General features: G+C 47.4%; 2 protein-coding genes and 1 pseudogene across 2 annotated transcripts; all 3 read right to left on the bottom strand.

The window, feature by feature from the left end:
* Window positions 1-10,379: 10,379 nt before the first annotated feature.
* KRT1 (keratin 1) lies at window positions 10,380-16,014 on the bottom strand. The gene is made up of 9 exons (XM_017669832.3): window positions 15,384-16,014; window positions 14,077-14,291; window positions 13,705-13,765; window positions 13,207-13,302; window positions 12,877-13,041; window positions 12,620-12,745; window positions 11,822-12,042; window positions 11,266-11,300; window positions 10,380-11,175 (listed from the first exon to the last, which is right to left on the bottom strand). The coding sequence occupies exons 1-9, from the start codon at window positions 15,954-15,956 to the stop codon at window positions 10,874-10,876; spliced, it is 1,794 nt and encodes a 597-aa protein (XP_017525321.3). The 5' UTR covers window positions 15,957-16,014; the 3' UTR covers window positions 10,380-10,873.
* Window positions 16,015-24,713: 8,699 nt separating this feature from the next.
* On the bottom strand, window positions 24,714-32,336 carry LOC108402968 (keratin, type II cytoskeletal 1b-like; annotated as a pseudogene).
* Window positions 32,337-39,837: 7,501 nt separating this feature from the next.
* Window positions 39,838-48,547, bottom strand: LOC108402970 (keratin, type II cytoskeletal 2 oral-like). Its single transcript, XM_036992085.2, has 9 exons — window positions 47,798-48,547; window positions 45,830-46,050; window positions 44,850-44,910; window positions 44,093-44,188; window positions 43,696-43,860; window positions 42,552-42,677; window positions 41,736-41,956; window positions 40,973-41,007; window positions 39,838-40,700 (listed from the first exon to the last, which is right to left on the bottom strand). The coding sequence occupies exons 1-9, from the start codon at window positions 48,482-48,484 to the stop codon at window positions 40,306-40,308; spliced, it is 2,007 nt and encodes a 668-aa protein (XP_036847980.2). The 5' UTR covers window positions 48,485-48,547; the 3' UTR covers window positions 39,838-40,305.
* Between the last annotated feature and the right edge of the window lie 4,387 nt (window positions 48,548-52,934).

The raw sequence follows: 52,934 nt of genomic DNA, 5'->3' as shown, positions 1-52,934 counted from the left end.
GAGGGTCCTGCTGCACACCTGGACTTGAAGCCCAATGTCCTCACAGTGGAAACCTTGTTGATGCATTATCAAGCCAAGAGAGAGGATTCTGGGCAATGAGGAGCCAAAATTGGGGCCCTCCCCCTGGAGCCCAGAGGAGCTTTTCGAATTCAAAGCACACCCTGGCAGTTAGCACACCATGCCATGAACAACCCATGCTCAGGGACTGAATTCTGGTATTTTCTGAACTGAACAAACAAAAACATTCTCCAAATCACCTATGAGATCTGCTCAAACCAAGACCAAACTTTAACACTTTTTAAAATAACTGGTTCAACTATTATGGAAGTTAAACCTGAGACTTGCAGAAGGAAACAAGAGGAAGAAGAATTGGGCAGATTCTGGGGAAGACGGACGGGGACTCAAGGTGGAAGTGGTTCCATCCAGGGTTTGACTCTTCTGAAGCACCCGTGCCTTGGGAAAGGCCAGTCTACTCAGGTATCTCCAATGGAGATTAAGTCGCCATCTCACAGGGCCTCCCCTACCTCTGCCAGACAACTGACCCTGGGTGAAATGTCCTCTTCAGTGACCCCTGTCACTTCCGAGCAAGAACAGGCCTGGCCCTCCTCCATACAACAATGGTGTGGTTCACCATCAGTGACAGTGACCATCACACCCACCCTCAGTCATCTCTGATCTCCTTTCAAGTCCCCTCTCTGCCCCGTTCTAGCCCCTGAGCTCACACCAGCTTCTCAACAGGGTCACTCAAACTTTCCAAACACACAAGACTGAGCTCAACAGCTGGGGGGAGACTGTTCTCCCACTACCAGAAGAGGGATTTAGCTGCTTCCTTACATCTTTCTGACAAACAGAACAGAACTAAGAAAAAGTCTTTTCGTTATTCCCAAATAGCTTTCTGAAATACCCTAATTGCACAGGCACTGCCCCTGCGAGCCCCTGCCTTGAGGTGACCAACACAGGTACCATCCCTGGGTGTAAAGGAGTCTTTGTGCCAGCAGAGGACACTCCAAACTGTCTTGACAGAACAGGGCCTATTGACAGATTGGAAACTGGGTGTAGCACCAGGGAGGGGTGGAAATAAGCCTATGTGAACCTGGAAAGGTCACAGGTTGGCTAAGAGTGCGCCATTTTTCTGATAATGGACTGGCAGGGAGTGCCTCGTTCCCTCCAGCAGTTATGGGAGTGGCAAACACAGTGACACAGAACATTCCAGAGCAGCTTGGGTATCCATCCTTCCAACAAACAACCAAAAATTGATGACACCACCCAAATGTTTCATGGGCATCCATACCCTCCCCTTCACCTGGCACAAGACTCTGGCTAACTGCAGCTCCAGGAAGCAAATTTATAGACCACTTCTCTGGCCTCCAACTGTAGTCAGCCTCCTAGGCACACCCTCTTCAGAGAAGGGGCCTGTAGTACCCACTTCATTCCTTCCTCCTACCAAATCCTGACCATATTTCTAGGCTCTTCTCAACTTACAGCTCCTCCAGGAAACTTCTGCTCACACCTGGCATCTCTTCCTTGCTGCTTGTGTAACTGTGCTTCCCTCTTGGTTTCCATGACACCACGTTCTCACTCTGCCCATCCTCAGTGCCTGCTCCTTCACACTCTTTACCAATTTCTCTTTCTTTGTGGGATTCTGTTCTTGATTCTCCAGTCTCTCTCCCTTTCTTAAGAAAATTAATTTCTTTAATTGCAAATGAAATAGAAACTAATGAAAACAGCCACACAATTCAGGGGTCCATATAATAACTTTCTGAGACAGAGATATGGCCTTTCCACAACTCCTCCCCCTCAGTACCAGCACACACACATGCACACATACAGAAAAAAAAAGGTTCAGTTGAAAATATGTGCCTCATATTATCCCCTGGATGCTCTAAAAATGTCCTCAGTCATAAAATGTCCTAAAGCTGTAATAGTGCCCTAGGGATCTTTTGGGAATCTGCGGGGACATTTTTTGCTTGTCACTGTGATATGGAAGGTTGATAATGACATGTAGTGAGCGCGATCCAGATTAGGCTAGACCTCCTGAACAACTTTTGAATGCCCTACCATTTGTAACGGTTCAGCCCACAACCCAGCTCCACCCAATTTCATATCCCATACACATGCAAAGTGGTTTAGCTCAGTTTTCAGATATACTGAGTTGTTAAAGAATGCAACCACTGTGTAAATCAAAAGAAGGAGGTATTTTCTTTTCATTAGGAAGATTACAGGAATTTTCATCTTTTAGGAAAACTGTCTTGTCAATGGCAGAGTTGTTCACAGTGTTCAGGTTGCCAAAACAATACGTCTGCATCAGCCTACAACTGTAGCTGGTGAGCACATGCTGATTCTCCCTGACTGGTGCCAACATCTGGTGCTGCATTATGTTTTCTAAAACAGTCGTTCCTGCAAGTAATGACTCTATAGCATCTCACTACACTGATGGACAGTGACTGTAATGGGATATGTGGCAGGGACTTGATAATGGGGGCAATCTAGTAACCACAATGTTGCTCGTATGATTGTATATTAATGATACCAAAATTTTTAAAAAGTAAAAAAAAGTAAAAGTCCTTCCTGAGAATTCACAAAGTGAAATATACATGATATTATTACCAGTTTTTCTGTTCCTAACAGTAAAAGGGTGTTACTTTAACTTTTGTTATAAAACAGAAGGCAATGAATAGACATCTTTAGTATAACTGACCTATATTCTTTTTCGAAATATACCTTTATCAATGTCCATAATGTCCCTGCCAAATTTCCCACACATGTTTTTTATAAAACAGGGCAGCTGTATGAGACTTCTTCACAGTCCCTCCAAGGGACTAACTAACCTTCACTGGAAGGTCCCCATTCCAATGATGACTCTCCTGAGAGGTTATGGTTCCTAAAATTCCAAGCAAAGCATAGACACTGGTTTAAGACTGTATTGCAGAATTCCCAAGAGCTAATGAACAGCCCCTGAGGCTAGTAAAGACCCTCCCTCAAGGGAAAGAGTGGGATAGCACAATTGAGCTAAGCTGAGCTAGGACATGATAAGCAAGGGTTGCAGGAAGACTTGTGGGATTCTGCTGTTTTCCCAGGGGTACTAGATGGTTGTCTTAAGCCTGGAATTGTGGGAGAGGATGCAGTTAGTGCAGGTGGAAAGCCCATTCTTCTCTAAAGTTAGATGAATCTCAAAACTGTATTAGAGAGGTGGCTGTGTGAGAGTCACATACTTATGGAAAGAAACTTTGGCCAGTTATGGAAGAAAAACTAGCCACTGAACTAATGGCTGCGACGCTGTGACCATTCAAGGAGAGCCCCAAGGCTCAGTCTGCCAGTGAGCGAAAGGAAGGATTCTGTCCTTCCAGTTCAGACACTAGGAGTGAGACACATGGATCTACAGGAAGAGAAGGAATGTGCAGGTATCTCAAGGCAAAGGCAAAAGCACTGAAATTCAGTCAGAGGCTACAGCATATGGGCAGAAACCACAGAGAGATTCTAAAAGGCTTATCTACTGAAAATCGTGCAATTCAAATCCCAGTGGAGTGGAGACAGTCAAGTCTGCCGGGAGGTGTGGGGGGAGTGAGAGGTCGGGGTGGCAGGACATCTGAGAAAGGAGAATAAACACATGTGTACATTTTTGCTTGAATGTGCACATATACCCGGTCGGGAGGGGGGGGGATGGGAGAATTTTTATCACACACTTATACTTGCCAGATTTCCCTCCTTCTGAATACTATTACTTAGATAAGCACCAAGCATCACATCCACACTGGACCTGCCCAAGGATGAAATACTGGAGTCTCAAACTTAAAAAGGTCGTCACCAGATCTGGGGGGTCCTCAGTATCTTGGCTGGTTAGCCATGAAAAATTATCTGACCTCTAAGTTTTCTCCATTCAAGCAAGTTTCTTCCCTAAATTTATGGCTTGCCTACTGGGAGTCCTCTGCAATTCTCTTCCTACCCCTTCTTCCTAAGTTATCTGATGGTTTGTTCTAAGTTTCAAACTTCAATTGACTCTACAATTTACCTCGCTAACTCCAATAATTACAGGGATAGGGTAGAGGCACCTCAAAAGCATTAACTCATTGTTTTTTCCCATTAACCCTCTTACAATAGTTTGTGATTACCCAAGCCAGGAATGTGGGGCCACTCTCAACTCTTCCCTTCCCTAAGCCATTATCCAGTCCATCACCAAGTCCTGATGATTTAAGGCTCTTAACTACCTCTGGAATGTAGATTATCATCCTCATTTCTGGCCACTCTACCACCATTAAGGATTTGACCTAAAGTGCAATACTTGATCATCTTTCTCCTTCACCTTTGCAATAATCCCCTAACAAGTTTTCTTACCTCCAATATGGGCCCCTCCAATCTGGCCTGGGAGATCCCTCTGAAACACCAATCTGACCATGTCTGTCTCATGTTAAATCTCATTATTGACAGGCCTACATCAAGAAAGAAGAACAGTACCAAATGAGGAGTCTAAATTCACAACTAGAGAAATTAGAAAAAGAAAAACAAATGAAACCCAAAGTCAGTAGAAGGACAGAAATAATAAAGAGCAGAAATAAATAAAATGGAGCATAATAAAATAATGAAAATATCAATGAAACCAAGAGGTGGCTCATCAAGATAATACACAAAATGAACAAATCTCCAGCAGACTTGTCAAGAAAAAAAGAGAAAAGACCTATATAAACAAAACAAGAACTGAAAAAGGAGTACAAATAATACGACAGAAATACAAAGAATTAGTAGAGAATTCTATGAAAAATTATATGCCAATAAATTGGGCAACCTAGAAGAAATGGACAAATTCCTAGAAAAGTACAACCTTTCAATACTGACCTAGGAAAAAATAGAAAATCTGAGTAGACCAATACCAGTAATGAAATTGAATTGGTACTCAAAAAACTCCCAATGAGCCAAAGTCCAGGAGATGGCTTCATAGTTGAATTCTACCCAACGTTTAAAGAAGAGCTAATACCCACACTTCTTAAAGTATTCCAAAAAATAGAGGAGGCAGGAATACTTCCAAGGTCACTCTTTAAGGCCAACATCACTCTAATGCCCAAAGCCAGACAAAGTCACTACAAAAAAAGAAAATTATAGACCAATATCCCTGATGAACATAGATGCAAAAATCCTCAACAAAGTATTAGCAAACCACATCCAAAAATACATCAAAAGGATCATCCATCAAACCAAGTGGCATTTATTCCAGGGATGCTAAGATGGTACAATATGCATAAATCAATCAATGTGATATACCACATTAACAAAATGAAGGATAAAAATCATATGATCATCTCTTGAGATGCTGCAAAAGTATGTGACAAAATTCAACATCCATTCATGATAAAAACTCTCAACAAAGTGGAATATAACTCAACATAATAAAGGCCGTATATGACACACACACAGCTAACATCATACTCATGGGCAAAAAAGCTGAAAGCTTTTCCTCTAAGATCAGGAGCAAGACAAGGTTGCCCACTCTCACCACCAGTATTCAACATAGTACTGTAAGTCCTAGCCACAGTAATCAGACAAGAAAAAGAGATAAAAGGCATCCAAATTGGTGAAGAAGAAGTAAAACTGTCACTGTTTGCAGATGACATGATACTATATATACAAAACCCTAAAGACTCCACCAAAAAACTATTAGAACTAATAACTGAATTCAGCAAAGTTGCAAGATACAAAATCAATGTACAGAAATCTTGTGTATACTAACAATGAACTAGCAGAAAGAGAAATCAGGAAAACAAATCCATGTCAGTTGCATCAAAAACAATAAAGTACCTAGGAATAAACCTAACCAAGGAGATGAAAAACCTGTACTCTGAAAAGTGTAAAACACTGATGATAGAAATTGAAGAAGACACAAATAAATGAAACTCTATCCCATGCTCATGGGTAGGAAGAACTAATATTGTCAAAATGGCTGCCCTGTCCAAAACAATTTACAGATTCAATGCAATTCCTATCAAAACACCAATGGCATTTTTCAATGAACTAGAGCAATAATCCTAAAGTTAATATGGGACCACAAAAGACTCCAAATAGCCAAAGCAATCTTGAGAAGGAACAAAGCTGGGGGTATTATGCACCCTGACATCAAGATATACTACATAGATCAATGGAACAGAATAGAGAGTCCCAAAATAAATCCATGCACATATGGTCAATAAATATATGATAAAGGAGCCATGAATATACATTCAATGAGGAAAAGACAGCTCTTCAATAAATGGTGTTGGGATAATTGGACAGCTACGTGCAAGAGAATACAACTGTATTACTGTCTAACTCCATACACAAAGTAAACTTGAAATGGATTAAAGACCTAAATATAAGACATGAAACCATAAAACTCTTAGAAGAAAACATTGGCAAAAATCTCTTGAACACAAACATGAGCAGTTTTTTTCTGGACATACCTCCCTGGGCAAGGGAAACAAAAGCAAAAATAAACAAGTGGGACTGCATCAAAATAAAAAGCTTCTGTATTGCAAAGGAAACTATCAACAAAACAAAAGGGCAAACTACAATATGGGAGAATATATTCATAAATCACTTATCCAGTAAGGGGTAAACATCCAATATACACAAAGAACTCATGACTCAACACTGAAAAAACAGATAACCTGATTAAAAAACAGAGGACAGCAAGTATATGAAAAAATGATCCACATCACTAATCATCAGAGAAATGCACATCAAAACCACAGTGAGATATCACCTCACACCAGTTAGAATGGCCACTATCCAAAAGACAAGAATAACAAGTGTTGGTGAGAATGTGGAGGAAAGGGAATCCTCCAGCACTGTCGATGGGAATGTAAATTGGTACAACCACAATGGAAAGCAATATGGGGGTTCCTCAAAAAGCTAAAAATAGAAATATCATACAACCTACTTACTCCACTTCTAGGAATTTACCTAAAGAAAACAAATCTCTCATTCAAAAAGATATATGCACCCCTATGTTTATTGCCACATTATTTATAATAGCCAACATATAGAAGCAACCAAAGTGCCCACCAATAAATGAATGGATAAAGATGTGGTATATATGTACAATGGAATATTATTCAGCCATGAAGAAGAAAGAATTTGGGACAACATGGATGGACCTAGAGGGTATTATGCTAAATTTAATAAGCTATATGGAGAAGGACAAATACCATATGATTTCACTAAAAACAAAATAAAATGAACAAAACAGCAGTAGACTCATAGACACTGAGAAGTGACTGATGTTTACCATGGGGGGAATAGTTGAAGTGAGTGAGTGAAATAGGTGAAGGGAATAAAGAGGCACAAAACCTCAATCATAAAATATATTAGTCACCAGGATGATAGTAAAGCATAGAGAATGAACATAGCCAGTAGTTCTATAACATCTTTCTATGTTGATAGATAGTAACTACACTAGTTGGGGTAAGGATTTAATAATATATATAACTGTTTAATCACTATGTTGTATCTTGAAACCAATATAGTATTGTACATCAACTATACTTCAATAATAAACAAATAAATGGAAATCCCAGTATAGGCTCCTTCTCACCTATCACAGCTATTTCAGTGATGAAATACCTGGAAAGTGACATTTCCATGAGCAGATGTCCCATATGCAGGTAAGATTTCTTAGGGGATACTCAGATACAAGACAAACTGTGGTTTATGCTAAATTCTTATTCCACTAAGCAGTAAGGCAACACCTTTGTCTCCCATTGGCACCGTGCATAGTAGCTTGTAATAAGCCAGTAGTTTCCAAAACCCCATCTGAGAATTTCAGACTCACAAACTACAGTCCAGACTCTGTTGAATGCCTATGAGGCCCTTCCTGATTGGACCTAATTCTTCACCCTCAGTTCTTGTCACTAACTTCCTGCTCCTTCAGATGTTCAAATACTTCATGAAATTTCACTCTTCGGTGTCTTTAACCATATTATCCCTCCTGCCTGGAGTATCCTTCTTTGACTTAAATGTCCTTGTCTGCCTTGACTTTCCTTGTCTACCTGGCAAACTCCTATTTATGCTCTAAAATCCTGCCAGTCACCATTTTTAATCACCCTCACTTCTGTATGTACCATTTCTATACTTTGTGTGTGTTTTTATCCTTGCATGAGCCATGTGATTGTAATGACATGCTTGCATACTTCCCATTACCCAAGTCTCTAAGCTCTTTGAGAGCAATAACCGTGTCTCACTTATCATAGTATCCCCAGTGCTTGGCCTTGGCCTTCACACATAGTATTGAACTGAACAGAATCCAGATTTTTCCTTTACTAGCTTTCTAGTACTAATGCATTTGGGCACTTGATCTTACTCAATTTAGTTCTTCACTACATACTGACTTACACAGGATTTCCATTTAGTCCTGTGACCTTACAAGGACTTTTGATAAGTTTTACTGCAAATTGCTGTGGTCTGTTTCATGTTTGACTTTAACAAGAAAACCCAAGTCCAGATGAACAAGGACATTCCCAATACTGAAATGTGACTAAAGAAAGTTGTAACCTAAGAAAGAAATTAGGAAATGTGTGCCAGAGTGTTAGTTAATTCATTCAACAGTATCCCAGTGCCAAATCTGGTGCCCCCAAAGGTCTGCTCTCCCATGGAGGAAAGTAAACCATCATCCTCAAGACCCACCAACTCCCATTGTTCTAAATCCACAAGCACCAAGCCACCTTTTACAGCTAATTCAGTTTCCCTGGTATCTTTATAACAGAATGGGGAGGCTTTGGCACTTCAGTTACTGAAAATGTAGGTTCCCCCACAAACCGATACATGGACATTCTGCTCACACACTTGTGTGTTTGGTTCACAAATATTGGCCCCAGACACAGATTCAACTTGGGTGCATTAATGAAATCAATTCCATATTGCTGCAGAGCTGTCCCTGGGCCACAGTGACCATGTCAAGGTACTTACCTCCTTGGTGTCCCTGACAGCCACTTTCTTCTACTTCTTTGTCATTCCCTTTTAATTTCATTTAACTACTTCCTGTATGACATATTCACAGTTCATAATGCATTTTCACATTATATATTTTATCCTCCTGATGTCTACAAGCAAATCAAGCAAATATTACCATTCCCATTTCACCTACAAGACAACTGAGGTTCAGAAAGATCAAGTTATTTGTCCAAGGATCCACACATCCAGTAAGCTGTGAATCAGTTTTCTTGGCCAGCCCCTTAAATGCCACAGTGGATTAAACCCTCTGAATCAAAGTTCCTTGTTCTTTCTATCCACCATAATGCTTTCCAGACTTTCACGTCCATCCAGACAGGAAGCAGCTCTGGGAAGGAGTGACTGGGGAGGAGGGATAGAGCGCACTGAGTTGTTCTTACATAATACTCTTGTTGATCTATGTTCAGCCCTGATTGACCCTGGAGCTGAGAAGACTTTCCTAATTGGAAGCTAAGAAAATTGATCTTCAGATAACTTAACTGATTTTTTCATGGTCATAGAACAACTGGAAAGCTGACGTTTATTTGCTCCTTAGGGCAAGCCTCTGTTGAGCTATCTGGAGATTGACAAGCAATGTTACCATAGCCAGGTCATCAGTGTCACCATGTCATTAAAACTGGCACCCACTGAGTGCTTACTATGCGCTAAGCCGTGTTCATTCATCAGTCTCATTCAATCCTCACAATAATTCCCTTGAGACAGACATTATTATCCATATTTTAGAGATAGTATAACTGAGGTGCAGCAAGTTCTTTAGCTTGCACATTATCACAAATGTAGTAAATAGTGGTGGTAATATCCAAACCCAAGCATATCTGAATCCAAATGTCCAGGCTCCTGATCACTCGGTTACCCTGTTGTGCTATTTCACAAGTAAGGACTATATCTCCACAAATGAACTTCTTGGATTAAACAAAGCTTTGGGTAGTGGCTAAAAGAGAGAGGAAATAGATACCCAGCTTCCCATCACCTTCCTTGGTTCTTGACCTTCCAGGCCAAAGTCTGTGCTCTGGCTCTAGCAGCTGCTCATCCGGCATTGCCTCCACTCCTCTCACTACTGGCTGTTCCACATGAACAACTACCTTGCCAGGCAATACTTGCCCTCTTCTCAATGCCAGACTCTTCCCTCCCAAGCTGTTTGCTCGCTACCCTTTTCAAGAAAGCCTTCTCAGATGAACACCCCAGTCTCTCCATTTCTCCATGACATCTCCACCCCTCTGAGAAAGACCTTGTTCTACTTAAATGTCAAATGCTTAAAATTAAATGTCACCTGACTGGCTTGCCCATCTTGCCCATCATATTCACGTGTCCCAACTCCCCCTGTGCCATGAGGCTCTAGGTTCTTCTTTCCCTCCCACAAATCTCCCATCCAGGATAGACAGTACCATGAACAAAGGAGATTGAGACTCTTGTAGAATTTCAAATGCAGTTTATTGCAGCAACACAAGGAAATGGGGAGTTTAAGACCTCTCCACAAAAGGTAATCAACTTGCTTACACCTTATGTACAAAACCAAAGCAGCACAGAGCTTGGTTCAAGAGATAGGATACAAGGAGCTCTCAAGGACATTTGTTCCAGCAAAGAAGCTGCGGTTCTAACCAGCCCTCCTCTGGCTGACACACGACACTCAGGCTGACTTTGAAATGTAACTTGTGTAGTGGTCATTGCTGAGCTATTTCTCCAGCAAAGCACAAAGCAGGGTCATCGACGGAGGACTGAGACTGCCACTGATCTCAAAACTTCTTTGGGGAGCAGAGCAGAAAGGAAAGAGCTGGGGGACTAGGATAAACCAGTGTAAACTAACCATGGGTACTCCAATTAAGCTGGGGCGAGTGACCTTGCTTGGCCTTGTCTCCATACTCAGTAGTGATGGAGAAGGAGAGCTAACCAGAGAGCGCCCCTCTTATCTGGTCCCTAGGGAATAGCTGCTGGAAATAAACTTCACGCTGGAACTGCCTCCAGAGGTCTTGGCAGTACCCCCAGAGCTGGACCCCCGGCCTGCTCCGGAGCTCCCGCCAGAACCCCTGCCGCCGGAGCTGCCACCGCCTCCTCCAGAGCCGCCTCTGTAGCCCACAGAGCTGCCTCCGGAGGCGTAGCTGCCGCCGCCGCCGCCGCCGCCGCCGCCGCTGCCGCCGGAAGCGTAGCCGCTGCCGCCGCCTCCCCGGCTGCTTCCTCCGCTGACGCTGGTGTGGCTGGTGCTCACAGCTGCAAGGGATCCTCGGTTATTGTCAACCCCAGCTCCCTGTCCAACCCAGAAAATCTGCGCGTTCCCCCGAGAAATCAACTTGTACTTACACACACTCACGTTCGGGGGACACTCTCCAGACATCCTGTGAGAGAAAGAAAAGCAAATCCTTCGTGACTCTCCAGCCTCAGGGCCCCCTTGCCCAGGCCCTCTGAACCATCGCAAAGACCCTCCCCGTCTGGGGCACCTCCAGCCCACCGGATCTGAAACCTACAGCAGGCCCCTCTGGTCTTCCAAGACTCTTGGATTTTTCTGGGCATGAGCACAGACAGGCAGAAATCTCCATTTCAATCAGGCAAGTCTGGCGGCTAGCTCAGGTTTCTCTAAGGCACTAACTTCAGGCCAGACGATATGCACCAGCCCAGAGGAAAAATGAATTGCTTCACCTCAAAGTGCTTCGGAGAGATGCTATAGCCCTCAAAAGAGAAAAGTCTGGGACTCTGGCTCCCAAAGTGAAACCAAGTCTTTCCTCCTGTGCTATGGTGCCCTTCCTTTCCCCACATCCAGGACAAGCTGCAGTCACATGGCTGCATCTTCAATAGCAGTCAGCTTGCAAGGGAGGAAGCACATAAGGATTGGCCAAAATGCCTGCAGTCCCTTTCTTACCTGATTTCCTCCCCTTCTAGGAGGGTCCTGTAAGTGGCAATTTCCAGATCCAGGGCCAGCTTGGTGTTCATCAGCTCCTGGTAGTCACGCAGCAGGCGGGCCATGTCTTCCTTGGCCTTCTGCAGGGCTTCCTCCAGCTCAGCCAGCTTATCCTGGGCATCTTTGAGGGCCTTCTCACCACGCTGCTCTGCATCACTGATAGACTGATGCAGCCCAGAGATCTGACAAAAGAGAATCCAGCACGTTACCCACTGTCACATTAGTTAACCCCACATGGGCCCTCTTATCTCAGATTGATCTCTCCATCCCTGTAGGCCAGTACCCTGGGTCCAACAGAACCATGAGAGTTTAAGTTATCATGCATTCATGAGATAGCACATCACTGTATGGACTTCCTTAAAACCCTTCAAAGTGATGCACCAGCCTTTCTTGGCCCTGAGTCTGGGCTCCACTACCCCTTACAGACTTGACATTCTTCTAAATGCCTACCCTGAAGCCTCCTAGCTGCCTTTCCCCTCACTCGCCACCTCCCAAATCTCATTTTGCACCATGGACTAGATCACCCATGACCATGACATCTATTTCTCTACTAGATCATTTTCACAAGTTTCCCTTAAAAGAAAATTCAGCATGATGGCTAAATTCTGGAAACTAGCATAGTCACCACAGGAACTAGGATAATCATATAAACTTGGTATGGATTGCAGGATTCAAAACTAGGGAATTGCCCTCCAATTACCTGAGGGTCTCCTCTCCCCCATTCCATATAGATGAGCAGTAGAAGGAAGAAGCAAATACCTGCTTCTTGACACCCTCAATTTCAGATCGAAGTCTCTGGATCACCCGATTTAGCTCAGAAATCTCCATCTTTGAATTTTTCAAATTGTCTCCATGTTTGCCAGCAGTCACCTGGAGCTCTTCATACTAAAAATGGTAGATCAAATCACTTACATGTGGCAGAGCACACTATGGCTCACACACACAAATAAAGAGAAAACACAAGATAGCAAGCCAAGACATTTTAGGAAAACTGGCTAAGCATTCAGCCCACTCACCTTGTTCTGGTACAGGGTCTCAGCCTCAGCCTTGCTCCTCTGAGCAATTGACTCATATTCAGCCTTGACTTCGGCAATGATGCTGTCCAGGTCCAGACTACGGTTGTTGTCCATGGACAGGACGACATTGGTTTCACTGATATGAGTCTGCATCTGAGACAGCTCCTGCATGATATAATAGTTCAGTGACTCTTACAGTGCTGAAACAAAAACAACCTGCACAAAAGGAGGCATCAGGAGATGGAAGGGATATCTCTATTCTTTGGATAGTGGTGGGTTCTTAAAAGGCTCTCCCATTTGGTTAAATGTGGTTGAAATTAGAGGATTTACCATCTGGTAAAGTGTTGTGAAGAAATCAATTTCTTGTTGCAAGTTGTCAGCTTTGACCTGAAGGTCCACCTTGGTCAAATAAGCAGAATCCACATCCTAGAGAAACAATAGACACCATGAAGCCATATTCTTTCCAGGCCAAGTTCCTTTCTCCAGCTGAGGGGATTTTCCAAGAAGTGTTTGGGGTCAACTACATACCTGTATGTCCCAGGCAGATCATGATCCCTGGTTGCCCCCACCCCTAGGCCTCACAATTACAAGGGAGCTTGCATGACTTGCTGAAAACTGGCCTCCCTGCTTACTACACAAAGTGCTATGAAATTTGGAGAAGCAGCGTGCCTGGAAAAGCCCAGTCCATGGCCACATGGGGAAAACTCAACTTCACCTATTCATCTGGTCTACTGCCTGGTTCATCACAACTTCTTTCTGCTTAGTAACTGGAGACCCTCTTCTAATATTTATTTCAGATGTGAGATCCATCCCATAGAATTTGCTCACCTTCTTGATGGTCACAAATTCATTTTCTGCATTTGTCCGCTTGTTGATCTCATCTTCATACCTGCAAGGCAATCAGAAGTCATTAGGAGATTCACAGAAGGTAAGGTCTGAAGTTCAGCTTCTAGACCAAAATCGGCATTGCCTGTCTTTGCTTTCCCATTACTAGCCTGGGACATCATGGACACCCCTTTCTTCTGAACAATAAAATCACTAAACTATTTCTAGCTTCTGAGAAGATGATTTCCAAAAATGCCAATGACTTGCCTCGAACCTAAGAAGAGACATTGTTACGTATTCCCCTGGTCCTAGCTTGCCACTTTCTAGAAGAAGTTTAGGATGAAAATGAAGAATGGTCCAGCCAGGTTTCCTTACTTTTTCTTGTAGTCTTCCACCAGGTCTTCCATATTCTTCAATTCCATATCCATCCGTGATTGGTCGCCCTTCAGTTGCTCCACTCTAGTTTTAAGATTGTTAATGAATGATTCAAAGTAGGGTTCTAAGTTGCGGCTCTTCGTGGAGGTATCAATCTGCTGCAGCAGCTCCCATTTTGTTTGCAGGACCTGGTTCTGCTGCTCCAGGAACCTCACCTAAGAACACAAGACCCCATTACCCACTGGTGCAGCAATGGAGTCTTATGGCCACTGAGTCCCAAGGGCTACTACACAGCAAGGACCATGCCTCATTTGGAAACTCATCTTTTCAATTCCTGTTTTCCTAGCCATGACAACCAAGGAAGTAGGAAAAAGATGATCAAGTCAGCATCACCTTCATAACAAAACCCAACTCACTGTTAAATCAGAGAAGTTTTCATTTTTAATTTCCCTGAGAATGGCAATTGTTGTACTGCTTGAGTGAGAATGTTAGAAGGGAGTAGTCACATAAACACCTAATAGTAAAGCACATATCAAATTACTGCAATTGCACTTTGAAGTAGATACATGATACTTAAGAGATTTGCCTTCCACTTATTTTTACATAGATCACCTTAAAAATAGGTTTGCATTTGCTGAGTGTACACAGTTCAAAAGTATGTTGGGAAAATCCAGAACTGATTTCCAAGTCTATTGTGGAGACCCTTAAATCACCATTACTGATGACTAAGCAAAAAAGTAAAAAATGGTTCACATGTTTTTCCAGAGCAGATACTTGGAAACATATGTATAAAAGAATCTTTCATCACCTTGATCTGGTACCACTGTAAAATTCTCAGAGAGCAGAGCTACCCTTCTGACAGCAGAAGACGTTTGGTACTGAGTTACTATGTATTTTCTGCTGCAACACCACAAGGCTCTCTCTTCACATTCAACTTAACTTTCTTTCTATAGTTAGGAAGACTTTTCCAGGGCTCTTACTTGCACCCTAGAAGGTTGAGCTAGCCCCATTTCTATTATTTTCATTCAATATATCTGAGTCCCACTTCAGCTCAAGAGCTGAATTTTTTAAAAACCTTCAAGGTGATATCAAATTGACCACCATTTATGTAGACCACAGACCATTTTGTCCAAGAGAGCTTAGTCACAAGCATACTTCTAACATACCTCCTAAAAGACAATTCCACAAAATACCCTTTTAATCATTCCAATACAGAAACTTGAGGCCAACCCCAAACAAGTCTTGGCCGCCCCAGTCTCAAATGGAGCAGGAGCAGCTCTCCCAGGGCACTGAGAAGATAAACTCACCTTGTCAATGAAGGAGGCGAACTGGTTGTTGAGGGTCTTGATTTGATCCCTTTCTTTAGACTTTACTTTTTGGATATCAGGGTCAATCTCCACATTGAGGGGCTGCAGAAGGCTCTGGTTGATGGTGACTTCATGTATGCCACCAGAGGGGAAGACAGGCCCCAAACCACCCCCCAAACCACCACTGCCAAAACCAAAGCCGCCGCCGCCACCACCAAAACCGCCCCCATAACTGCCGCCACCAAAACCACCACCACCAAAACCACCGCCCCCAAAACCTCCACCCCCGAAGCCGCCACCACCATAACCACCACGTCCACCTCCTCCGGCCACACTAATGGAGATACTTTTACTGCCCCCAAGGTTAACAAGACTCCGACTTCCAAAACCACCTCCAAGACCACCCCCACCACCACTACATCTTCCACCACCTGAAAATCTCCCACCACCTCCACCAATACGGCGCACAGAGCTGCTGGCCATCCTGCGCTGGCTGCTGATCAACCCAGCAGAGCCAGCGCTGAAGCCTCCTCCACTCCGATACCCAGACCTGGAACTGCACTGTCTGCTCATGTTGGCTTAGAGAGAAGCAGCGAAGTCGAAACAGGGAAGGAGCTAACACTCCTCTACCTCAAGCACAGACACTTCCCCTTATATATCAGGAGTAAATTGGGCTTGGTCCTCGAGTCAGCGGGATGCAGTGCCTCTCAAGGGTTTGGCTTGCCTGCAGCCATACAAGATTTTTACGAGCCTCAACAATACGATAAACACTACACACCTAACTCCCAGGATGGCTCTCAAAATTGCTGTACATGCAAGATCACTAGTGTGGTAATCATTTTATCAGACCAAATCTCTCTTCAAGGGCTTGTGACTTGGGGAAAATAGGACCCCACATCTGCCACCTGGTAGGATTTCACAACCTCCTGTCACAAAGATCTCTAAGATCCCATTCTCTCTTCACCCTTGTAAGCTACTACGCCCATTCTCTCCTCAGGCACAGCAGGTGCAATTCCCCAAGCTTGAATCTCAGAAGGAGCTCTCCAACCCATTTCTGAACTCTGCCCTCCAAACCCTAGAGCTCACCAAGTTTCGCCTCCTGACACAGAGTAAGAGCTTTAATAAGGGAAAAATTAAAAGAGGTTATTCTTTATTAAATGTAAGCTTTATAAATGTGCTGCATTCACCTTAGAAGAGAAGTTGTCATGGAATAGGATGGATGGGTAGGTGCTTTGGAAGGGCCAGAAAGGTAAAATATGTGCTTTTCTAAGTTTTCCAGATGTTCCCTTTCCTCAAAGGTAGACCAGGGCAGGAGACAGAGACACATGCAACAGAAAACAGGTATAAGTGATGGCATGCAAATGCACATTGAAAAACACATGGGACAGTGAGATGAGTAGATAGAAGCTGTATTTTGTTAAGTAAAAGGGTGGAGGTAACATGTGGTTCAGGCCTCACACTAAGCTATATGGAGACATGAATGTGAATTTGGAAGGGAGAACAATGAGGGGAGTCTGGAAAGCCTGATCTGAGAAATTATAATTATTTCTGGACTGTAGTAATGACTCTGGTAATGACAATAGTAATAATAGCTATGAAACAATGACAGTGCACCAGGCATTGGTCTACATATTCTATATGAGTTAACTTACTTAATTTTCACAACTTTGAGATAGATGCTAAGATGGTACCCATTTTAAAAATGAGGAAACTGAGGTACAGAGATTGAATAGCCTGTCCAAGTTTATGTAGATGGTGAGTGACATGGCTGGGATTTGAACAAAGGATGCTAAGTTGTAGTGTGCAAGACCCTAACCAGCATGTTGCATGACAGCCCAGCAACTGAGTTCAGCCTGTGCTGCCTGCTATGCGTGAAGCCAGACAGCACAGGAAGCAGTCCCAGTGCAGAAGCTCTAAGGACAGGAGGCCCATTTTTATCCCTTTGAATCTTTGGCTCCAGAGGCATGCAAGGACTTCAGTAACGTTTCTTCTTTCCTCTCTGAGAAGGGGAGAGGCACAGATGTCAATGGGGAGATTTTACTTCCTTCCAGGTGCAAGAATACCCAGAAACTGCATGGCAATGGGCCAGGAAATCCCAGGGGCCTTCCTGGAGAACAACACTTTATCAATCTTATGGATAATAGTGACACTGAGATCTGGAAAGACCTGAACCCCGCATAGACTTTCATTGGGAGATTTAATAGAAGGCTGGCATGCTCCCCACACTTGCATGTAAACATGGAATTTAAGACTCAATGAGGAGAAGTCAGCACTAACTTTGGATGTCTCTAAGCAACTCTGACAGGTAACTCATACACCTGTGTGGGACATCTGCACCAGGGAACACAAGATGTAGAGGAAAAGGGAAGTCTGTGAAGACCATCCCATTCTTCTCCCTGTGGTTCTGACCAGGACAGCTAAGTATCAGTCCTCTGCAGCCCACTCCTCACCACTGAACCTTGTGTCCCCTCTTCTCCAGTTTTTGCTCTCCACCCTCCTCCTCCAAAAAGTGCTCCTCACCCTCCATGGCTCCCCCTCTCTCCCTCCCATCTCCATAGCACTATTATCAAGTCCTCTGTCCTAACACCGACATCCTTGGGGCTGCCAAACCAGACATCTCTTTAGAGAATGAGTAATCCAGGTCTTGTTCCTGACTGGGAACAATGAGACCTGGGATGGTCTTGGTGTGGTAATGACTGTTGCCAAATCATCTGTTGACAGGCAATCAAAATTCTTTTAGTTCAGCATACTCCTTCCTGAAAGAAATCACTCTGCACAATTGATTCCTTCTAGCATTTTGGAGGGGTATGCATGTGTGTATGCATGTGTGTGTTCATGCCCACCTGTGCCAGCCAACAACAGATCTTTGCAGATCTTCCATCCCAGACTAAGAAACTGACTGAGAAAAATCCAAGAGGTGGATGGTGAGACAATTGAGAAGTAATTTACAGAGCTCCTACCTGCAGGGAAGAGTCCCAGGGACTAGAAGGGACCAGAAGGCATACAAATCACCATCAGCTAACATTTGCACAGTGCACCTGACCAAGAACATATGTGAACACTACCCCCAAGAGCCCTGAGAACCAAGTATCAAGCTGTTTTCAACTCATTTTACAAAACAGAAAACTGAGGCTCAGAGAGATAAGTGACTGGCTTAGACTCTCCAGCTAGGAAAAGACACATCTGGGACTAGAACCTGAGTTTTCTGGTTTCAATTCAAATATTCCTCCTCCTCAACTAGAGAAGAGGCTCAAGGATGGGCAAGTGGAACTGGTTCCTATAAACGAGTGTGCAGAGCATCACAGAATATCCTCACCAGCAGGGACACAAAGACCACACCATCTGAATGCTGATCAAAGAAGTGAGAAGGCAGCCCCAAAGAAGTCACAAAATTTGTCCCCATCATGCTATCAATCCCTGAGAATCCTCCAATTTCCAAGCCAAACTCCTATTCTCTTTCCACCCTCACTTTTGAGGGACCCCAGTAGGGCTGGAAACTGCAATGCTGCCAGCTACCCAAGGTCATCATCTCCTATGCTGTCCCCAGGACTGTGATGGGTATGTGGGGAGATTACAAAGCAAATGCGGGAAAAAAGGTGTGAACCACACATTCTCACTCCTGGCTTATTTGTGTCTTCTGCATTTATAAAATACAAAACAAAGAGGAAAGGGGCACTGACATCTACAGGCATCAACTGTGTACTAGGAGCTACAATCTCATTAAACACGACACGAGGTCCACATGGTGGTAGCCATTAGCCTCATTTTAAAGAAAACATAGGTTCATAGTGGTTAAAATATGTGACAAAGGTCCCTAGTTGGTGACCGAGAAGCCAAGCTTGTCAAACTCTGAGTATATGCCCATCCCCACCCCCTGGGCCTCCTCTTGTCACTGGCCTGCCTCCATCACCCACAGTGTGCCTGCCCACCCTCTCGCCAAGCTGCACTCCTTGACCTTTACACCCCCATGCTTTGCCAGACTATTCAACCCTCTTCTTCCCTATTCCTCTCTTCTTTTGCATCTTCCCAGCCCACTTAGATGCTTCTCTTCTAGGAAAGAACTTCCAGTTGCTTCAGTGAGTTACTTCAAACTCCTACTCTCATGAAGCTCTGGGGCACCTAAGATCTCAAGTCCTAAGCATTTGGGCCTGAATCTGATTTTGGTCCATCAGGCCTTGAGGGCAAATGTGTGTATCTCTCTGCTTTGCTTGGCAGTGAACAGGCCTGCTCCTCCAGAGAGTTTTCCTTGATTAACACCACTCAACTCCTTCACTGGTTTCTTTTTCTAAGTTCAGTTGCTGCCAGATTCAAGTGCCTATTGATATGCCAACTCATTCATTTTCACATATGGCTGTGCACGCAAATGCACACATTTGCTGGTCCTTCAATTGCACTGTAAACCTTTTGAAAGCAACACTAAGTTGGCCACGTTTTTGGGTACCCTCCTAACACCCCCTCTTTCCCCAGCCTCCCACACAGTCCCTGGACCTAAGGGGTACCACCCCCATCATGCTGGAAAACAGAGTGTCAGGATGCTTCCAATCCTAATGCCCCACATCCACTTCAGAACTGATCTGAGATGAGGCTACAACAGGCAGGCCATGGGCATGAGCAGGGGCAGGTGTGGTGATGTTTTGAGAGCTTTTTGAGGGGTGGGACTGAGAAAAAAATTGAAGAGATACAGGCCATGACAAGCCACCCAGCCCTGAGGGACTCTACCAGGGACGTAGGAAGGAAATCAGGGGAGTGGGGAAAGCTGAAGCCTGGGAGGCATAGAGGAGACATCACAGACAATGGGGAGGTTCTGTGAGATGTGGAAAGCCAGCATCCAGTGGAGGAGGAGCCAAGGCTTCTTATTTAAGAGGGAGAGGCACAGAACTAGGGCAGACTGTTCAGGACAGATAGCAAGGAAGGAGGCCCCAGGAGTTACTAGCAAGGCCGCAGCAGAGTTGAGGCCAGAAAGGAGGAAGCCAAAGATGAGAATATAAGAGAGGAGAGGTGGAGGTGTCTTGCTCTGAGGCACAGAGCCAGCCTGATCGGGTCCCGCTCCCAACTGCAAATTTCAGGCTGTGCGATCCTAGGCATGCTACTTACCCTCTCTGAGCCTATGTTTCCTCATCTGTAAAATAAAGACTATATCTATTTTACAGGGAAACTGAAGTGTAGTAGATGATAGTTAGAAGGAGGAGGAGAGTTTCTGTCTCACCTTTGGGTTTGGAAAGACCCAGAAGATGATAAAACAGTCAGGACAATCTCTGGGACAAGGCTTTGTTTCACTGGAAATGGTGAGGAGACCTGAAAAGGAAGCTTAAGTTCTTGAAATGAGGCCATCTTGCAGAAAAAAGCTTTAGGGGGTCCTTAAGTTTGTAATATACAGCAAGGAATCACATGCAGAAAGGAATACCGAGACCACCTGAGCCACAGAGAGCCCGGCTAGACTGGCAATTACTCTGTGGAATGCTTGCTCTGCAAGGGGACCTCCCCAAGGGCTGAGTATCCTGGGGTAGACATGGAAGCTGTGCATTTGGAAACCCCCAGAAGCCCTCCAGGCCCAGCACAGGGATTCTCAGACGCTCCTCCATACTCAGAAAACTCTCAAGATGCCAAGTTCCCAGCTCGGCCTTGCAACAGAGCATTGATCAACCCAAAGACACACAGTTCCCAGGACTGACAAGCAAGCTGATGGACCTAGGGCAGCGGGGCCAGCAAAGTAACGAGAGTTACTTTGAATGAGCTGATTGAAGAGGGACTGTCAGAGCACGCAGCTCATAATTTGAAGATACATGCTGGGCCAAAGGGCTGGTAATTGAGGGTGAGGCAACATTCTTGAGAAGACTTCCTTACACCCAGAAACACACATCTTGTCCAAGGTCAGACAGAGTTAGAATTTTACTGAGCCAGTTTTTGTTTCTCCTGTTCACCACGTCCAACGATCAAAATCTATGTAGATGAAAAGCTAATGGAATTAAATTTAGATTCCCAGAGTGCCCCGCCTTGCCCCAGCCTCAGAGGGAGGAGCAGCTGGCACATTTTCCTTGGGAGTCACCCTAAGTGCTATGCCCCCTCCCGCCTGCTCCTTCTGTGCTTAATGGATGGGCCTGCTTGGCTCTCCCACCGAGTGTCTGCCTTGTGGGACTAGCATTGACCAGAAGCAGGGATGGAGCCCCACATGCAGTGTCCCCAGCCCTCTCCCAGGGCCGGTGAGAACCCTATGAGATAATGCAGGTAGAAGCATTTTGTGTGTGGCAAAGGGCTATGGAATTGCTCATGGTCACTAGGATGAGCTAAAGGTAACAGACATTTGCTCCTTGTGGGCTCCCTCATTGTCTCTAACAGGAATATTGTTTGTACCAGCGAACCTCCCAGTGTCTTCTACTACCAGCTCCCACTGTTCAGGCCCAGAATATCATTTGGAGACTTCTCATTAGAGTCCAAGATCCTCCTTGGCTAACTCCTCTCCTTGGCCTTTATTTATCATGTCCCTGCTCTATGGAACCTCTGTTCCAATATTCCTAGGATTCAGGGACACAGTTCCCTCCACCTACCACTCCTTCAACCCCCAGTCCTCCATGACTAACATGGTCAAGGCTTCTGAAGAGAAAAGTCAGGGTTAATTTTTCTCGAACAATCCCAATTCCTGCCCAGAAGGAGAAAGTTGGGCCAATCACCTGAATGACCTTGCCCTAGAGTGGTTTTTTTTCCAGAACCAATTTGGATTCCCTAAGAGCATCATACACACATGCATGAATCTGCAGATAATTAAATCCACACCCTGGAATAATTCCAATGGTACCAGAAAACTTGAGTTTATTGTACAACCCTGGCTGGTGCCCTTGGCCTCTCCATGACTTGATTCTCCCCTGGCACCTGACCTTGATTTTCCCAAATATAAAATAGTAGAATTCCTTTTTTCTCAGGCTCCATCATAAGAACACTTAGGGCAGCAAAGACGTGAAACTCTGCCTTAGGCAAATCCCCACACATCCTTCACTCCCTCCAGCGACCTCCTGCCAAATGGTTAGCCAATCTCTGCTTGAAATGTGCTAACTCTCCACGTGGCCTCTCCCGTCTCAGGATCAATAGAAAGGTGCTGTTATATTGAAACAAATCTGCTGCGTTTCCCACCTGTCCATTTGGGTCATTAGCTGGGCTCAACCCCTCTTTCTAGAGAAACTCTTCACAGCTCTACACTGAGCTGTCACATCTCCTCCCAGGTGTCCAGGGCCTTGTACTGTCCTCAGGTGGCCGGGTTTCTGACTCCCCACCACCACGGCCTGAATGGGCTCCTATTTACTTATGTCCTCAAGAACCAAAACAGGCTCTGCACACTGCTCTCTTCCTGTCCCTGTCCCCAGCAAGCACCACACCCTGGTGGCTCACGTGTTTTCACTGTCAGCTGAACACTGAATCATGTTTATACCCACTGCTGTTCATCCCTGTCTTCCCATCCTAGTCCTCATGCTCTCGGTTTTTATTTCAAGCCTAAGGTGTTGGATGTCTCTGGACCCTCTCTCCTTCCCTCTGGGCAGCCCCTTTGCCCACCTTCCCTCTCCCAGCCCATTCCCCCAGGTGCATGGCCAAGATAGCTGAGACGGGGACAAACTTCTCAGAGAGAATATAGGTGTGTGTCTGCCTGGGAACACAATGTCTTATCAATATAGGTTTTGCAGTCATATTTGAATGAATCCCATATCCAAATTCCATCTGCATTCCTTCAGAGGATGAGAAAGTAGGGCACATCTTTTATCCTGACTCCTTCATACAGACTCAGAAATACTGCGCAGGATAAGGTGACAGCTTAACTTGCTCCTCCTTGAATTTCTGCATTTACGCTTCTGCAGGGACATGGATTAAAGATGCTCCTGCCCATGACTACCCGCTCTGGGTTAATGGGCTCAGCCTTTTGTCTCCCCAGCTCAGTTTCTCCTGTGTGACTGCCCCTCTCACTCACACACATTCACCCTCTCTGATCTTTGAGGTTCTAGCAGACTAGTCCCCCATCTGGAGGGGCCTTACCTGAGTCCCTGCCACCACTCTGTCCCCTAGCCCTGTTCTACTTTCCAGCCCTCCATGAACCCATTGGTATGAAACTTCCCTTCCCAGCATTGGCCTCTACTTCAGTCCCACTGCTCCTATCGTAGTGACTCTGCCTGTGTTCACAAAATGGACCTGGCTTCCACCCTCAGGTCCACAGGGGCGCTTGCCCTGATTTCTCCTCCTTCTGAACGTTCTCCTCCCACTTTACACATGGTTTGGGTTGTGAGTGCCTTAAGACTCAGAAAAGTGTGTACTCAGTATTGCATCCCCAGTGCCAAGGCCACTGCGTGCCACACAGTAGGAGCTAAATAAATGCCTGCTGAACATTTTGTAACCAACTTTTAAATGATTGGTTCCTTCCAAGATTAATAAGACTATGTCTGCAAGGTTTTCAACGATTGTGTATTACCCATGCAATAAATAAATAATAAAAATAACTTTATTTCCCAAATATGAATACTTTCAGAGGCCTACAGAAATTAAAGAAGAAATAACTCATCTCCTGACCAAAATGCAGTTTGAGATCACAGAAAAAATTTATTGTAGAAACACCAGAAACGTCAAACCCATCAAGGAACAATCTTCACCCAGGAAAGGATGAAGTCATGACTCCCCAAAGGACCCATGCAGAGCCCATCAGATGCCCCACAAGAATCATAGACTTGAACTTGTGTGAGGACGCAGCCAGCAGGGGAAGGTGACTCCAGATCTTAGATACTTTCTCTCCCCTGCTGCCTTCACATCTCAAGCACATTATGTAAGGTCCAAAACAAAAGTCAAATTCTCACAAAGTTCTCAGTCACAGAGAACAGAAGCAGAAGGGACTTTGAGGTCTGGGGAAGAGCTTTAAGCTACCCTGCAAATAAGGGGCAGTTTCCAGACTGGTTCAGGACTGAACCCTCCCAAGACCCAAGTCTGACCCTCAAACTCCTCAGGTACCTGGGCACCTGGAAGGAGCAGAGCTGGGCTGCATGTGCCCAGCCTGGGGACAATCTCAGGAGGACCATTAAGGAGCAGAGTTCAGGAAGCACCATGCTTCCAAAGAGTGGAACTGTTAGGTGCAGCTGTGCAGAGCAGAACTTGACTACTTGTCCATCAGCTCCTCTATTCACTGCTAATTACGGTCCTCCCTGTGGACAAGGGCTTGAGCCCTCTGAAGTACTCCCACCAGGGGCTGTTGACCCAGGGGATAATGCTTCTTAAGACAGACTCCGAATCAGACCAGACAAAACTTACACGTGTTTGATACGGGCAGCAAATCCTTTGACATGAAGCCTCTTTCTATATGGAAGTCTAAGGCTACAACAAAGAGGCAGGAAGTGGCCCCTGGCAAAGAGGTTCCCTGTTCCAAACTAGCTCTCCTTACTGGCTCAAAGATCTTAACCTCTGTGTTCCTGAGGAATGAATCAGTGTTCACAGAGCAGCTCAGGTACAGGAAAGGGAGCCTGGAAGTGAAAAAACCTTGACATCAACTCTCCATTATCCACCTTGTAGATGTTCTGTAGGTTCTTTTGATCCAGCACTAAACCAGGCCCCTGGGTGTCCCCAGGGACAGGAGAAGGGCCAGCTGAGTGGATTCTGAGCTGAGAATGCATCTGGCTGTGATTCTGACTGCTAGCGGTTGCTCTCCAAAGACAGGTCTGCTCTTTGGGGTTATGCACCTACTTCCCATCTACAGTGGAATTTATTGGCAAAACTGCTGAGACCCAACAGGAAAAAGTAAGAGAGGAAGGACCAGGAAGACCTGTGGGGAGGGGACAGGCGTGAGCCCTGCCGAATCAGGTGTGTGAGCCACAAGGCACCACAGAAGCCTTGGTCTCTACTCCAAGATTCACTTGTGGGAGGTGCTGGTAGAGTTCTGGATGTTGTGCCCCGCCCAGGAGGAGCCCCCACTCCAGCCCCAGTACTTGCGTTTGGCAGCTTCCTCCATAGCTCCAGCCATGGCCGATCCCATGACCACCTCCACCACCCCCTCGGGAGCCCCCTGCATAGCCCCCACCACTGCCGCCGCCACCACCATAACCTCCAGAGCCTCTCCTGCCCCCAGCAGTCACCTGGCTACTCTGCACAGCTGTAGGGGAGAGGGCAGCACAAACTGGGCTCAGGACTGGGCAGGGGTGCCTGCCAGCCCACCGTGGGGCAGCGTCCTACATCCCTAATCCTGGCAGTATCTGACTTGCAAAAAGATATATTGGATGATCATATTCTCACTTTCAAAGTTTCCTTCATTGTAAAAGGAATGTCAGGATGCATTTTCATTACTGACATACCCCAAAGGGTTTTAAGCCACTGTTGATTATTTGGTGTCATAAAAATTAAGATGAAGAACTAAAATCATCGTATATTGCAACAGATTTCTTCAGGCTTTGCGGTTGTGTTTGCCCACTTTGGCTTTCACTGTGTCAGACTGGAAACTAAAGTGCCGACCGCCAGGTCCTTGCTGGCCAATCCCCCTACCCCCACCCAGCGCCACCCAGCCCCGTGCTGGGCTCAGCTACTTACAGATGCTCACATGGCTCTGCAGCTCTCCTGACACCCTGTAAAACAGAGCTTACACATTAGCCAGACCCACAAAGCCTCAAGGAAGGCAGGCAACAGCCTGGAGACATCAGGAGGAGAAGTTCATGTGAAGCGAGACCTGTCCCCAAGCTATAGGGAAAGGTGTGTGTGCAGAGAGGTCAGGGATTGGTGGGGCCAAAGGGGATTTTAAGGGTTTTCTCAAAGCCTTCTAGCGGAGGATGGGTGGTTCACCACCTGGCTGCAGCGGCTTAGGTTGGGCTATTAGGGACATTCCGCTTGGAGGCAGGGAAATGATGACAATGACTGTGCCAACTCACACTCCCTCTGCTTCTACCGTAAATGTTTCTGCTCACCACAGCTACCAATCTACTTGAAAAGCTGGGGTTATCTTCTCACCAAAGAGTCAGTCCCACTGTTCCAGGACGACAACTTGCACGTTGGCCCCAGAAACACGGCCCACCTGCATTTCTCACCCTCCAGCAGCATGCGCCAGGCGGCAGTCTCCACACCCAGGGCCAGCTTGGCTCCCACCAGCATCCAGCGGTCTTGCAGCACCCAACTCCTCCTTGGCCTGCTGCAGGGCTTCCTCCATGCCCTGCAGCTTCTGCTGCCCATCCTGGAGGATGTCTCCTCTCTCCTCTGCATCCAAAATGATCATGTGTACCTGGTCAGTCTGCTTGGGAGACAGTCACAGAGAAAAACCAACTGGGGAGACTTTCAGGAGCCCCACCCTACAGGGCACTGTGGGAGGCGGCAGGTCTGGTCAGCCCACCCTGAGTGCCTTTCTCCCTGCTTCTTGACATTGCTGATCTCTGCCTGTAGCCTCTGGATGGTGGGCTCAGCTCAGCAATCTCCATCTTGCTGTTCTTAGCTCGTTTTCATGTCTTCCCACGGTGATCTGGAGCTCCTGGTACTGATGGTCAAAGGCACCATTGTGGGCAGCCTGCTGCTCACCACGAGCCCCTCTGGAGGAAGCAGGTCTGCCTTCCCAGGCCCTGCCCAAGGCTGCATGACTGACACTCGAAGCTGCCATTGATTTAACTTCATGTTCAGGACCCTGGAGAGATGAGAACTCAAGGAAGCCTAGAATCCTGTCAGCGGCAGTCTGCAACTTGCCCTTTCTGTGTACAGGCCCCAGCATTTGGGCAACACGCCCAGCAGGTGTGAGCCTCAGAGGTCAGCCTGTCCGTCCTGTGGCCTCACAGCACCCCACAGGACTTCCTCACTCTGCTCCATCTCCTAGGGACATCCTCGTCCCTTACCTTCTTCAGGATGACAAAGAGTCATTCTCAGTGCTAGTCCTTTAGTCCATTTCTTCCTCATATCTGTGGGAGGAGGTAAGAAACACAGGCTGCAGGGGCTGCTGACCTTGGCTCCTTGAGGTTTCTCCTCAAGGCAGGAGGCATGGAATTCCCCAGACTTACTGTCCTGCACTCTGGCTGTGCCCTGCAGGAGCCTGCCACTCTCACTGACAAGCCGGTGGAGCCAACTCCTGGCCCTCCAGGTCAATGGAATGGAAAAGAACTCAATGTGGACAATGCACAGCCACCTTAAACACCCTCAAGACATCCATTTTTATTTCAATGTATTACTTTTGTATATTTTTCAAGCTCAATCATTTTTTCAATTGAGTACATAAAATAGCAGCCACTTTTACCAAATATTTTTAAAGAGAAAAAATTTCACCTATGATTCTGCCTTCCAACACATTTGGTATGCATTTCATCCCCCCCTTGCTGACTCATACCCATGACTCTCTGATGGGCATGTCAAGGTGACGTCAAGAGAAGCGCCCTATACCCCCAGCGTGGGGAGGGAGAGTACACTAGGTTGCCTACAGAGTGTAGGAGCAGTTGATCTGAAATTTGACAAGTCATGCCATCTCTATCATTATTAATAATAGTGGCTAGTGATGAGTGCTTAGTATGTGCAGACACAGGCTAAGAACTTATTAAGCATGTCATCTAAACCAGTGATTCTCAAAGTGTGGTCCCCAGCCTACAATCATCGACATCACTTGGAAATATGTAGAAATGCAAGCACTCAAGCCCCATCCCAGACCTACTTAATCAGTCTGATTTTAACAAGCTGTTGCTCACTGAAGTTTGAGAGCCATGGATCTACCTCTCGCAATAATCCAGCAAGGAGGGTACTTACCTTCCCCGCTTTACTAAGGTGAAAACTAATGGCTTAGAAAGATGAACTAGCAAGTTGCTGGGAAGTGGTAAAGCCCACTGCAGAACTCAGGCTTATCTGGGTCCATCATCCGTGAAGATAGTCTGCCCCTCCCCACCCAGTACAATTGAGAGCTGACTGGCTATACTGTCCTACCAGGGCTCCCATATGCAATATGGTGCCCCCTATAGTTGTGCAATCTAGAGCCTGCGTGGCTGTGCCTGGAGGCACTGGTGCCACCCCTTGCACATTAACACTCAAGCACAATGTCTTACCCCAGGAACCAGCTACCTGCCATGCTACTCCCTGACCCCTTGGCCTTACCTGAGGCCTCTCTTGTTCCTGTAGTCCTCCACAACATCCTGCGTGCTCCTGACCTCCGTGTTCTGGCACATCTGCTCTGCATTGAGGAAGTCCACTTGCCTCTGCAGCTTGCTGATGTAGTTCTACAAGATGGGCTCCAGGTTATTGTTCTGAGTCGAAGTGTTCACCAGCTGCAGTGGCTCCCATTTTGTTTGTAGCACCTGATTCTGCTGCTCCAGGAATTGCACCTAAGAGTAAGAAACTTCCAAGTTCACCCCAGGCCATGGGTCTGAGAAGCACCCCCACGGGGAGGAAGATGGGAACCCCACAGCATATCCAGACCTCAGAGAATCAGGATGACCCCTCTGTGAGTCCAAGAGCTTCTCTTTTGCTGATCACAGGGAACACAGTATAGTTTCTGATGGTTGACTAATGGCTGTAAGGTCAACTTGCCTAAAATTAACATTAAGTACACTCCGGTTTTGAAGGTAAATAATCTCCAATAGAATGCCTTGTTTCACTTAGCTGCAACCATGTACATAATAGAGCTGTCACTGTCCAGCACCTGGTTACCTGTGCCAGCATACAACACCGTGATCCGGAGCACCCAAAACACTAACGCATCCAAGGCTCATTTCTCTTTGTGGCTGAAATGATTTACATAGTCAAGAACAGGAGAAAATAAGAGGAGGGAGGAAACAATTTGACTTAGAATGTTAAACTGATTCCTGAGCAAACTTGCCTCGGTGCCTCCACCCTCCAGGACCCACCGGCCCCACTGCCTGCCAGTGTGTTTTTCAGGAAGGTCACCTCATTTCATGCTTTTATAACCCAGATGGGATTGATGGGATTGAAAAAGTAAATGTTCTCACTTTCTTTAAATGTTATATAATGTAGTCTAGTGCTCCAAGGTAAGGGCTTTGGGAAATACCCGTGTAGTTATCTCCTTCATTCGCACAGAGATGGAGAGTAGACATCATCCTATATCTCACTCTCTGTTCTCTCAAAACTGTGGGTGCAAAGATCAAGTACAGGGTCCAGAGAGCTGGCTGGCTGGGCAAATCAGATGCATGGATTGGCCTTTGCATGATCTGACCAACCCTCGCCTTAACTTTGCAGGTTGCCCCCAGATGGACCCTCCCCTCCCATGCCTTAGATGAAGACAACAGACACCTCTATGCTTTGCTCAGGTACACACACACACACACACACACACACACACACACACACACACACACAACCTTTCCAGAATCCATCAGAGAGCTGTGTCTGGAGGCAAACCTACTGCTTTGTGCAGTCAGAACAGAACCCTGAAGACACCCTCCAGTGTTGCACCTAAGAGGGTGCCCAGAGTCCCCTGCCCTTGAGACAGCCCCTCTGAGAGGCCAGCCCTTGTTAACTCCCTTTGGGTTCTGACTCTAGGCTGGAAAATGTGCAGAAAACCCTATTTCCCATGGCTCATTTTTGTTAGCTTTATCAAAGCATGAGATAAGGCAACCAGCTCCACAGGCTTCTCACAGCTCAAAACACTCCCATGAGAAGCTCCTGCCACCTGGCCTATTTTTACTCTGGCAGCACTCCCAGGGAGTGGAGAAATCAGTCAGACACTTGCTCACAGCCCTGTGCTCAGTGTTGTGGGGACTAAAAGAAAGAAGGTCATGTTCCCATGGGGAATCTGCCCGTCAAACCATGAGGGGGCAGTTGGCAACTCTGGGTGCTCTGAGTTTAGCTCAGGGGCTTAGCAAACGAAACCATGGTTCTCGTAAGGCCATCCAAACTGCAAAGGCAGAGTTTGGATTCACGAGTCCCAAGTCATTTTAATGGGATTTCACCACTAGAAAAATCACTGAAAACCACTGTGATTTTTTTTCTCAGGCCCATCAAAATGCTCCGGCCTTTGTCCCTTCAGCAATACTTAGGGGAAGCTCAGAAAACACAGCTAAATCTTCGCCTTATACTGAACCAACCTTCTTACTGGAAAAAGCACGCCCCACTTGGCCTCTCCCTCCTGCTCATGACCTTCCAGCCACAGGAACCTCGTGGTGCCTTCAGCAGCCCACATCTCAACTCTTTGCTGGGGTGACTCTATTTCACCCTTTAGATCTTAACTAAAGTGGCATTGCCCTGGTTTCTCCTCTTCACAGCCCCTGTTCTTTTCCGCCATAGCATCCATCCTGATTTGCAGTCATTTGGCGTCCTCTTCGCACATCTGTGGTGTGGGGGTGTTACTTTAAATAGGGAGATCAAGGCATCTAAGCAAATACCTAAAGGAGGTGAGGGAGAAAGCCAGACTGCCCTTTGGAGGGAGGAGTTCCAAGCAGAGGGATTGGCAAGTGCAAAGGCGAGACCCTGCCTGGGGTGCTAGAGGATGTAAGAGTGCAGTGAGATGGGGAAGGGGTAGTAAGCAAGAGGAAAACAGGAGAGGAGGCAGAGAGGGAGCACAGGGCCACTGCAGGCTGTGAGTTTATACCCTGGGGAGCTAATGTCAGCCCTCACTCTGTTCACTAAACCCTGAAGCTTGGAAGCTATTCCACCCAGTGGTGGCAACATTGCCTAACTCTCTTGAACACAAAGCAGGGATTAGCTGCAGCTCTGGGTAGAAGGCCAGATCATGTAGGGCCTTAAAGGATCTTGGCTTTTATTCTAAATGGCACAAGAAGCCAATAGAGGATTCAGATGGAGGAGTGATGTGATGTTGTAAAGGATGGCTCTTGTGTAGTGCTGAGAATAGGCTGTGCTGGGGTACAGGTGAAGCCAGGAAGACCAGATCAGAATTAGGGGCAGAAGTCACTGCAGTAGAAGCCTTCTCCCTTCCAGCCAGACCAGAGCCCTCCTGGCCTTGGATGAGCTGAAAGGAACTCAGACAGACTCCTACATAGTAGGTTGTTGACTTTACCCCAGCCTTACCTACCAGGAAGGGCATTCACCTAGGCTCTGCCATGGCTCCTTGAGGTCAGGACCTCATCACCCTACAGCACCTGACACAGTATCTGGCATATAGTACATGCTTAGTAAATGTTTCTGGAATAGAGGAATGGATGGAAAGATGGATGGATGCATGGACAGATAGACAGATGGGTGAATAGATGGATGGAAAGTAATAATGATGGGTGAGAATGAGTACACCGTATGTTTTGTCTGTTGGGTATTTTCATATCTTTTATCTGCTTTCTTGCCAAAAGGAAAAGATAGAAACAAATCCCCTCAATTAATCAAACTGAGGCCTCAATGAAATAAATGCTTTCTTAAGGTCCCTGAACACATACAACTGGAATGATTGTCACCAGCCAACTGAGACAGCACAGTGTGGTTAGAGGTGGCAGGGCACAGACCCTTTCGGTCATGTGGTCAGAGACCAGAGACAGCCTGTTCAGAGGTGCTCACCTTGTCAGTGAAGGAGGCAAACTTACTGTTGAAAACCATGACCTGCTCCTGCTCCTGGGTCTTGATCCTCTGAATCTCAGGGTTCTCCTCCAAGTGAAGTGGATGTCAAAGGCTTTGGTTAACAGTCACCTCTTGGACACCCCCCAGGGAACAAGAAGGACCAAAGTCCCCAGCCCAAAATTGCTACCCTCAAACCCAGTACCCCCAAAACCACCTCCAAAGCCACTGCCCCCAAAGTTTCTACCCCTTGCAATTCTCCCTCCTGCTGCCCCAGCCTGGCAGAAACCACTAGTGCACCTTCCTGCTAGGGAAGTGGAGATGCTTCTACTGTCACCCACATTGCAGAGGATCCTAGAATCATAGAACCAAGTCCCCACACAGGGTTCCCATACCCACCATACCTGCACCTCCCTCTGGCAGGACACACAGACCCCTCAGCCCGACCCCCACCACCAGAGCCTGCAGAAGAGCCAGTGCTATAAACCACCTGCTCCTTGAGCTAAATGCCGACAGAGAACTAAACTGGTGGCTCATGATTACTGGAACATCCAGAAAAGCAGACAAGAGAAATGGCCCAGCTGAAAGGAGGCAGAGACCAGGGAGGAAGGAGCTACAAATCCCTTGTCAAGAGATCTGACTCAATCCCTATATATACATGCAATATATGGTATTGTGGTCATTAAGTGCAAACGAAAGCCAGGGCACTCTGCCCAAGACTGCCCATGTTTTGCTGGGTGCATTGTGTGGGGCCCTATATGCCTCAAGTTCCTCAACACAAAACAGATGAGGTCCTGTAGCCCTAAAAGTCTGTGGTTTTAGATTCATTGGGCATCTTTCCAGACCTAACCTTGTCTGCTAGACCAAATGTCAAACTCTCCTAAAATATCTTTTCTTTTCATTTCCAATCTCTTATAGAACAATACTTTTATAAAATAGAACAAAAATGAATTACCCTTAAAAGAAGTATTTTTAAAGATACACAAAACACAAGCCCTAATTTTTTATTTTTTGATTCAACAGACATAAAATCATTCTATTGCTAAACGGAAGAAAAAAAGCCTTTTCATTAAGCTCCTAAGTAGTTATTCTCAAATTCTGTACTTATCTTCTCTCACACCAGGAGCAAAGGGCCCACGGACCAGGGAGTATGGACCCACATTGTGGGAAGCACCGCTTCAAACAGCAAGCATGGGGCAAAGCTCTTTCAGTGAGCATCAGTGTCAGCCAACAAAGTGTACATTTGTCCTCTGGACTCAAATAGATGGTGGCTTTCATCCAGAACTTTAACAACAACAACAACAATAATAATAGTAATAAAACAACTCAGGGGGCAAAAAAACTAAATGTTCAGATTCAGAAAAATGACTGAATAATGGCTTGCCCACTTAGATACAATTATTTTAAATTATCTTCATGGAGACCATGTAGCAGTGTTGGAAAATGCATGTGAGACAATGTTGAATGAAAGAAGGTAAAAATGAATGAAACTAATATGAAGCTAAATATGGTATCAGAGCTATGAACTCATAAAAATTAAGAATGTAGAGAAGGCAAGCTTAAAAAGCAACATAGAAAGTGAATTAATTGTAGGAGGTTTTTTCCCTAATATTTTAAATGTCCTTTCCCTTTGTATTTGTGCAATAAGTCAATATTTTTGCAAACCTTGGGGCTGAAATCACAGTTGCCAATTGCTATGGAGGTGGAAACAAGTGAGTCGTGGGAAGGAACAAGACAGGTTCAGGAGCCCCAGAGAGGAGAAAGTGTCCTAGGGCTGGGAGGGGCTCTGTGGGCAGCCTCAAGCCTCCACACCTTATGGTCTGCCTGGTAACTATTTAGTGGACCATCTCCAGAAGACACTGTGGAATAGAAGAGAAAGTGAGCTGAAATTTGCAGTCACAAAAACTGGTTTCAGCCCCCAGCCCTGATTCTTCCTGCCTTGTTGGTCTTAGGCAAGTTGCCTACTCCAGAGCCTCAGATACTTAAAGGAATCAGAGTAGTTATTTCTCAAGTAGTCTGTGTTACAAGGCATGGGAAAAATCACAGAACACTATACTACACTAAACAAGCTTAAATATAGCTACTCTCAGATCCTGGTAGGCTGACCAACTGCCCTGTTTGTTTGGATTTTCAGTGCTTAAACCAGGTAGTCCCAAGGCAAGGCAGGATAGGTGCTGCCATTCTAGCACCTTAGTTCTGCACAGCCCTCATCCTGACCCTCACCCTCTCAAGGAGCCCTTGGTAGGAAAAGGAAGAGAGGGTTGGGCCCCCAGGTACAGGAGACAGAAAGAGAAAGCCAGCAGAGCCGGAGGAAGGAAGGGAAATAGAGCAAGGGCTTGGGATGGGTCAGTGTGAGAGCTGCCTGAAGGCAAGGATTCTGAGTCAGGCAGAGGCAGTGAGATGAGGCCAGGTAAACATATGGGAAGCAGGCCTCAGGCAGGAAGCCTCAGCCAGCAGTGTAATGAAAAGCCTCTGGGGTTCAGCTTTGAATACTGGCACTGGCCCTTCCCAGCTGCATGGCTTAGATAAACACTTAATCCCTTGAACCTCCATTTTCTGGCCTGTAAAATAAAGATAATAATACCAGATTCACAGGGCAATTCTAATGAGTAGCTGAGATTCAATACAGAAGAGCATGTTGGAAACTCCAAAAAGTCGTACAAGTGGGGCTCCTTCCCCAGCCACCTCCATGAAGCCTTGCCGGAAGACTCTAGACTGTATGAGCCCACCTGGCTCTCACCTGACACAATGCTTGTTTGCATAATCACCTTCCACCCCTCCCAGGAAGAGGGCACATAATTAACCACTCACATGTGTCTCTACTGCCAACCAGACACATAGGAAGCTCACCCAGGTTTATATTCACCCTCAAGCTGGATATGGGGAATTATTAAATTGTGATTTAAAATTTCTAAAGGAAGCCCCAAACTGCAGAATTTAGGGAGACTCATTGGTCTCTGACTATAACCAGCTGCCAGCCACCAAATGCCAACACCCCAGTCTATCTCCTGTCACACTCCCTTGAAGGCTGAGGGTGGAGTGCCCAGCAAATACTGCTAACTAATCCTTTGGCATATAAAACGACAGCTATTCTCTATTCCTTCCAAACAGGAGAAAATTGGCTTAAAGTGAAGCATGAGAGATTTTGCTTGTATCCAAAGGAGATACTTAACCTTGGGTCAACAATAGATGGTGGATGAGGGTTCTAGGACAAACTGTTATCCCTAAAGGAAACCCTTCAAGTGGTTGGATGGCACAGAGCAGTCATTTCTAAACTTGCTACACAATGGCATCACCCAGAAAGCTTCAAAAACCGCTGGTGCATGTGTCCTGCCCTGCACCCCCCCACCCAGGGACTGGTATGGGGTACTGTCTGGGCTTTAAGTTAGTTAAAGGTCCAAAGTGCTTTTAATGGGAAAACACTTTGGGGAACCACTGGCCTGGAAGAAGCCTAAAGACAAATGAAATGGCCTCTTGAGATTCCATTCAGTCCAAGTACAAAAGAATCATCACCATCATCCTAGTTAGCCTCTTCTCAAGTGCTTTCAGGGGGCCATACACTGTGCTCTGTCTCTGCCACGGATAGTCACATAAAATCTAAACACCAACATTGCAAGGAAGGTATTCTTATTATTACCCTCATTTTACCTATGGGGGAAAGGAGACTTAGTGAGGTAAAGTAACTTGGTCAGGAACACACAGATGAGAGTGGCAGATGGAGATTTGAGCTCAGACCCTCCCACTCTGGAACCCACATGTTTTGCAGAGGAGGTGGGTCTCTGGAGAAGAGATGCCCCCTTCCTCCTCTCCACATCACTCCCCACTTGCCATGTACTCTCCTTAAAGGAAAGGGGAAGTCAGTTGAGGGCTCCAGCTTGCCCTGCTTATCTCCCAGGTAGTGGAACCCAGGGCTGCCATGAGGATGAGGCCCAGGGCAGCTACCAGTCCCCCAGGCACACTCTAGGCAGCAGTGAGAAGCAGGCTTCAAGAGGCATTGCTGGTGTGAGGGCAGGGGCAGCCCCTGTGAATCTGCTCCCATCTCACCCTGCATAGCCCAGGTCTGGAAGCAGCTATCACAGAGCAGCACAGAAGCGTGCCAGCGGTGTGGGGACAGAGAAAGGGAACAGTTTTACTCACCAATCCCCATCCAGGAAGAGGGGAGAGCAGGAACCTTGGTGTATGTTTGGGGATCTTTAATATCCTTGAAATGGGAGGCTTGGGACCCCTGGTCCCAAAGGAAGCACGGACAGGTGGCAGGGTGACAGGGACTAGGGAGGGCAGTGTCCTGGGACTGAGTCGCAGCCCCTTGCCTTGGCTTCCCACACCCTCGGCTCAGTCACGTGTCAGACCTGTAGCCCAGCACCCTCATTTTATGAGAAGGAACTAGGTACAAAGAGAGGACAGGACTTGGTCAAAGTTACATGGAGAAGACATCGCTAGTTATCAGAGAAATGCAAATTAAAACCACAATGAGATATCACCTCACACCAGTAAGGATGGCTACCATCCAAAAGACAAACAACAACAAATGTTGGCACGGTTGTGGAGAAAGGGGAACCCTCCTACACTGCTGGTGGGAATGTAAATTAGTTCAACCATTGTGGAAAGCAGTATGGAGGTTCCTCAAAAAGCTCAAAATAGACTTACCATTTGACCCAGGAATTCCACTTCTAGGAATTTACCCTAAGAATGCAGCACTCCAGTTTGAAAAAGACAGATGCACCCCTATGTTTATTGCAGCACTATTTACAATAGCCAAGAAATGGAAGCAACCTAAGTGTCCATCAGTAGATGAATGGATAAAGAAGATGTTGTACATATACACAATGGAATATTATTCAGCCATAAGAAGAAAACAAATCCTACAATTTGCAACAACATGGATGGAGCTAGAGGGTATTATGCTCAGTGAAATAAGCCAAGCAGAGAAAGACAAGTACCAAATGATTTCACTCATCTGTGGAGTATAAGAACAAAGGAAAAACTGAAGGAACAAAACAGCAGCAGAATCACAGAACCCAAGAATGGACTAACAGTTACCAAAGGGAAAGAGACTGGGGAGAATGGGAGGATAGGGGGGGATAAGGGCGGGGAAGAAGAAAGGGGGTATTACGATTAGCATGTATAATGTGGGGGGTGGGGGCATGGGGAGGGCTGTGCAACACAGAGAAGACAAGTAGTGATTCTACAACATCTTACTATGCTGATGGACAGTGACTGTAATGGGGTTTGTAGGGGGGACTTGGGGTAGGGGAGAGCCTAGTAAACATAATGTTCTTCATGTAATTGTAGATTAATGATAAGAAAATTTTTTAAAAAGTTAAAAAAAAGTTACATGGAGAAGTGGGCAGTACAGCTAGAACCAGAGCTTGGGTATCCTCCCTCCAAGGCAAAATAGAACAGGGAGCCCAGGAGCAATTTCCAGCCACCTTTGGGCTCCCAAAGCCTGGGAGAAGGCTCCATGGGAAGCTCCGCCTCCAATCTCTGCCTGCACAGGAGGGAAGCTGGTATTGGTCACAGAGCAACACTCCTGGTGAACTCTTCCCCCGATTTCTGGGTTAGAGTGGGTGTTTGGGGCAAAACTAAGCCTTCAAGCACCTCCTCAGGCACCAAAACAACTAGGACCCCCACCTCTGATACCCTTTTGACTAGAATCAGAGGGCCCACCTAGAAACTAAAGATCAGGCAGTGTGTCTCTTTCTTATCAAACCTAATAGGTGCTCTTGGGCCAGAAGCCCTTATAAGGTCTCAGAGCAACCCTGCAAATTCTCACTGCCAAGGCCCAGAGGTAGTATTGTTCCGGGCATATGAAGCTCATCTATCCAACATGCTGGAAGTCAGGACTATTATACACTCCTTTATAAAGCTGGCAGCCCTCTCTTGTCTCAGAGGCAAAGAAAGCATCAACAGAGATGTGGGCCCGAGGGAAATAATGCTGTGGCTTAGACTTGATAGAATTCCAGGTGAAGCTGTGAGGCCCCAGAAGGGGACTGGCGTTGTCTGGGCCCAGGATGCTTCCATATCCTGGATCAAAGAGGAAGACAGGAAAGACTCAGTTTAAAGGGCTAGTTAGTGGTGGGTTGGGGACCAGAATTCCAATCCACGGGGTCAATACGAAACCTGCGGGAAATTCCCAGATCATGTCTCACCTTGCCCATGGTGGGGGGTTTAGAGTGCTATACAAACTTAAGGAATTAATTTATTATTACTGCCTCCTTTAAAAAATATGTGGGTTCCTGAAATATTAGCAATCAGTAGTAATGACCCTTGTTGGGCTCTTGCAATGTGCCAGCAATTAAACAAATGGTATCACTCAACGTGCACAACCCAATTTTACTGATGTGATTTGGGGTGGGGTGGTGAAGGCAGGAGTGGTGGGAAGGCCTCAAGCAGCTTGCCCACAGTTACACAGTTTGTAAGTGGTAAGTCCAGATCACACCCAGTAGCCTGGTTCCAAAGCCTGAGAACTTCCCACTGTACTGTGTAGCTTTCGACTTTATGAGACGGTTTAGGGAAGCTTTTGGAGTTAGGCTAGTGGAGTTAGAATCCTGGCTCCCTAACTTAACTAGTCGTATGACCCTAGATAAGTTCATTAATCTCACTGTGCCTCAGTTTCCTCACTTGTAAAATGGAGATAATGACACTGCCTACCTCTGTGAAGATTAAAGGAGTTACTTCATAGAAAGCTACTAGCAGAATGCCAGGCAGCTCACAAGGGAGCATCAGTTTTAGCGATTATTGTATTGCTGCACAATATGCACATTTGTTAACCAAACTGGACTTTCCATCCAACTTGCCTTAACAAATCAAAAAGTCATTTTGAGCAAGAAAACAAAACCCTGTGATATATTGTAAATCATACAAAAAATGCAGAAAAGCTTTTCTGTAATCATCTTAAAGGAACTTAAGGAACATGGTAACTGTCTTAAAGGAATTTAAAGGAACATGGCAAGTTCTTGATAAATTTGAAACAAGTCTAAAGCATCTCTTCTGACGTTAAGCTAAAGGAGCTTCTCTCCATGCTGCATTCATTACCTGCAGGGATGTATGGCCACAAGTAGGTTTGCTTTTGAGGTGAAGCTACAGCCCCTCTGAGTGCAAGCTGCAGTGGAACAGTCCCCAGGCTCCCCTCTTGCAGCATTAGACTACTCCAGGTAAGTTTTTCACTCTAGAACTAGAGCATTCTCTTTTGAAGCTGCAGTTGTATGTTGTGTTTTTCTAGGAGGTAAGCATTTGCCTCTCTTGCAGCTGTGTTTTTACTTAGCTAAGAGTTTCTGTGATCACCATGAGGTATGCCCTCTCTTTCTGTTTATCTGACATCCTTTAAGTTAATGAGGACCATGATTTATAAAGCAGGTACTCCCTCATGCACATACTCATATGTTCATCCACCTCTCACTTTGCATCTCTAGCCTGTATGTTCCTGCTCTAAGAGGCACCTCCCTGGCCCTGCACTGGAAGTACTGTCCAAGGAGTCTTGGATCTGCCTTGATTCTGTGCTGTGTCTGGGTTGGGGTGCGGGATGGTGGGCTGGGAGGATGACCCAGCATGGGGCCCTAGAAAGTTCTTGTCAGCTCTCGTAAGTCTTCATATTTGAAGGCTCCAGCCCCATATCATATCAAACATGTTAAAATACAGCCTTGGCAAACATAATTTTTTGCTACAAAACATTTTGAATTTTTGTAATTCCTTTTGAAAATATTTGTCTACCAGCAACTCATTTGATTGTGATAAGCTATAATTAATGTACAATTCCAGATATATTTGGAATTACTGAAAAACAAGGAAATCTATCCTACAAATTTTTTCAAATGTAATGAAATTTTTATAAATTCGAAATCTCATCCATTAAGGGAGTTTATCTATGTAATCCATAGTGTTTGATGGATGAAAAGGCCCTATGCCTGGGCCTGGAGACTCTCAGAACTTGCACCTGAGATGTCCCTCCAGAACTCTGTGTGAAAGGGGCTCTAGGGGATCTGTCATGGATTAGACCCAATGACCTTGGAATTCAGAATGAAAATTCTACCACTATGTCTGAAACAAAGCAGTTTATTGAAGATACAGAAGAGAATTATTTTCTTGGAGCTAAGAAGGGACAAGTACCGCTCATAGGAAATCAAAGCACCAGTAGGAGGTGGGGACCGAGGGCACCCTTGTCTACAAGGGTGGGGGAAGGGATGTGCTCCGGGCTGGCTGGTGCTTTCCCATAAGGCAGAGGGACATGTGGCTGGGGTGGGACACCTGTGGGGCAGGGGCCCTGACACAGCCCAGCTCCTCGACACTGCTCCTCCACCTGGTTTTGTGGGGATAGATGGTTTTTCAGCCCAGTCATCCTTCCCTGCAAATTTTGGGCTGCAGCGCCAGTCGTGTGTGAAGGGGGTGCTCGGGGGTGCTGCTCAGAAGATGCTTTGGGAAAGGCCTGGGGCGGGAGGATCGGGAAAGAGGACGGGTGTGCCGGCCAGTGAAAGAGCTGGGAGAGCTGGGGACACCTCCCGCGCCGCCTTCAGAATTTGTGGTGGGTCCGCTGGCTCTGGGAGGAGCTTTGTGAGCCCCGGACAGAGCTGCTGCCGACCCCGCTGACTGCGCCCGAGCCCCCGGAACCGGAGAAGCTCCCGCGCACCGCGGAGCTCCCGCAGGAGCCGGTGCCCGAGCCCAGACCCCCGCGGTCGGCCGCGCCGCTGCGACCCCCGCTGCCCAGGCCCCCGCGACCCCCAGCTCCTTCTCCGTGGACGCCTCCTCCGTGGGAGCCTCCTCCCAGGGCGCCTCCTCCCAGGGCGCCTCCTCCCAGGGCTCCTCTCCCCGGGGCTCCTCCTCCTGGGGCTCCTCCTCCGGAGGCGCGCCCTCCGTGGGCCCCGCTGCTGCCGCCACCGCCGCTGCTGCTGCTGGTGTGCACCATCTCTGCAAAGAGTGTCTCAGGTCAGGGAGCCCGTGGAGGTCCGCCGGCACACCCGCCTCCCGCCTGCCTTCCCAGCACCGCCCCCGGGACTCCGCAGAGCGCAGGGAGGGCCGGCCTCCACAGCTGAGGGAGGCTGGCTGCGTGGGCCCCTGAGCCACTGGGTCCCTCCCGCCTGGACCCAGCAGCTTATGACAGCGTGCAGAGAGGATGATGCATACCAGCACTGGCCCTTGGGCTGACAAGCATGGTCCCAGAAGAAGGACCCTGCACTTACCGACGCACACGGAACTCTGGCACTCTCCTGACATCCTGTGGGAAGACCAGGCCCCAGTGTCAGCCATCTTCTGCAGATCCTCCCTTCCCTAAATGCACCTTGCTGAGCTAACACCCATGAAGCCCTAATCTCCCACCTCCTTCCTAACCGGTGCTGACAATACGGCATAGAATGGGTCGGTGCTCAAGAAATCTTGACACACATCCCCCTTCCCATTGGGTGAGATTAGACTCAGGTGTTACCCTTTCCACCAACATTCTCCCAGAGAGTAACAGACAAGGCTTATTTCTGGGTCTCCCCCTCCTCTCCCCACTCCTCATGATCCTCTTTATTGAATAAACACTATTCGAACCCACATAGGCGAGAGCCCTGGACCCAAGTGCCAGGCTGCAGGAGCCCACTCTTCAGAAACCTCCAATTAAGGCAGTAATACAGAAATGGCCTAGAAATAGTACAGCTATGCCTATAACTCCTTCTCTTTGCTGACATGTGTTTTAGAGCTAAAACATGAGACATGAAGGGTGGGGAAATCTGTCCAAGATACGGTTCTGGTGGTGTCACTATTGCACAGAAAACAAAGCCCTCCTGGAGGTCTGGCAACATCTTGCAGCCCTATAAAGGAAGAAGCTGGGGCTACCGAGGGCCACCACCACTTGCAGCAGCGTGCACATGCACGCACACGCACACGGTCCCTGGTAGTGGCTCCGGCAGGAAAGTCACCAGGCCTCTGGACCTCCTGGGAACCAGAGGGACTCCTGCTAACCTGCACTCCTCGCCCTCCAGGAGGGTCCGGTAGGTGGCGATCTCAATGTCCAGGGCCAGCTTGACATTCATCAGCTCCTGGTACTCCTTCAGCAGGCGGGCCAGGTCCTCCTTCGCCTGCTGCAGGGCGGCCTTGAGTTCCTGGAGCTTGGTATTGGCATCCTTGAGGGCCACCTCCCCACGCTGCTCTGCATCAGCAATGGCCGTCTGCAGATTGGCATTCTGAGGGCAGAGGGCCAGGAGTCCACTTTAGATTCAAGCAGCATTCGCAGCTGGCCTGCCTGTGTGCTTGGTGCTTGCACATGAGTCACCTCACGTAGGGCAGATAAAGAAACTACAGCCCACCAAGGTTCAAGCATGGGCCTTCATCTAGGTCCTTGATCATCAAGGAGTGGGACCTAGCCCAGCTCAGGAGGAGTCAGCCTCTTCCTTCTCTCTCTTCTTTCAAGGTAAGAGACTGAGCATCTTTGGAAACATCCCCCTCCAGGAAGCCTTCCTGAATTACCAGAGAGACTTTCTGTCTGTCCTCGCCTATCTAGATGTGGGTTTCCTTGGCTACTCTCCCAATCTGACAATCAGCTTCTTTCCCTGACCTCCCTAATTATGTCTGTACTCAATATTTCTGGCCTATATCAGCTTTCAAATCCAGGGATGCAGGACCTGGAGACAATGACAACCTTTGTTCAGCACCTAAGCCCAGAACTGCACCTGGTGAATCTGAGAATACATGAGTCTGGACCATGATTTCACTTAGGCCTGAGTTTTATAGTGCAAGCATAAGCCTGCAGTCTCAGACACGTGTTCCCTCCTTCCCAACCTGCTTCTTGACATTCTCGATCTCAGCCCGCAGCCTCTGGATCATCCTGTTGAGCTCCATGATCTCACTCTTGGTGCTCTTTAGGTCATCCCCGTGCTTGCCAGCCGTGGTCTGCAGCTCTCCCAACTGTGTCCAAGAAAGAGTCATACTTTCAGAAAACCAGCAGGGGCCTTTCAGTTCCCCTAATCCACCCCCTTCATGTCACAAATGGGAAAAACCAAAACACAGACACACAGCTCATGCAAGGTCACCCAGTTGAAGGAACCAGGTGCTTCCTCTCCTGCGTCAGGGTACCGGCTTACCGGCTTCTTGCACAGTAGCTGCTGTTGACTGAGCAGATACTTTGTACCAGGCCTTATGCTTTATCTGATAAAACTTCACAATGACCTCATGGGGAAGGCATTATCACCCACATTCTCTGAATGGGAAAACAGACCCAGATTGAGGCTTGAGTACATGACTAAATTCATCCAGCTGTTGAGTGACAATGCTGGAACCTGAATGCAGACATTTCAGGTGCTGGGCCATCTTCTTAACCAGCAGGCTGTACTTTCCTGGACAGAAAAGCCAGACGAGTCAGAGGTATAAGGGCCAGCTTATGCCTCATCCAGGTTTTAGGAAGGGGAAGCACACAACAACAAGGTCCAGATTGGCTGGGGAGAAATGGAAGCCATCTCCAACAATAAAGGGAAGGCAGCCAGAGAGATTTAGGTTAAGATTTTCTCAACCCTGACCCTATTGACATTTTGAGAAGGATAATTTTTTGGTTTGTTTGGAGGAGGAGGGCTTTCACACATATATGTTGTGCAGCAGTATCCCTGGCCTCTACACACAAGACTCTAGTAGCACTCCCAACCCTACCCCTAGGTATGATAGACAAAAATGTCTGCAGACATTGCCAAATGTCCCCTGCAGTAAATCATGTCCTAGGAAGAAACGCCTGGTTAGAGCAAAGTCAGAACTGTCTGATTAGCAAGGGAGATGTCTATTAAGGAGACCAGCCCAGGGGGAAGGTGTGGAATTGCCACACTGGAGATGCAGAGAAGAATGACTCAGAGGTAGGGTCTGCCCTCTTAGATGGTCTGCCTGGGTGAGTCCATGAGGGAGACAAGATTCTGCAAAGTTACCTGATGGCGCCACCCACCTTGGTTTGGTACAGGGCCTCGGCCTCGGCCTTGCTCCTCTGGGCAATCGCCTCGTACTGGGCACGGACCTCGGTGATGATGCTGTCCAGGTCCAGGCAGCGGTTGTTGTCCATGGACAGCACCACAGAGGTGTCGCTGGTGTCTGATTGCATCTGGGACAGCTCCTGCAGAGCCAGGATGTGCCCACTCCTGAGCAGACCCACACTGGGGCTCCCCAGAAGACAGGAGCCACCAGCTCAAGAAAGCTCAGGACTGATTAAGGAACAGGTGGGAAAGTGTCCATTTTGTCAGAAGGACAAAACGCAACCGGACTCCTACTGGGGAACCTGAATGCCTTCTTCCCCAGGGCATGGACGGCAATGGATCATGAAGCTTGGAGATGAGGAGCAGACTTACGGCATCATAAAGGGCCTTCAGGAAGTTGATTTCATCTGTCACACTGTCCACCTTAACCTCCAGCTCCACTTTGTTCATGTAGGCAGCATCGACATCCTGGGAGAGAATTCAGCACAGTCCCTCTAACCTGTGGGCTCAGCCCACCCCTGGGCACTGAGGAGGGAGCAGAGGAAGGGGCCACAGGGGCCTGCCACCAGGAGCTTCCCCTAGGGGAAATGAGACACCCATCCAGGCACAGGCAGACATGACCTAATGTTACTAAACTGGCTATTTTGCAGGCTGGGCTGGAGAAATCCTATCGGAGAAGAGCAAAGAGGCTATGCAGATGGAAGGGCAACGTGGGCTGAGCCTGGGGCCGTTACCCTGGGCCTGGATGAGGAGAATTAGCAAGGAAAGTCTGAAGGAAAAATCTAAATTTTGGACACTCAGGGGCTCTCTTTAAACTACTCCTGGGAAGGCAATCCTGAAAAATACCATGTTACTTCTCTTTGTCCACTTTCTAATCACAACTCAAGGCCCAATCAGGTTCACAGACCCTACATGCCTATCAGGAAGAGACATGGCAAGTGTCTGGTGGGCCCTTTATGCCCTGCTCTGAAGATTCTCCAGGCCCTGCCTCTGACCAGCCTGCTCAGGGGGCTCCATTCTCTGAGGAGACCCTCAACTTAGCAGGATCAAACTTCTGTCTCCCCTCAACCTTCAAACCACTCTGTCTGGCAGGGCTCTGGGGTAGGAGGTGGGGGAAAGGGTCCTTCACCTTCTTCAAGACCACAAAGTCGTTCTCTGCAGCTGTGCGTTTGTTGATCTCCTCTTCATACCTGTGAGAAGAGTCACTTTCTGGTCCGCCTCTTCTGGGATGTCCCCATGGCCCCAGAGCACTTCCCATGAATAACATGGACTCAAGGACTCTTGTGCTACCAGTTTCACTCAAGACCTGTGTCACTGCAATGAACAGCCTTCTGAGTTCAGGAGAGACCCAGTTCATTCAACAGGCTCTACTGAGCATCACTATGTGCCAGGCACCAATTAACAATGGTGATGGTAATTACTGGACACTAGAACAGAAGCCCCTTCCTAGTGGGGTCCTATTCTGATTAATCCTAGAGGGCTTCCTGAAGAATTTTGGATTTTTTTAAAACTATTTATGTGACCAAAGGGAGGTGACTTAGCTGCCAGGAGCTTTCAGTGGGAAGTGTGTGGTGCCACCTCTGTGCTCGACAAGTGAAGATGAGGAGACTGAGGCAGAGAACCTAAGGCACTTGCCCAAGATCACAGAGTTAATAAATTGCAAAATAGGGCTGGACCAAGGCACCTGGACTCCAAACTCCAAAGCCTGTATGTACTCTTAACTTTAAAGCAAGGTGCTTCTCATTAGAAACCTATTGACAGAGAAAATAAAACTCATAGCTGGAGGGGAACTTGGATATTGATCCAGTCCACAGAGGACAGACAATGTTATCTGAGTCTAGAAGGCTCATGAATGGGCTTAGGGGTCTTGGAACACCTCGCTCCCTGCAAAATTGTATGTGTACACAATTTCATTAAATTGCCAAAATGGCTTCTGCCCCAAACAAGTCATGAGGCACTGTTCCAAAGATCAGGATATTGAAAGTCAGAGATGGTAGGGGCAAATTCCTAGTTTGCAGCCAGCTGGAACAGAGCCCAGGCCTCTTGACATCTGTGTCCTCCTACCCTCCAGCTCTCCCTGCCCAATCCCAGGGACAAGGCAACACGCACTTCTTCTTGAAATCCTCCACCATCTCCTCCATGCTCTTCAGCTCATCCTGCAATTTGTCCTTCTCATTGTGTAGCCCATCCAGGAAGGCCTGGAGGCTACTGATGTAATTCTCAAAAAAAGGCTCAAGATTGTTGTTGGTGGTGTGAGAACTCGAGCCCTGCTCCTGCAGGAGGCTCCACTTGGTCTCCAGGACCTTGTTCTGCTGCTCCAGGAACCGCACCTGCCGCCCAATGAGAAAACAGAGTCAAGGAGCTGTCTGGCCAGCTCCAGTCATGGTGGTTCATGGCTTCCCCAGAAACAAAGGCCTAGGGGTCTCCCTGTCTCTCCTGCAGGGGTGCATTTTGAATGCTGCAATAGTCTAGTGCTAACCCTGCATGGGCAGCAGCATTGGTGCAATGCAGGGGAAGGAGAACCCTATTGCACGGATAAGGAAACTGAAGCCCAGAGAGGACCATCATCACAGAACAAGTTAGTACCAAACAGAACCAAGGTTTCCTAACACTTAGGCTTGATGATCTTCCCACTACATCATTCATTCATTCAATTCCTCTATCAATGGTACTCAACAAATAGCAGGACATTCTGACATCCTGCAGGAGATTCTAATATCCTACAGGAGATACAGTTTCCAGGAAGAGGCTCACAGTACATCTGGGTACACTGCACTTAGATGAGAAATAGAGAAATGGCTTTCAGACAGCCCTTGTCGCAGAAGGAAGGATCCAGAAGCACCTAGGATTAGCCCGCTCTGCCAAGCCAGTGCTCAGCTGCATTTAAACTGATCCATTGGCTAAAGATGTCTCAAATTTCCATTTGTCACAAAACATTTTTGTACACAAGTTCAAGGACAATTCTATCAACAGTTGGAGTAAATATCAATCAACTGTCCTTTTAACAAACATTTGCAGAGCACCAAGCTTGTGCCAGACCTTATGCTGGACACTCAGGTCCCCAAGACCTGGGAATCCCCCTAGACAGATGGTGAGAGCTGTTGCTGAGAAATCCTCCTTCTGCGGAGGTGCAGTCTTTTCATGTCACTCTCTGCCTTTCTGCAACTACTTGGCCTAGACACCCAGGTGTCTGCTGGGAACTAGCTGGTCACCTGACTTTTAAGAGTTTCACCTCTACAAAGGTCTGATATTCTGATGCTAAGACCAAGTTTTCCTTCAGCTTTGCCCAAGATACTTAGGTACTTCGTCAGCACCCTCAAAGAGTCCCTACAAAACCTTTCTTTAAAGCCTAATATTATCCCAGGATCACAAAGAAATCTCCACACATCACACTCAAGAGTACCTCTGAAACCCTCAGTTAGCAGCCACCCAAACCTAAATACCCCTGGCCACCACAACAATTGTCATAACGTCACTTACATGGAATATTCAAAGCACAGGAATCCTTACAAAACATCTCTTCAGCCTAGCACACATATGTGTGTGTACAAATGTCTGACTGACAGCTCCTCACACTGAAGTCTTCCTGTGAGACCCACCTAGGAGGAGGTACCCCTCATCCCTACCCCATCCCACTTCCCAAAAACTATCTGCATCCCTCTCCATAGGCTGATGGCAGATTGACTCATCTCTCAAATACAATCCCAGCCTCTTCTCTAACTTCTTCATTCCATGGCAGAGGAGCAGTTCCCAACTCCCCTGGGACAGAGAAGGAATTCTGTATTTGAGCCTCAGAGGGACATCCATGATGGCAACAAATGATGCCAGCAGTGCCCAAGACAAACTGCAGTGATGGAGCATCTAAAGGAGGCAGTAACTCCAAACAATAAGGGACTGACATATTTTCATCATCTGCTGCTACATTAGTAGGTCCACCACCTGCTGATATGCCAGAGGGCTTGAGGTATGGGATGAACCCACGAGTCCTTCCTCAGATTCATAAGGAGAAGAGGAAAAAGAAACCATTGCAGTTAAGCCAGATTTCCTCACTGTCCAGCTGTCCTGTGATGGTCTCACCTTGTCAATGAAGGAGGCGAACTTGTTGTTGAGGGTCTTGATCTGTTCCCACTCCTGGGCCTTTACTTGCCCAATCTGGGGGTCAATCTCCACATTGAGGGGCTGCAGGAGGCTCTGGTTAACAGTCACTTCCTGGATTCCCCCAGGGAAGCCACCTGGACCACCAGGGCCACCAAAGCCACCAGGGCCACCAAAGCCACCAGGGCCACCAAAACCACTGGGACCTCCAAAGCCACCAGGGCCACGAAAGCCACCAGCCCCACCAAAGCCACCGGGGCCACCAAAGCCACCAGCACCACCAAAGCCACCAGCTCCTCCGCCAAAGCCGCCAGCTCTTCCACAGAAGCCCCCCATCCCTCTTCCACCACCTCCAAAGCCACTACCACCTAAGCCTCCTGCACTGGCCCCCCCAAACCCTCCAGCCCGGATGCTGCCTCCAGCCACGCTGATGGAGATCTTCTTGTTGCCCCCAAGGTTGTAGAGACTCCTACTGCCAAAACCTCCTCCCATCATGGCACAGGCAGCTGCTGCACCAGTGCCCCCCGCTGAGCAGGAGGTCGAGGAGGATGCTGTGGAGCTGACCCGACTCTGGCCTGACACCACAGCTGAGTGTCCACTGAAGCCCTGTTGGCGGCCGCCGTTGGAAGACCTGCAGGACTGTTGGCTGGAGCTGGCCTGGCGACTCATGGTGAACAGCAAAGTATTCCAAAGGAAGGGTGAGCTCAGAAGGCTGGAGGAGACTCAGAGACCTTCTGAAGTTCTGGCCCAGGGCTGGCCCTTATATAGGGCTGGGGAGCTTGGCTGGCTGATGGTGCCAGCCAAATAATTGAGGTATTATCAGCTTTGCTTTGCCTGGCAGCAAGAGGTTAAGTCCAAAACTTGAAACACGCCTTGGTAATCACCCCAAATTCCCAAATTGCTTTATCTTCCCAGGGTTACTCACCTGAAATAAGCTTAGTTGGGAGAGGGACCATTCTGCAGGGCTGGTCAGAGCCCCTAATCCCCAAAACACTTATGCTCCCATCCTAAGAGTGACAGGTCAGCGTTTCTCTATTTGTCCTGCGTCCCCACAGCCATTCTGCGAGCCCGTCCAGCCTCAGGAGTTTCCAGGATGAGTGCGGAGCCCCAGCGAGGACCTTGAGCAAGAACAGAGAAGTAGGCGAAGGGCTGGGAAGGAGACAGACTAAGGAGGAGGAGAGAAATGCACCACCTGGAGGCAGCAGGTGCCTCTGGGGCTCTTGCCATCCAGGAAGGAGACAGCATCCCTGCGAAACACACAATGGATGAGTTCTCAGCCTCAAGGGCCTTGGAGGGAGAATTGGAGTCAAAGAGGAGAAAAGGATGGGATGCGCAGTAGACTGAAACAAGTACAGACCATGGCCAAGGTCAGTGAGAGGGAGGGAGCAGACAGGGAGAGGTGCCTCTGGAGAAACGGAAGCTGGAGGAAGGCCAGTTCGGGTGAGAAGAGGATGGTGACCTCCAAAATGGTGGTTCAGGCCACAGAAACCACTACTGGCCTTTCCTCTTCCAAGAAAATGAATGCAGGGTTTCCAAGACCTGCTTCCCTCAGCTCACCTGAGAGATGCCACCTATACCATCTAGGAAGCTTGAGTTCCTCTCCAGGAAATTTAAGAAGAATCAAGGCTATAAACAATCTCCATTCTGTAGCTGGGCAGTGGTCATTGACCTTTACTCTAACCATATGCAAGTGAAATATCTTTTTATTTATCATAATGATGTATATACTATAGAGCTAATTGCTTCCAAACACATCATGATCTAGAAGTAGGTTTTTGTCTCTACATTGCTTTTTATTCCATATCAGAAACAAAAGTCTCAGATTTCTTTTGACTCAGCATTCCAAATGCCTGGAACAATAGCATCATTATTTCCCACTATCTTGTTATATACTTGCCTCTTATCTCTAATTACTTTTCTAAGACACCTTGTTGACTAAAATCCATAAATTTTTCAGAAGCCCACTTAATCTGCTTAGTTCTCTCATCACCTAAGAAGTTTTTTTAATGATGGTTTTCCAAAAGTTGTTGAAAAGATAACGTATGAGAAGAGTCCTCTATAAATCGACACGTGTGGTGTGAATGTTAGTCGCTTTTATAACACTTGCCTACTTCCCTTCAGCAGCAAAAACCAGCCTTGATAGCTCTGTGAGACTCAAGGCGTGCTCTGGAAAATGAGTCTCCACCGAGGCCGTCTCCTCTGTAAATAAGCCTTTCGTTCCCTCTTCCAGTGTGACCACCAAGTCCTCAGATGCATGATCCTCCACCCGCTCCCCTTGCTCACCCCCTTTACCTTCTGGCTGCTCAGCACCTCACTTTAAACCAGGTGTGCAGGGAAACTGCTCCCTTACAAGCTAACTGGGGGGAAGGCCAGTTTAAACCAGTGACCAGCAAGCCTGAGAGCAGTTCCCAAATCGGTGCTCCTGTTCCCATCGAGCACACAAAGTCACAAAAACCCTCAAGTAACTCGGGCTAAGAAAGTGTGCCCAACTAGAGGTTCTGCCATTCCATCTCTCCCACCCCCAGAATTCAGTGTCCTCAGGCTACCAGACTTTCTACAGAAAGAGAGAGAAGAAAAACACAGCACACATACTGTGCATTTACGGGAGCACACACATGCAGATATGCATGCTTACGAAACCACACACAAGCACGCACATACTTTCATCACAGCTCCCCACCTAGCATGCTCTTCCCCCAGAAGCCATTTATGTCACAAATGGACACTACTGTCCTTGCCCCCTTCAAAACCTAGGTGCCTGCCCATTTCCCCTTGGCGCTGAATCTGAGAAACCAAGATACAGCAACTGGGTCCAAATCAGGGCACAGACTGAGAGGCAGGCAGCCCAGGTCCTGACTCAGCCACCACCTGAGTCTTCCCCTTGCTGCTCAGTTCCTTCCTCTGCACATTGAAGGCTTCAGACTTGATCAGGGGGTTCCTGTTGGACCTACTGAAGCTTGGGGTTCAAAAGAGGCATGGGGTGGGAGAAAGGGGCAGCAGTGGGCAGTGTCCTAGTCTCGTTGCTGCCACCATCCCAGCCCCCTGCCATCCTAATGTGAGGATAGACTCAGCCTGGGGAAAGTGGATGGAGGGTGGTTTAATTCTAGGGGCAGGGGGAGGGCAACTTTCACGACACAATGCATTAAGGTGCACCCTTTGCCAATATGTGAGGCTGATCCTGACTCCAAAATAGTGCTTTGGGTTCCAGTGTAGCTGAGGCTTTCGTTTAAAGAGACCCTGGGAGCAGATGGGGCAATGTCCCGCACTGTCTCCCTGCCCCGACTTACCATTTTTTACAGTCTTTGCCATTGAAGGGAAACACTTCAGAACAATTAGCTGGTTTCCACCCTTTGACAGTTGCCAATGACCTGGCCCAGTTTGAATATGCTGAGAAGTCAGTTTGCATTTTAAACATCAAGAACAAACTCCAAAGAGTTTGAAGTGGAAGTTTGGGACTCTAATGAGGGCCCATCCCAAATCCCTTTTCTCTGGCAAACCCCACGGTTAATCCCCCACACCCACAGACTATAAAAGCCCAGCTGCTCCCTTCGGTTGCCTCTTCGGGAGAGAAGCAGAGCACTGCTGATGGGAAGTCGCCACTCCTGGAATTAGCCCTGATGGGCCTTCCCAGGGACTGAAGGCACAGGCGTCCCAGCAGAGACTCGGGGCCCTGCCCCCCTCCTTGCCATGCCTATGGCTATGCCTCACAGGCTGGCACTATGATCACAGCCCCTGGGGAATCTGGGTCCCCCTGGAGGAATTAGGGAGGCAAAGAGGCAACTGTTCTGCCCACAGGCATCCCCAGCTTCTCTGGAAACAGGGCACTCAGGTGTAGGTGCTCAGGGCTAAGGACAGGCTTGGCAGCACATGGCATGGCAGCTGGCATGATGCTGGGCCGGGGACAGCAAGTGGGGTGCATGGAGCTGGGAAGGAGCTGCGAGGGAGAAGCATGTGGAACTGCATAGGGATGGGAGACCTTGGCCAGGGGTGTGGGGCTGTGAAGGACCCAGCTTGTGTCCTGAGCTGGCTGCTGCCCTGTGGCCTGTAGTCAGAGAGAACGCTGCCCCGTAAGGAACTGCTCTTCCACACCAGGTGAGCTCTGAGCCCAGTCTCACTGAGGGGCCAGCCTTGTGGCATCTTGGAACTCAGGAAAGGTCTTGGGCCAGGTAGCTGCAGCCATGAACTTGGCTCATCCCTGAAGGAGAGGTCCTCTAAGGAGGGAGGCGACCTCCAAGTGCCAGGAACTTCCCACGCCAGGAGGCCACCAGAGCAGTGGCATGGGCAGCACCCTGAAGAGGGCAGGAAGCCCTGGTCCTAGGCTTCAGATCCCTCTGGGTCTCCATGTAATTAATGGTGAAACAGGGCTGATAACTTCTGTACTCCTATTGAGCCGAGTGACTGAGAGGTGAGTTAAGTACAATGAAGGGCTTTATAAACTGAAGACCAGAGGCAAGGATTGTAAAAGCAGCCAAAGAGGACACCATGCGGTTGCTGCCAGGTGGTGGGCTCTTGTTATTAACATTTTACTGACCTCTTCCCATAGACCCTCACAGCAACCCTATATTGCAGGGCTCATTGCTCCATTTACAGATGAGGAAAACTGGGACTCAGAAGTTAAATAACTTGTCTAAGGGCTCACAGACAGTAAGTGGCAGAGCCAGGCCTCCAGTTCAGTTCTGTCCCAGTCTGGAGCCCACACTTGTGGGATAGACAAGCAAGAAACAGCCTCTGGAAAAGCTCCCTGTATGGCCCCATGGGGTGTTCTGTGTCTGCTCCTGCCCAGAGCCCAGCTCACAGAACCAGCCCTGATGCTGAACAGTTGCCTCAGATGTGATCATGTTGGAGAAATGGCAGATGAAAACAAAATGTGGAGTAGGGAGAAGAGACACAAACAGGACCCCATATTTGCCTAAGCATGGCCCCCAGGAGGGCACACTGCACTATTTCCCCAGCAAAGGGGACAGTTCATGCCGCACCTTCTCATTCCTTCCTGGTCAGGATCACAGGCCTGATGCTACAAGCTGATAGGCCATGGTCTGGGACCATGGACCACCACAACGCTAAGCAGTTCACAGCTAGTGACCTTGGCTTCTCTGCACCCTCTAAATGAGGCCCTAGT

This window comes from Manis javanica, chromosome 10, assembly GCF_040802235.1.
Source record: "Manis javanica isolate MJ-LG chromosome 10, MJ_LKY, whole genome shotgun sequence".
Lineage (NCBI taxonomy): Eukaryota > Metazoa > Chordata > Mammalia > Pholidota > Manidae > Manis > Manis javanica.
Note: the sequence above shows the minus strand (reverse complement) of the source record. Positions and strands in the feature narration are given on the sequence as shown.

Coding starts and splice junctions, on each gene's coding strand:
- LOC108402970 (XM_036992085.2), bottom strand. CDS start 48,484: ATGAGTCGCCAGGCCAGCTCCAGCCAACAGTCCTGCAGGTCTTCCAAC. Junction 44,911..45,829: donor GTGGAGGATTTCAAGAAGAA/GTGCGTGTTGCC, acceptor CTCTTCTCACAG/GTATGAAGAGGAGATCAACA. Junction 41,008..41,735: donor CTGGAGGGCGAGGAGTGCAG/GTTAGCAGGAGT, acceptor GTCTTCCCACAG/GATGTCAGGAGAGTGCCAGA.
- KRT1 (XM_017669832.3), bottom strand. CDS start 15,956: ATGAGCAGACAGTGCAGTTCCAGGTCTGGGTATCGGAGTGGAGGAGGC. Junction 13,303..13,704: donor AATTTGTGACCATCAAGAAG/GTGAGCAAATTC, acceptor TTGTTTCTCTAG/GATGTGGATTCTGCTTATTT. Junction 12,746..12,876: donor AGACCCTGTACCAGAACAAG/GTGAGTGGGCTG, acceptor TACCATTTTTAG/TATGAAGAGCTCCAGGTGAC.